At 41.5% G+C, this 72089-nt stretch overlaps 2 protein-coding genes and 1 non-coding gene across 17 annotated transcripts; 1 reads left to right on the top strand and 2 right to left on the bottom strand.

The window, feature by feature from the left end:
* The first annotated feature begins 18299 nt into the window (after positions 1 to 18299).
* LOC105040399 ((S)-coclaurine N-methyltransferase) lies at positions 18300 to 27052 on the top strand. Of its 4 annotated transcripts, none has more exons than XM_073254748.1 (9): positions 18363 to 18564; positions 19250 to 19292; positions 19495 to 19623; positions 21979 to 22203; positions 24568 to 24667; positions 24758 to 24868; positions 25178 to 25261; positions 25568 to 25626; positions 26676 to 27052. In XM_073254748.1, exons 3-9 carry the CDS (start codon positions 19526 to 19528, stop codon positions 26866 to 26868), a joined length of 870 nt encoding a protein of 289 aa, XP_073110849.1. In that variant the 5' UTR covers positions 18363 to 18564; positions 19250 to 19292; positions 19495 to 19525; the 3' UTR covers positions 26869 to 27052. The 4 variants fall into 4 exon arrangements, with proteins under 4 accessions (XP_010915206.2, XP_073110849.1, XP_073110848.1 ...); XM_073254747.1 differs by having other exon boundaries at positions 18424 to 18564; positions 19515 to 19623; XM_010916904.2 differs by lacking the exon at positions 19250 to 19292 and having other exon boundaries at positions 18300 to 18564; positions 19515 to 19623.
* Positions 27053 to 27512: 460 nt separating this feature from the next.
* LOC105040398 (endoribonuclease Dicer homolog 3a-like) lies at positions 27513 to 40775 on the bottom strand. Of its 12 annotated transcripts, XM_073254759.1 has the most exons (10): positions 40630 to 40738; positions 38705 to 38775; positions 37597 to 37661; positions 36386 to 36475; positions 36210 to 36261; positions 33680 to 33898; positions 31014 to 33557; positions 30228 to 30910; positions 28179 to 28258; positions 27513 to 27908 (listed from the first exon to the last, which is right to left on the bottom strand). In XM_073254759.1, exons 3-7 carry the CDS (start codon positions 37622 to 37624, stop codon positions 33506 to 33508), a joined length of 441 nt encoding a protein of 146 aa, XP_073110860.1. In that variant the 5' UTR covers positions 37625 to 37661; positions 38705 to 38775; positions 40630 to 40738; the 3' UTR covers positions 27513 to 27908; positions 28179 to 28258; positions 30228 to 30910; positions 31014 to 33505. The 12 variants fall into 12 exon arrangements, with proteins under 12 accessions (XP_073110860.1, XP_073110858.1, XP_073110852.1 ...); XM_073254757.1 differs by having other exon boundaries at positions 37830 to 40775; XM_073254751.1 differs by having other exon boundaries at positions 31014 to 31276; positions 33290 to 33557; positions 37597 to 40775.
* Positions 40776 to 40851: 76 nt separating this feature from the next.
* On the bottom strand, positions 40852 to 57718 carry LOC105036826 (endoribonuclease Dicer homolog 3a). Its single transcript, XR_012140237.1, has 4 exons — positions 56901 to 57718; positions 56629 to 56811; positions 41234 to 41769; positions 40852 to 41046 (listed from the first exon to the last, which is right to left on the bottom strand). It is a non-coding gene; the product is annotated as an endoribonuclease Dicer homolog 3a (transcript).
* Between the last annotated feature and the right edge of the window lie 14371 nt (positions 57719 to 72089).

Raw genomic sequence — 72089 nt, forward strand, 5'->3', positions numbered from 1 at the left:
TTTAAAGAAAATTGCTGACCATTCAAGCCTACTATGCAATTTAATTAAGAAGATTAGTAGATATCATAGAGGGCTAAAGTTATTACCTCTGATCTACGGATTAGGTGAAATTCTTCTCTCGATGATTTTATCGATCGTAATCCTCAATTCCTTCGGATTTCTATAAATTTTGTCTCTCAATAAATTGGAAGATGGCTGCTTTTCTAACCTCTGAATTTATCAAAAAAAAAAAAAAAAAACTTCAACTCTGCCATTACTTGTGACAGCTTCCAATTCAACTCCACTCTATATAGTTTATCATTGTAAATACTCCATATAATAGACTAGGGTGGCATTTATTGCTTCCATTTCCCTCAAAAATTTTTTATTCATGTACCCTTCGTATATTAGTCACATGGGTACAATATATATATATGTTACAGAGGACGTGGAGGTTCCGGGTGTAAGAGGTGCCAAAGCGGTCGGCTGTCACTAATTTTTGTGCATGCTTGAGAGACGGTCACGTGAACTTCTTCGTGGAGCGTAGCGGTTGGTGCTTGTTTTGTGGGAGGCAGGGGTGGACGGCTGCCGTGTCTAATTATGGAGACGGACGCATAATCAAATAAGATTGGCGTAAAAAATCCGGTGAAGGCCGCAGCATACTGGATCCATCGAGAAGTTGGGCGTCAGGATGACAACAAAACGGTTCTACAAAAGGGTAAAAAGATTCATCCAAAACAACAACATCATGACAACAAAAGTAGCAACAGTTCATGGATGCATTTCATTTAAAACAAAAAATATATTCCACAGGGTACTAGGATTACTATTTCAGGATGTGCATTGTATGATATAAAAAACAAAAGTTGTTCTTTACCTTGGTGACATGTTCAATGTTGGATAGAAAAAAATTTAGGCTTTCTATTAGGATATATAACAATACAAAAGTAAAACTAGAAGCTTTGCATTTTTAATATACTTTTGTTTTATGTTCTTTTTTTGGTATAAGAGGGGAATACCTGCAATTATGCACACAGAAAGGCGCGTTTTTGAGCATCAAGGCTTGCAACACTATAAAACGTACTCATGAAATCAAAAGTCCATATACCAGCAACAAGATCCACAGCTTGGCCAGCCACTTGATTTCTCTCAAGACAAATGTACATTTAGGTTGGTATGGCCCAATACCTTCATTCTCTTTTGTCTCTCGTCTCTCGAAATCACATAGATAAATGAGAGTGGATCGAGGGAATGGAATCTAGACTATAGATTGCATGAGCTAGCCAAGCAAAGATGTGTTGATATGTATATTCTACTAAGCCTTTTTATAACTTTTGACTCTTATTGAACTGGTAGCATGCAAATATGCATAATGCATGCCGGATGAGATAACAAGAAACAACTTTCATGGTTTTGAAAGAATAAAAATACCAAAAAAATAATAACTAATATTAAATAAAAATAAAATTTGAAATGGGAGATAGAGATTCGAGGTTAATGAGGTTGCTCAAGGAAGAGAGAGAGATAGAGAGAAGTGTTGGACTGAGAGATAAGCTAGGATATGATAAACAAGAAATTTGGGGTGCTTGAAAGATTTCATCAAATTAAAAACTTTCAAATAAGTTATGTGCATATTTTTCTTTTCAAATCGATGTTGATTGCATTATAATAAAGTTTTATTTTTTAATTAAATAATATTACATCCATGGATCTCCAATCTTTGGAGTAATAAATATATAGACTAAGAAATGGGCACATACAATAAATATTTCAAAAAAAGTTAAAATACTAATATATTATGATATGGAATATGATCAATGAAGTGGATTTTTAGTTTGAGAGATCCATCATTGATTTTGACCAAGAACAAATGCTATCGTGTATTTTAGTGCCCCCCCCTCCCCTCCTTGTAAAGAGAAAAAGATAGAGCTTGAGAGAATGATAAAACAAGAGATTGTACATATAGATGCATTAGGTATGTCAGTGTCTCACTTATATCAAAGCATCACAGCTCTTAATTGGGCTTTTAAGAAGTTTTAACGGCACCTCGATACTTTTCTTGGCGCTGTTGTTGGCACCTCTCTTCTAAATGCTTGCACTTGGTGGTAACCTAGGGTTCAAACTCCTTCGCCACATTACCTACATACATACTGCTTGAAAAAGCAAAAATATTTTTTTAGGGCATGTTTGTATGCTAGATCAATTTATCCATGCCTATCATTTGCTTGTAGAAGCAATTAACAAGTAATAAAAGTACAAGATAAGGGGTAATCAGATCGGATCAGATCAGATCGATGTGAGTTAGATCAATAATTCATTAATACAAATTTAATTATTTATTAAATGAGTTAAAAATTCAGATCTGAATCCGATCTATTTATTAGACAGATAATCTAATCCGATGTATATAACTCATTTATCAATCAGGTCAAGTTAGATTAAATAGATTAAGCGGAATCATAAATAGGTTAAGCAAATTTTAAAGAGATTAAACAGATTTTAAATATATTAAATAGGTCGGGTTATGATCCACTTTGATTATTAATTGATTCAAAATGGATTAACTGGATTAATGGTTTAAACTTGATTCCAACCTAGCTATTTCGTAATAAGTCCAAACAGATTGATCCATTCATGATCTAAATTTATTTATATCAAATTCAAATCTATTTATAGTGAATCGGATCATAAATTATCATCTTTAGTAGAAGGCACATATAAATGAGTAATTTAAAGATTGTGGCCAGTCGCAAATCTGAAAATTGAAGATATATATATATATATATATATATATATATATATATATATGTGTGTGTGTGTGTGTGTGTGTGTGTGTGTGTTCTCTCTAACTATAAAAAAAAATGATACATACGTTTCTTACCAAAAAAAAGAAAAAAGGTACATATTTTTTACGTGTATGCGCATCAATGTGTATGTGCGTGCGTGTGCATGTTTCTGCGTTGACATAAAAATGTTATCCATCCATATATGCTCAGGATAAAACTTTCGGTGGCACAATCTAATACGATAACTTATCATAACGATCACCGCAAGCAAGACTAGCTTCTGGTTCATATTAAAACTATGCAGTAGAAGCAGATGAAATTAGACGCATAAAATGGCTGTCAAACAAATGACCTGATGCACAAATCTCTTTTGTTATTAATTTTTTGAAAACAAAGTCCCTTCATTTCATTTCACTTAATTATTTTTAATTCTTCCCCTTCTCTCATCTTTTTCAAATTTAGACCGAGGAGTGGTAGGGCAACACCAACACCCGTGGGGTTGGTGGGGGCCGACGAACAGAAAATGAGCACGCATAGTTTCGAGCATCAACTCATGCCGGAAAATACTATATGTACTCACTCTCTTCTGTCAGCCTCCATTCAGCCCGCTCTCCTTCACATCAGGACCGGTTTAGGACAGATCAAATTGGACAACCACCCCAGTCCTCAGATCCTGCATTGATTCAATAGAGTACAAAGATGATTTTTTATAATATTATAATAAAAAAATTAAATAAATTAATGATAAATTTTACATGCTACTTAACGAATATTTTTATAAAAAATTATTATAGATAAATTAATTTTTTTAATAATAATTAATATTTAAAATATATTAAATTTTAATAAATAAAATTTATTTTTTTTATTTGATGACCTCAGGCCTAGGAGCGGCCCTGCTCCATATATATAATATAACTCAGAAAAAGACCCACTACGAACCTGTCCCCAAGCTACAAATAGATCGCTGAGGAACTCCAACAAAAGATCTACTGCATACGGAAAGGTTTTGCGTGGTGAACAAGGGAGGATTGGAAGGGTTTATATAGAAGGAGGTGAAGGGGTATAGGACATCCCTTTGTTTGAAAGGAATCAATGGAAAGCTGCTCCCATTGGCCTCCCGCATAAAATAACAATTTCCCTTCTCTATTCCTATCTACCCATGGACAGCACTCACCAGTGCAACTTTGTAATTCCGAGTCTTAGTTCCATGATTGTGATCTCTCTCTTTTTCACGCCGTAAGGAATAGAATCTTTAAAAAGACCACCATCACAAACGTGCGTGGAAGGATGTACGCTCATGAGAGATAAACTATATTAAAATGCGCTTGTCGCTGTTTGTTTGGAGAGAGAACGGAAGGGCAAGGTGTAAAGAATTTAGTGAACGTGATCTTTTCTCAGGTGCAAGACTAATAGCGGAAGTTCTTTATGTTAGTGGACAAAAAGGATGACTCCTTTCCATGGAAGAAGAACCCAAAAAGCAATAGGAGAATATGCTCTCACCCTTATCTTCTTCAGAAAACTAAGAGGGAGAACCTAGAGGAGGAAATAAAGCAGCATCTCTTACGTTATGATGATGTTCTCACAGGTGGTTACCCACTAAGGTCATTGTTTTAGGCATGCGTGCTTAGTGTTGGTGCTAATGTTTTTTTTTTCCTCTTTTTTTTTTTTTCCTCTGAGAGAGAGAGAGGACAATTCAAGTTCGTAAAGACGTACTTTCCAAGGCTTGAACCAAGAACTCTTTAGATTGCTAGATAAATGGGTGCAACCATGAGCAAGTCTCGATTCATTCTGATGCGAGGCTAAATAGCTCTTTTAAGTTGTTACAGTATACAAGTATTAGTGTTGAACGCATGCAATGCATATATAGGAAAAGAAGCATGCATGGATATGTCTCTGGACCGTGAGCCGACAGAGTACCTTAACTGAGACAAAATAAAGGGACTGCACTTTTATTCAGGGCACTGGTGAATGGTGATGGATACATGGCAGCATCTCATCAGGGATGCTAGTTCAAGACCATAGCAGAAGGCTCAAGTAGTTTGCGTTAATTAAGTAGACATATAATACCTTATACATTATTTCACATTTTCACTATTTGTTAAATTAAAATAATATTCTAAATTTAAAATTCTAAATTATGTCAATTTAAAACATAATCTAATTATATGCATAGCAATAATACCTTTTGCCATTGTTTCCCATTGCTTATCATGAATGACAAGTATTACAGTTTCCGGCCGTCCCCATTGCTAATGAAAAAGTAACAGCTTTTGAGGTATTCTTGTGAGGTATCGGCGTTTCATGGAAACCTTCAACCTATTATTAAATTAAGGTGGAAGAAATGAAAGCGTGGAATTGAGACACACCTTAATTAGGACTCGTTTAGATAATCGGCTGAGTCTTTTTTTGTCTTTCTATGGGATGCCGGTCAGTCCACTCCAAAGCTATTCTTAAGTGTTTATAAATATAAGTCTGGCCCATTATGTAATAATATGATTTTGCTAGTGTAACGATCCAACCTATGAATTTCATAAGATTTTCAGCTAAATCATCCAAACAAGTACTCAATATCTGTTCATCTTTCTAAGTTTTGATGCATGCTTGAAAGAGAGATTGGACTCGACTGTTTGGCTGTTGACCAACTTGGATTCACATATATGTAGGAAATGCTTCATGCCTCTGTATGAGCAGCTCGGTTTGAGTGTTTGCGGAACATAGGATTGGTGTCCCAAGTGCTGCTCGAATTATTTTAGTACTGTTGTTAAGACTGTCATTTGCCTACCTGGTTTAGGACTTGGAAATTTTGATGACGAGACTATTGGGTGCTGAAATTTGCCAATGGAAGACTTGGGAGTATTTGAGTTCTCATATCACTATATTACAATAAAGAGTGAAATAATGAGACATCCATACTGCTTTGAAGAACGAATGTTGTGATACACGTCGGTCAAGATTATATAGGTTTTAATAAACATCGTAGGCTAATTAATAAAAATCTCCAACTAAAAGTGCATCACAGAATTGCTAAACAGTACACAAACTCTCGAATGTAAGCATGAAGAGCCGTCATCCTGTTCTCATATAAGTGGATGGTTGGGGGTGATCTCTCGTAAAAGAACCAAAAAGGAAGAAGAAGAATTGTATTGGATCTCGATAGTTAAGACTCCATTTAATCACATCTACTTCTCTATTCTCTCTTGTTAATTTAAACTGAACATATGCGGAATGTTCATGCATTATGGTTCAGGTTGTAGATTTCCCATGAAAAAATAATTCCACTTCTTTCGCCGTTGGACCACTTTAAAAAGGTGCTTGATTCGCGACCGGAATCGAAATCAAAATGAGAATCGGAATCGGAATGAAAATTTGAATCCATAGAGGAGAATATAGATTGGATTCTATATAGAATGAGCTATTCTCAATTCGGAATCGAAATAGGACTCCTCCCAACCAAATGATTGAAATGGAAGTTATCCATTCCCATTCCGATTCTAGACTCCCACTCTCCTTAACCAAGCACCTCTTAAGATTGTGTTTGGTGCATTGCAGACAGTGGTAATCTGGATTACCTGTAATTTGGATAGATTGTCAGTAATGTTATTACTGTGTTTGATATACGTAGGTAATGTTGCAGTAAAATTATTGAAAATTTTGATTGACATATTTCGTATGACAATCAGATTATTGATAATATAACATCAAATTCTCAAAATACTCTTAAATCAAATTATTAGTTTAGCATTTTAAACTATTTATTTAATTTTTTAATAATAAAAATTATTATATGAAAAAATTATTATTTTTTAATACTTATTATTATTATTATTATTATTATTATTATTATTATTATTATTCCATTCCTTCTCCTTCCCCCACATGCCACACCCCGACCCCCCCTCCCGCACCCCCGGCCGTCACGCCTCCGACACCATCCTCCGACTGTTGCACCTCCAACATCGCCCCCCGGCTTCACCAGCTTCGTCCCTGCCACCATCGCCGCCTTGCTCCACCTCCTCCCGACGCCCTTCCTCACCACTACCATCCCCCTCAGCCTCGCCTCAGCACCTTCGCCGTATCTCTCGGCTGCCATTCTACCACCATGAAGTCCACCCCCTCCAGCTCCCCTATCACCTCCTCCCCTTCCCAACCACCACCCCCCGCTCCACTGCCGGCAGCCCCGCTCTCCGCATCACCTCCTCGTACTCCACCGCCGACCTCTTGTCTGGGACAACGTACACGTGACGCCCCCTCATGTGCGTGCGGCAGCCTCGAGGCTGAGGTTGGTGCGGCGCGTCTCCGTGCTCCCAGATGGGGTCGGGGGCATCTGAGAGAATGCTGGCAGAGGGGGTAGAGCCTGAGAAGACAGTGACGGAGAGAAGAGGGGCTGAGAGGATGGTGGTGGGGCCGAGGGGGAGGGGGTGTTGAGAGGATGATGGCGGAGGGGAGGGCAGTTCACCGGCGAGTGAGAGGAGGGTAGCACTGTGAGAGGAGAAGAGGAGCAGTGTAGGGAGAAGAGGAAGGGTAATTTTGTCCAAAAAATTATTACCAAATTACCATATCTCCGATAATCTGAATAGCGACCCATTGCTCGGGCAATCTGGATTGCCTCGTGAGAGGTAATCTAGATTACCAATGCAATATAGGTTATCATTAAAAATAAATACTAAATATAGTTATCCGATGGGTCTAGTTTAAATTGTTGACAATTTGAATAGATTATCTGCTATCAAATGTAACCTAAGATATATACAGATGGATTGGAGAAAAATAATAAAATACTTTGAAATATGTGTAAGATGAGATCCAACGGTTCAATTCGCAAAAGGAAATCAATCATCCTTTCGTGCCAAAGATACAAACCGAACCCGTCTAGAAGTCCGCTTAAGTTGAGACCAGCTATGTATAAATGCAAGAGCAGAGAGATGGCAGAGAGATGCATGGCTCCATTCTGGGGAGTTTGCACTGTAATAACTGAGATAAAGTTATCAACATTTCTTTTGCACGTGAAGAAGTTAATGTCTACAAAATTGCTAACCAATCTTGTCGCTGCTTTCCATACTAAAGGTATGGGATCCACTGCTAGCAATTGATTATCACAATGAACCATTAACTTTCAACAGAGCATACCACTTTGGAAATTGGAACCAACTTTCTGGAGTCACTGTTTCATGCTCCCCCCCTCCCCCCCTCCCCCCTTCCTGTAGTTTTCCCCCTATTTGACTGATGCATGTCAGACAACTGTATCTTTTAGGTTTTCTAGGGATGCATTAATTTGATATTATGGTCTAACATGGATGACTACGCCAGGTGCTTGTGTTATCTGCATGCTCCTCTTATTATTATTATTATTATTATTGTTATATAATAAGATGGTCGATTCACATCTTTCTAGCATGAACACATTAAAAAAAAAAATCAGAAAATATAATATCCCTTGAAGCTCTTGGAGCAGCACGCAATATCGGTCCATATCATCTCCGCGGAGTGGTTGACGGTCTATCTTGCTTGCTGACAAGCTTACGCTCGCAACTTCTCACAACTTCCTCTGAAACAAAGTGTGAAACCTGTATATTAAATGGGAATTATAAGATGTTACATAGTCAAATCAAGTTAGTTTGCAAGAAAGCTACCATACTCGGTCTGGATTTAGAAAAAAGGCACTTCATGTCCTCTCAAGTTCAGAGACCAAACTTGATGGTCCAGCTTTTAATCACGGCTGTCTGTGTAATAATGTAGGATGGTCCGTGATGTATTGGGATCCATATATTGTATGGGTGTTGTACCATGTAATGCATCATGAGCTGTCTCGATCGTGATACGTGGGTGACTGTGATTGCTGACTGTCGAGTGTCGACTTCAGGACTGAATTTGAGAGGATCCCAACTCAAAGCAAGGGCAACTCTTATTGTGTTTCTCAGTCGGACTTCACATCAGCCGGTTAGCACTTCCTCAACGGGAGTTCGACTCAGTAATTTTCCTACTATTGAAGAATAATAGTCACACATCGAATACATTAAAGAGTACTCTTGTGATGGTTATATACTCTAGAGCCCATCCATTTAAACATTTGTTTTTTTAAATATAATCTTAATATAGTATCATCGATCCTTCTTCTCTATCAAAACTACCATGCTTCTACTTACTAATCCGTATGTAGAAAATATAGTTTAAGGACTCTCGTGGTGCCATTGCAGAGGATTTTTCTTTTGGCTTTTACAGCCGTTCAAAAAAAAAAAAAACATGGAGTACCTATAGTTACTGCTAGTCAATATGTTGAAGTTCCAGCATACTCCCAATCCCAAGTTATAACTAATATACTGATGGTCCTTCATTTTGATCCTGCAGAGCCTACCAGTTTTTTGGTTGTTGTTTGCAATGATTCCTCTTGTTGCTGCTTGTATGGTTTCAATCCTGCAACTATTTTTATATGTTTTCTAGACGTGAATCTGTAATCCTTTCTTAATACGTTAAGCTTGGCCTAAAAAAACTAATACACTCACTGGCGCTAGCTTAACCTTTTACGTGAATAGAGAACTGAGTTTAGGTTTGCACCGGCGCAGAAGTGCTACACCGTAATACAAGGAGTATTGTTTCTATTGTGCACTGACCGTTTCAAAATATTGCAGACTCGCAAGAACTTTGGCATGGGACGCCATTCTCTGTACTTTTCCACAGACAACACACAGGAGGGAGGGAGGGGGGAAGAGAGAGAGAGAGGCAGAGAGAGATGTAACCCCTTTCTGAATTAATAACTAAGCACTCTTCCTTCTTTTTTTTTTTTTGTTTTGGTTGTAATAACTAAACATTCTTCCAAAGAATGAGAACAATTGTGACGGAGAGACGTAGTCCATGCATTTCAAAGCTCAGAAGAATAATTCATTCAATATTCCTCCACAAATACAAATCCTCTTTAAATTCTTGAGGAAGAGAAGGATTATTCAGTATTCATTGTTGTTGATCCTCCAGGCTCAAAACTTCCTCTTTAAAGATTCATCAGTCCAACACTTATCAGTCCTTCACCTTAAAATCATCCTCAACCTGCACTTGGATTTCATCAACAATTATATTAAAACGCCTGCATGCACATTGAAGGCATTCTAAGGCTTTGAAATTTGCAGAATGTATATCTGAAAATGTGCTTTCTATAAAAAGCTAAAAATGGAAATGTGCAAGAACTATATATTCCACCGATCATCCATGCAGAACCAAATTATTACAAATCAACCTAAAGTTATATGAATTCCTACCTTCGTTAGCAGTTTGGACCTTTATATTTGATTATCAAATAGATAACAGTCTCTAGGGCTATCAAATTAACACTATCATTCATCGGCCATGCACAAGATCAATACAGGAAAACTTATCTCGCGAGCTAAGCTGCAGTAAAAAGCTGATGCTGCACGCCGTTCATATATGCATGGCGTCATGCCAGATTAGTATATAAGACAGCTAAATTGCTCTGCGTTGTACGCTTGTTGAAAGCTTAACTAACAAAGAATTAGGTTCACCAAAACCATGCAATACGATGTGTTTCAGTCGTAAAAAAACAACCTACATATATAGAAAGTTTAGAAGTATTGCAAAGGAGAAGAGCGGTGCACCACCAAAGGTCCCACGTCATTTAGACGTGGAGTTGGTGGCGGTTGACAGAAAGAGAAGTGAGCACACATAGCTTCGAGCATGAGGTCATGCAAGAAAGCACCATGGGTGCTCACTCTCTTCTGTCAACCTCCATTAAGCCCACTCTTCTCCAGAACTCGGACCACAGCTCACAACAAACCTATCTCTTAACTGCTGACAATGACAACATCACTGAAGGAACTTGAATTGAAAGCCCCTATAGAAAGAGACTTTGTTTGTGTGGGATCAAGGAAAGGGTTTGAGGGGTTTATATAGGAGGAGAAAGGATGCTGGCCCTTTGGGTTGTTCACTTATTGGCCCGGTTTGAATGGAATAAATGGACAGCTGTTCCCGGCTGCTCCTCTCCCTATTAAAATAATCATTCCTCCTTCCTATCTTCTCTCGGCTCTCGAATCACGTAGCACTTCCCAATGCGTGTTGTAATTCTAAATCTCAATCCACTATCCCACCTCACTCTCCAACCAATTACCTTCCATGCACCCTCTCTGTCTCTCTCTGTCTCTCTCTCCACCTCTCCCCAAATGCTCTACCTCCTCCTCCTCCTTTATGACAGGAATGGTATTCTCAAAACCGCCTCCAACCAAACCATTTGTTGTAGTATATTGTCCATCATATTATATGTTGTATATTTTAATGTGGAGAGGGGAAAGGAATAGAACTGATGGAGAGAACTTGTGTAGTATAAAGGTTTGACTTGTACCTCTGCTTACATGGACAGCTGCGCAAAAGAAGATTAAAGGATGTCTCCATTTGCATTAAACAAATATAAATAATTAACCAAAGTTTAGTGCATGCCCATCCACATCTCCTTTAAGAAGCTAGGGGGATGGGGGCGGAGAGAGAGACCATCTAGTAGGGGGGGAGGTGGAGGAAGAGAGAGACTACCTAGAAGAGAAAAGCTTCACTTCTTACGTTATCATGATGCCCCCGCTTTTTTATTTGTTCACCCCATTTATTGTAGCTCCGGCTTAATAAGCGTCAGGGGTCAACAATTTTACTTTTAGAATTACAGGATGAAGGATTTTAGAATCGGCCTTGCGTGCGTTGTCGTCGTTCTCCTGGAGATATTGTTTTGTTTATATATTTTATGAGAAAAAGCTTCAACTTTTTTGGTCACTTGGCGGGACTTTTGTGGAGAATCAAAGTTGGGAATTTTCCTTTTCGGGCGTGGGCAATATGGAGGTTGAGTGCCTTGAGATCTGATTCCTGACTTGAATTTTGGCCGAGGAGACCGCGTCAAAGGGAATCCTGTGCCATGGTTAGCGGTTTTTTATTCTTTTTCCCGTCTTTGTCCAAAGAGAGTGTTTGGAATGGAGTGATCCATCCAAAATAAAGGATGATTTGAGTGGAGGTGATAGGATTATCATATTTGATTGCACCGTGATGATCCTATATAATATTGATGTCAGATCACTCCTCTTTTTCAAGTCACCATCCAATCCCGTGATAGAAACTTCTTCCTTGAGTATGGACATCCAATATCACCTCAACACGAATTTAATGGTTGGGTATGGACCAAATCTCCACATGCTATGCGTAAGAGACTTAAGGAAAGTGCCATTTAGAAAAGTGCATTCGTAATAAAGCACCACCGATGATACGTTTGGATTTTTATCTTTTTTCTTCTGCTTCTTCTTTTTTAATCACAGTGATTTTTTGATTTTATGAGGCATTGATTTCTTGATATTTTAATCTTTTATTTATTTTTTTATATTTGATTGAGTCCATTTTGTTTCGGTGAACATTGATAGCAATGCATAAAATCATGTTTTCTTTTGTTTTATAGATCTGTCATTGTATCTGAGATGCATAATTTTTTTTTTTCTTTTTAATTTATAGATCTGTCATATAGATCGGTCTATTTACATTTTAAGATATTTGATCAAAATTCTTTAAGCAAAAACTTCGTGGATCTATATCTGCACATTGAATTTAATTGGACATGGAGCATAATATAATAGAGAATAGCTTCAAAGAAAAGAAAGAAAAAAGCAATAGCGTCTTAGTTCAATTTATGCACATGTGATATCTTCTTTCCTTTGGACAGCAAGCCAGTATATTCCTGTTGTCTTATGTATATAAGTTCTCCCTTTATATATATATATATATATATTATATATATATATATGCTTGCTATTGCCATACAATTTGTTGAAAATCATAAATTTATTAAAAATGAAGAGCAATGTTCTTAAACGGTGAGGCCTCCTATTGGTAAAATGATTAGTAAAAGATAGAAAATTGTAGTAGAGATTTTGAAGTTGGTTGCCGTGATGGCTTTAAATTTATATGCAGAAAAAAATAGCAGAACAATAAAAATATATTATAAATAGCTGATGCTATTTGGATTTAACTGTGATTCAAATTTGTTCGAACTTGATGTCAAGAAGAATATTTTTGATCTATCCACTCCCATCCCATGCATATTAAGGTTACTTTTCCTTTTTGTCTATTGGCATAATGCTAAAACACCCGATATTGGGATCAAAGGAGATGTTGTTATTTGCACATCATTATATTTAAAATACTTCATATCCAAAATGAAAATATAGTCTAATTTTTTTAAAGCGGTGGCCACTAATGTAGAGTTTGTGATAAAATAATAGGGCCACTATAAAAATCAGTATATTTGTTTATATTCTTAATTGATAAGAATTGAGAATACACAAGAATTCTCTTGGCATATGTATATATATTACGTACATTTTTAGCATTATATCATTAGTGATTTGGATTCCTATGATATACCAAACAGATTACATATGGATATGTAAGAATCTTTAATCATTGGATTATGATATATCAAATATAATGATTGTAGATTACAAGGAATTAGATTATCATAGGATGAGGATCATTAACATCTTAGATAACCAAAGTGATCCATTTAGTTCACCCCCTAAACTACGAGAGGAGCAGTTTCTTCATAAGATCAATTTGTACCAATCAAAATCTAGGAGACTAACCACTATAGTAGAAGTTACAACATGAGCCATCCAATTTAGATTAGAGGTTTTGATTTCAATATTTTTGATGCTTGAAATACTCTAAATGAACAAAAATTGTCTAGTGCTTGCACTAAAGATAAGCGGTCTTCATTTTTTTCCCACATATTGTATCGTATCTATCTTAAAGTGAAAACCAAGAAGTCAAAATGAATGGGACTTCTCTTACAAACAAAGTTTGTCCATTCTATGACTTACTAGTAGCTCAACATGGAAGAGTATACGAATACGAATAGGCGATGATATTTCATGATTTTCTTTTTTTTAAAGTTACGACATGGACAGACTCCGTTGGTAGGAGTCTTGACTCTTTGATTTTTATTTTGAGATGGATGTGATAGAATTTGTGGCAAAAGAATCACTCTGTAGGATCTCCTTTGCTGTGTGCACACAAATATTTTTGCTCCTTCAAAACACCTCTCTTGAGTCTCTTGTATGGTAGAGTGGCAGTGGTCATCGATCATGAATGCACCAAAATTAAAATCACGTAAAATAAAATATACATGAGCCTGATCTGAAGCCCTGCATTCTTGTGCATTTTAATAACTCAACATGTAATCAAGGACTAGCCTTGCAGGAGACTGTCAAATAATCTATTTACATGTAAAACAAGTTGATTGTTAGCATATGTGAATGATAAGTGTATCTGCATATATTTTACTAGGCTGTTATATAAGTATCAAGGTATTTTAGTCATAAAAAAAGAAGCAGTTAAGTTTTAAGAAAAATTATAAGTATGCCTCTTCAAGTTTGGATGTTTTATATTTAGATCCCAAAAGCTTTAAAACTATTAATTAGTTATCAAAACTTTCAATTCGCTGTAACGTGGCTTAGCTCTATCTCTGTTACAAAATGTTATCACATGAGCACCATATGATATTTAATTTTTGATAAAATATCAAAATTACCCATCCTATTAAAGGCTTTTGTTTTTGTGGTAATTGAAAAAAAAAGGAGAAAAATAGCACTTTAAGATTTATGTTAGTGGATGAAGGATTTTGTCCTTTGAGATTTGTGCAGGTGGATGGATAACAAAGGACTGAACACATTAAGATCCATGTAAATGAATGAATAATAGAGGATGGAGTGCTTTGAAATATGTACAGATCGATGACCGACAAAGGATGGGATCTTTTAAAATCTATGTAGGCATATAAATGATAATAGATAGAATGCTTTGCGATATGTGCATGTGAATGGATGATAGAGGATGGAGTGCTTTCAAAATTATGCAGATAGATGAATGATAGAGGATAAGCTACTTTGAGATTTATGCAAGTAGGTGGATTACAAAAGATATAGCATTTCGAAAGCTGTGTCGGTAGATGAATGATATAGTAGGGTGTGCTTTCAAATTTGTGCAGGAGGATGCATGATAGATGATGGAGTTTTAAGATTTGTTCAAGCAAATAGATGATAGAGGATTGAGTACTTTAAGATCTATGCAAACAGATGAATGCCTAAAGATAGAGGACTTTAAGAGTTGTGCAAGTGGATAGATGATAGAAAATATAATGCTTTAAGATTTGTGTGGACGAATAGATGATAGAGAATTTTGTGGTTTGAGATCTATGTTGGCGAATGGATCGTAGATGAAGTGCTTTGAATCTATGTAGGCAATAGATCAGTGGTAGATCGCTTTACAATCTATGCAGGTATATGGATAACAAAGAGTAAAGCTCTTTCAGATCTTTACATGTGCATGGATGTTAAGATTAGAGTATTTTAAAATTTATGCTAGCAAATTAATGATATAGAATGCTTTAAGATCTATGGAGAGAGATGAATGGAAAAGAATAGAGTGCTTTGAAATTTGTGCAAGTAGATGAATGATAAAGTATAGCCTCTTTCAAGTAAGAGTATATTTATATTTTTTTCTTATTTCATTTATAGTGTCAAGATCTAGATAAATGGTCAGACCATATTGTAACAAACTTGATGTCTTGATGGTTAATTAATACTTTTTAAATTTTTGCGGTCCAAGTATAAATTATTCAAACTTAAAAGTTGTCTCTAGAATTCTCTCTAAGTTTTAACAAGAAAAGCGGATGTTTTTCTAGCCTCCCTTATCATATGATTAAAAGGTGTATGGAGAATGATGCCTTGATCCATCTTTTTGGTGTGCTAATCATTTCACTTTTTAGTAAGCTGGATGCATCCACCAAATAATAAAAATATTATTTCTTTGAGGGGATCACTTTATTGGACATCATATATGTCTACTGGAAGATGTATAGTACGTAGATTAGGTTGTCTCATTTATTACTAAACATTTTGGGAAGATGCTATGGATAGATGTAGGGGCTGCTTAGAGGCCGTTACATGATTTTTTTTTTATATTCTTTTAGATTATATTCATATTAAATTTGTATGAATATTCATCTTATTAAAAAAATGATAATTTTTTTAAAAAAATAAAGAAAAAAATATTTTCAAACTCTACAAATCAGGTTTCAACATGAAAGGACAGAGGATGGTACCTTGATCCATCTCCAACTTGGATTCAGATCCTCTCCAATCCCAGCCTGGATTGTGAAGGACACGTACTCTAATCACAGCACTTCATGTGTTGCGATGGCTGAGATCACTGTGATCAATACAAATAGATCCGTTATGCAATATAATCCTGAATATAAAGATCATTGAAATCTGTTGGAGATATGATATTGTTGTCTGTGTCAAGTTACTTTTTATTGATGGTGGGTGCAGATGAAAGCCAACTACTCTTCTATTGATATTTGAAAGCCACTTGTGTGCCAATGTTCACGTGAATAGGCAGACCACGCATTATACTTAGAGACCGTCATACCTGGCTAAGATATAAATATAAAATACTCATGGTGGCCCTCGCTATTTTAAAAATCATGGTCCTGTGCATCTACATGCATAGAAAGCTCTTGTGGATGCTTGGATGAGTCAGTAGCAATTACTGCTGCCACTCCACTGCTATAGCTGCTGTTGCTACTGTTTATACTATTATTATTATTATATATTATTATTATTATTTTTATTATTTTTATTTTTATTAATGATTCGCATGGTTGAGCTGTGGGCACGAAAGGAATCACTTCTTACTCGTTACAAGAAAGTATATATGCAAGTCCGCACTCTGCAATGCACCGAAAAAAAAGCACTTTTGTCTCCTTTACCAGAAAAAAAAGAAGAAGCACTTTTGTTATTTCCTTTTTTGAAATGAGAAAAAAAAAAAAACTACCAACAAAGGTGTATAAAGTAGAGAGATAATATTCTTAAATTATGAAAAAGTGCCATCAATTATACTTGGGTTTGCTCATGGTGGAATGAAATTTCAAATTTTTTATTTTCAAATTATAATATACCCATAGAATATCTTTATTCACAACTAAATTAAAAAAAATCATTTTGCATGGATAAATGAATATATAAATATTTTACTCTATTTATCTTTTTTTAAAATTTTTTTAAAAAAATTTCAAATTCTCCGGTCCGAATCCAGCACACCCTCAGTTGGATTCCAATTTGTGCCTTGCCAGAAGCGAAGCCTCACTGGAGACTAGAGTTGATCATGAGTTAGGCCTCAAACATAAACTCTATGAGTAATTCTTTGCACACCACTTGCGGTGTAATAATAACGTACCATCCAATAATATAAAACACGTAGCGCATTTAGATGGGACGAATATTTAATGTCACTTAATTTTTTTTTTCTAATTTTCAATGACTAAAATACTCTTTCCTCTATACAACAAGGAAGGAATAATATTATTACTTCTTAATATCTTGAATGACTTTCTGTGAATATATATAATTTTTTAAATCATATATATGATTTATTGTATATTTATGACATCCTGAATAATACATATGGCTTCCTAATGATTTGTATGATCTTCTATGAATATATATGACATCTTAAGTAATATATATGATATCCTGAACCATATATATAGCTTTCTAACACTTTATATGATTTTTTGTGAGTATATATGACATCTCGAATAATATATATATATCATTTTATGAATATATATAACATCTTAAATAATATGTATGACTTTTTAATGCTTTATATGACTTTCTGTGAATATATATGAATTTCGAATAATATATATAATTTTCTGTAAATATATATAATGTCTTGAACAATATGTATTGCTTCCTAATACCTTATATGATTTCTTATGAATATATATGACATTTCGAACAATACATATAATTTTCTAACGCTTTATATGATATCAAAAAATCATATATATTATTTGAGACGTCATATATATTTACAGAAAGTCATATATATTGTTTAGAATACCATATATATTCACAGAAAGTCATATAAGATATTAAAAAACTATATATATTGTTCAAGATGTTATATATATTTATAAAAAATCATATATATTGTTCGAGATGTCATATATACTTACAGGAAGTCACATGAGGTATTAGAAAGCTATATATATCGTTCAGAATGTCATATATATTATTCGAGATATCATATATATTCATAGGAAGCCATATATATTATTCATGATGTCATAAATATACAGAACATTATATATATGGTTCAGAATGTCATATATATTCACAGAAAGTCATACAAAGTATTAGAAAGTAATAATACTATTTTTTTTTATTATATAGATGAAAAGATATTTTTATCATTGAAAATTGAAAAAAAAAAAGTTGGATGATATTAAATGTATGTTATGTGCTTCAAGGTGACTGGGTGGTGTGCTCTTGTTAAATTTCTTGCGTAGCACGTGGTGCACAAAGGCTTTCTCAAACTCTATTTGTTTTAATTGGGCTTTAAATTGGGGCTACGTAGAATTTGATTTTAAGCCTAAGCCCAGCCCATTATCAGGTCTACTGATGACTCGAAATAAATGGAAAAAAAAAAAAAAGAAAGAAAACGAAAATACTCGATCGGAGTACTGGATAAACCACCAACCATTGCCGTCGTAATCAGGGAAGGGGAGAGAAGGGGATGGAGGCGTTGTTGGGGATGCCGTACGAAGCGGCCGTGCGGGTGGCACTGGCGTCGCTGGAGCGCAATCTCCTACCGGACGCGGTGGTCCGGCGGCTCACGCGCTTGCTCCTCGCCTGCCGCCTCCGCTCTGGCTACCTCCCCTCCGCCGACCTTCAACTCGCCCACCTCCTCGACTTCAAACGCTGTGAGCCACCACTTGTTATCGATATCTCAAATTCTTTTCTTTTTTTTTTTTTTTTCCCTCCTCGTTCATTATCGTGCTAAGCCGGGAGAAATAGTCAGTGCCAACCGATGCGACATTCTTGGATTTAGCCCTAATATCGGATAAGAGAAACAGTGATAAAATAAAGACGGGCTTAGGTTCACCAGGATGATGACTTAACATTCATTGCTATCTCCTGCAAGGAGTCCATGATGGCATCAATTCATTGTGGGGACTGGAGAGAAAAAGAATGTAGAGAAAACCCATCCAAAACGGACTAAGATGCGATTAGTGTGAGTCAAATCCTTAAGGCTTTGTGCCGGTAGAGATTAGAAGCAATGCTTGCAGGCTGGTGTTTGAATTTGTTCTCCATCGATGTGGTTGTGACAGGACGAGAATGGGAGCATGAAAAAAGAACCCCGTGGAAACGCAATGGGCATGAAGAGTAGTTTTAATCATTAAAAGGGCAAAAGTACATGCATTAACAGTAACCTTATAAAAATTAAATCTTGTGACTTTAGGGGCAATTCTGTAACAGTGGAAAGGAAAACTGTTTATGATCCACATTCAAACTGTCTCTCACTTCCATCATGTTTGTCTTATTTACTTTTTGAATCATCATTTTTTTTCTTTCGGGTAATTTTTAGTGTTCCTACTTGTCATTCAGCTGGCGGTTAATTACTTCTTAGGATATTTTACTCAGGAATAAGGTACGCCGGATACTGAACAATTTACTTTCTTTACTCAACAGAGTGACTGAAACAGTAAATTCTGCTCTTGGCATCCATGGTTACATTTTTCTATTTTCCTAATAGAATAGCACATGCCTTCCTTTTCTCATGCTTTATACAGAGCAATGTATTTATTTTATCTCAACTTATAGTGCTGCTCTTTCACCTGATCTGCTTTCAGAAATTTTTTCGCTTTAACAGCTCTTGAAGACATGCCTATCGCTGTGGAAGCTGATAAAGCCAATTCCCAGCATTATGAGTTACCTACCTCATTTTTCAAGCTGGTGTTAGGAAAGAATCTCAAATACAGGTTGGCATTTCCCTCTGTTGTAACTATGGTACTTTATTTCATTAATCTCATGTAAAATCTATATGCTGCTATCCTGTGATAACTCGTAGTTGCATTAAATCTATCTAATAGGCTTTTTTTTGGGTGATAAAATTTATCTAATACTTGAAAATAGTAAATGGTTATTGAATGCAACATTCATTATAGGGAATGCAGAATCTTTGGTCTTAGTTGTTGTAGAAAAAAGTTGTAACTTCTAAATTGATTATTGTTTGCAAATTATGAAGGGCACTTTACTTCTATATCATGGAGTAATCAAGCAGTCTTGTGATTTCCATAATCCATTTGCGGTTGGCTATGCCATTACTACAAAAACTGCCAGTGGCATATGTGATTTTATAAAGTATATTAACACAAAATGAAACTTAATCTTGTCCGCGGTTGTGCATTTTGGCCTATAAAATATGTGATTAAGATCTGCATGACAATTGCTGCATGATGGAATCCTTTATTAATCATATAAAATATGCAGAGGCCAGTCTTAGTTATTATGCCTACTTTAAGTGTTTAGATAGGAGTCTATCATTTTATAACAAAGAACCATTATTTTAGGTATGTCCATGGGTCCTCACCATTATCAACTAGGAATGCCAACCTCGATCAGTTGACAATCAATATTTCTGTCGTGATAGTTCTCTCCCATTCTGGAAACTAGAAATGTACAGAGCATTCCTTGTGAATTTCATCTAGTTAATACATGCACTTCTAGATTTGAAGATCAGATATTGCTAATGCTATTTTTATGTGAGATTGGTGAAATAACAGACTTGATATATATGTGCGAATTCATAAGACTGAGTGGCTTCCGCAGCGATATATTACAAGCGTATCCAGAGATGCAGTGGCCCATCTGTAAATTGAACAGCTGTGGTGAGCCACCTAAGAATTGTTTGCTCACTGTTCAACATTTGGTAGCTGGAATCAGATTAGCTGTTCTTTTTCAAAAAGGGGTCCAGGATGACATTCTATTTTGTCTGCTTCAGTCTTTTAGTTGTCTCACGTTTTAGATTCTTGCAAGTCTACTAACAGCAACAACATGGTTGGTGCTGCTTTTGAGTTGACTTTAGTCCACTTCGTGTCATTATTTAACATGACTTCAAAATTGTGGAAGATTTGATCTTGATATCAACAAGGTCGGATTGGAAGAGTGCTTTTGCAGCATCTTTGGCTTTCATTTGATGAAACCGCCAAACCCTAGTTTGTACCTTTTCCAGAAAGGTCTACAGGTAAATTGACCACCTCAAGAGTCGACCAAGCCTTGGTATCTATAACCTTTCACTTGAGTTGCTGCACCTGCTTCTGAATTTTGGTTGGTTTCCAATGTTTCATAACTTTGCAGTCAAGCTCCTTTTGTTGCTTCGATTACTATCAAGAAAATCAAAGTAAAACAGGGATAACTGTATCAATTTTTTCCTATCTTAATTCATGTATCCTGTTTTTCTCAATATGCTTCACCTATTAAGTGGATTCCTGATAGCTTTCTACATTTAAGAAAAACATTGTTCAAACATTTTCAGGATGCCCTTGGTTCTTTATTTTTTTGGTACCCAGCTTCCCTGCTCTCTGTCCCACCCTGCTCCTGGTCTAGTCTATGAGGATCGAAACCCAAGTCTACTGCTTTATCATGCAACGTGTACTATCTTGCATACATTTATTCTGATTATACAGACCATGCATGTATAGGCATTTAATGTGCATTACAATTGATGTGACGGAAAAAAACATACCTTCTTTCCTCAAAAAAAAAAAAAAAAAAAAAACTAAGGTATAATGCAATCGAAAGCACCTTGTTGCAAGTAATCTTGAATTTCTGCAAATCTTGTTGCACAAAAATACATATAAAGCAAGCTTTTGTGTGTTGGAAACTTGTTCCCAGCGCACCAGTACGAGAAACAACATATTTCACAAATTTATTTGTCGAAAACATGAATTTGAACAGGCAGTCCAAGATAAAAGTTGAATATACTAGTTTATATTTATGGCTATGGTGTGCAGATCTATCATAAGTATTCAGGTCGATCTATATCTGCAAACATATCCATTCAGTATATGGTGCTCAATGCTGGACAATTCATATGAACTTCTTGTATCAAAAGTATGTGAAGCATAATAACTGCCTTAGGTTTTGGCACTTCAAAGTATGAAGTTCTTCTATTTATTAATTCTTCTTCATCTCCATCTGATGATGTTAAAAGGCATGTGATTATTAATCTTTCTTGTTAATTGCATTGATCTGCGTCCGTTAGTTTTGCAAATTTTCATTTTCATCTTGCTCCTTTAGCATGTCAAAATATATATCATTTCAATTACTCGCAGCTGCTGTTACTTCCAAGACAAGTCGTGCACATTGGAAGATGCTGAAAATGCAATGCTTGAGCTATATTGTGAGAATGCACAGGTTAAAGATGGGCAATCTATCCTTGATCTAGGATGTGGCTGGGGATCCCTTTCTATATATATTGCAAAGAAATATCGAAATTGCAGTATTACTGGGATATGCAATTCAACAACACAAAAAGCTTGTATAGAGGAGCGGTGTAGGTAAATGGTAGCATCATGTGTTTTTGCAGTGTGGGAAAATGCTATCCTAAGCAATTATCATGTTCTCTAGCTGTTTATAATGTTGTATTTGCATGCACATGTTATTTGATCTATTGATTCAACTATCCTGTCAAACTAACTAAAAGTAGATTGATTAAAGCATGTTGTTTATGTTTATATATATATAATATATATAGGGACAAACTTGGGTAAGGTCGATCGGATTTGGGCTCAGATCCGGTCAGATCAAAACTATACAATGGGAGTTCTACATTAATGATTTAAGCCGTTGAATGTGATCTACTATCTCAAAACTACTTACACACCAAAAATCATATGATTGAAGACCCCTAGCCTATGTATCAAGTGATCAAAAAATACATCTAATTCAATTTTATTTAGACTATCTAATTTTTGACTATTTGATGCATAGATTAAAGATCTCCAAATCATATGATTTTTTGTGTGCAAGTAGTTTTGACATAGTAGATCACATTCAACAGTTTAAATCATTAATATAAGATCCCTATTACAGAGTTTTGATCTGACCAGATTTGAGTCCAAATCCGATCGACCTGATTCTATCCTGGCTCTCTCTCTCTCTCTCTATATATATATATATATATGTATGTATGTATGTATGTATGTATGTATGTGTATATATATATATATATGTATGTATGTATATATATATATATATGTATGTATGTATGTATATATGTGTATATATATGTATGTATGTCTGTATATATGTCTGTGTGTGTGTGTCTGTGTGTGCATGTGCGCGCGTGCGTGCGTGTGCGTGTTTGTAAAGGGGCTTTCGTGGTAAATCCATTTATTCGAGATCGAGCTCAGTGGGTGGGTGCGTGCGTGTGTGTGTGTAAAGGGGCTTTCGTGGTAAATCCATTTATTCGAGATCGAACTCATTTTCCACCAGCTCAATTTCAGGTTTGCTTAGGAGCTCTGTCTCCAATGTATGTATATCATAATCAAATTGATGCAAAATCACTTAGTTTACCTATAGTATGGAATTTTTTGCTCGTGGTTTCTTGCAAAGAGTTGCTTTTGTGGGAATGTCCTTCAATATAAACTATATATCAGATGAAACTGATCATTTCAAACTGAATCTGGACATATACTCTTATTCTTCAAGGATCCTTTTTCATAAATTTCGCTTTTTCTCAGAATAATAATCAATGACTCATGAGTATATTTCCAGTTATTCAGTGCTAAACTTGAGTACCATCTGTGCTTGTCCAGGTTTATGTCCACAGTCAATGCACATATTTGAATTTCTGAATTCAAAGCTTCAATTTAGATTACATTTCCTCTCTAAATCTTCTTTTAGGGTCCTCCCTTTTCTATATCTCCTTGCTTGAGCTATTGCCTCTTCTAGTCTCGTTTGGTGATACCTCATAAAATCCAAACCAAAAGCTTAAGCTTGTAGATGGGTCTCTTCTAGTTTATGTATCTTTTGGTGATACTTGATAAAATTCAACCCAAAAGCTTAAGCTAGTAGGTGGAGGGGCCCATGTATATACGAAACCAACTAGAGTTCCTTACCTTTCCAACGTGGGATTGTTCCCACTTTCCAACTCTCCCTCTCACATGGAGAGCCTTTCAGGACATTACTCGAAGAAGGGCCACACATGGAAAATCCAACCCAAAAGCTCGAGCTAGTAGGAGTATGGGCCCATGTGTACTTTAGACCAACTAGAGTTCCCACTCCCTAACAATACTGTCTCAATCAATTCTTAATCACCCCTTTCTCTTATTCTTATGCAAATTTCTATCTCTATTTTTGTTTTGCCCAAATTGAGCTGGCATTCTTATCTCTGCATTGCTTGTCATTATCCACGGACTTGTTATCACCTGACATTCTAACCAAAAATAACAATGCTGGCTTTACCATTGCTCTTTTACCTTAAAAAATTTTGTGGCATGTGGAGATTATGACTTTTCTTTAAGCACATGTCCCCTTCAACCTTTGTCTCAAAGCATTCTGGATTAGTCTTCATTTATCTCTTTATAGTTTATTGTTAATGAATAGAAGATAACAAATAATTTGTAGTAAGTCCTAAGGTTAAACTTGCAAAATGCAGTGCTAACTTAGATCGAGTTGTTAGATGGCATTTTCTAAATCACCTGTATCTTGATCTAGGATGAACTCGGAAACAGCTGTTTCCTGGTAAAATTTTACTGGTTAACACTTTACAATAGCATGTCATCTATGAGAGATTAGATGAACATATTTGAGAGAATGTCTACTATGAGAGATTGGGTGAACATATATGAGCAATGTTACCTTCCATACTTTTGTAAATGGTTTTTTAGAATGCAATGCTACTTAATTTCCTCCTGCAGGGACCTTCAGCTGTTCAATGTAGAGATTATTGTAGCAGATATTAGCAAATTTGAAATGGACACTACTTTTGACCGAGTTTTATCAATAGAGATGTTTGAAGTATGTGAATTCTTGCTTCTTGATATAAAGTTTGAAATTGCTTAATATGTCATTTGGGCTTGAACTTCTCAGCTTCATCTCCTTCTTCAGCACATGAAGAACTATAAAGAGCTGCTTAAGAAGATATCAAAGTGGATGAAGCAGGATAGCCTACTATTCATTCATCACTTCTGCCACAGAACATTTCCTTACCACTTTGAGGTATACCGGCTTCAGACTCATGCATTTCAGAGTTTCCTGCTTGATGACATGTTTATGTTAATGAAATCAAAAGAACTGACAAGTATTCATGTGGAATTGTATTGTCAGAAACATAAGCTGTTTTCATTATGGATGAATTGGAAAACATAACCAGACATTTGCATCTTTTCTGAAAACCAGAACTGGCCATCTTTTATTTAAAAGGATTCAAGTTTGCTTATTTTAGGTGATTTGGAAATCAAAATTCTGTGTATCATATTCTCTCATGAATCATTACTTTGGATTTTTTTGAATATCCTTCTCATGCAGGACAAAAATGAAGATGACTGGATTACAAGATACTTCTTCTCTGGAGGGACGATGCCTTCTGCAAACTTACTTCTCTATTTTCAAGTTGGTTCCTCAGATTAGTCACATGATGCTTTGACTTGGTTCTTCTATGGATATAAATGTGCAATGTTTCTAGTTTCTTGTCAAATTATTTTGAGGTGTTTATTGGCACCAGTAAGGTAAAAGAGGTGGTGCATGGGCAGTTGACATGTACCCAAGGCCCAGCATGGATATAACCAATATCTAGCAAATGGATTTAATCATTATGTACAAGATACACAGCTACTGCAATATGACCAATTGATATAGCTCTTCCAGAACTACTGTTATTCATTATTCACATGCTAATCTTCAGTTTCAATCATGTAGGATGATGTCGCTGTAGTCAATCATTGGCTTGTGAACGGGACACACTATGCACGGACAAGGTATGTCTACAACAAATTACCGTCAGACGCCAGTAAGTTTATAAATGTTAAAGTAGCGGCAAACACAACTCATTATAAATCCCGGGCCACAATCTAGCGTACACCAAATAAGACGTGTCAAAGTTTTTTCCGATAAAGAAGTTTGCTGAAAACAACTAACAGTTGTAAATTGAGTTCACATATCAAACTAGAGTTGAGCAACGATATTATTTGAATAGGGTGAAACATAGTGAAGTAGAAAAATAACCTGACAATAATTTGCCGTAAGTCTCTCTTGTTACACATCTTACATTTAAAAGATTTAGATTAGAATATAATGATAAAATCAAAAGAAATACACAAAGCTACAAGAGAAGCAGTTTTGCCCCATCAACCGATGAATTGAAACTGATTTTTAGAGTAAATAGAACTTCTGGTGCATGCTCAAAATCATGGAGAGAGTTGATAAGATCATATATTGGCATTTTTCCTGGAGACTGATTTGCCAAAGCCTTTCATTATGAGGTGAATTCAAGTGTTAAGAAACAGCCAGGTAGATTGTCAATCAGGCCTCCATAGAAGAAATTCTGTCAGGATCAAAGCTGCTGTTTTGGATTATTTCAAGCAGTTTGTTATCATATCAAAGTTATAATGAAGAGGCTGGACCAACAAATGATATATTAATGGAGTGGCATTTCATTCATTTTCACAATGCAAAATCTGTGTAATTACTTTGGAGATTTTTTTTAAAAAAAAAAACTTTGGATAAACTTTGATATGACACCAAAGGAAACCAAGTTTTCTTAAATTTACCAATTACAGCTTCCTGATAAAAGTTGCTGCTGGTTAGGTTGTGATAACCATAATAGATTTGTAGCTGGCTAGCATATGACTATCGAGTTCCTTTGTGTTTGTGGTCTGTCTTACAAAAATGAGATTGGGAATCACAATGTAATTGATTCTCATATTTCTTTCTTTTTGGAAAAATGTGTCTATAAGATTTGAAACATTTGAAAGAAATTTTGGCTGACATTATTCTGAGTGAACCTATGGATGAAATTGTCTTGCAGTGAAGAATGGCTTAAGAGAATGGATCAGAGCCTGGCTTCCATAAGGCCAATTTTTGAGACTACTTATGGAAATGATTCAGCTACCAAGTGGATTGCTTATTGGCGAACATTCTTCATTGCCGTGGCAGAACTCTTTGGGTATAACAATGGAGAAGAGTGGATGATCGCGTTATACCTATTTAAAAAGAAATAGAGATGTGAAAGCTTTCCATAACAACTTATTGGCCCTCCATGTATCTTTGTTTCCATTATCTGTAGCATTCGTGAAATTGTCTGCTATCCTTTGTGGCTGGGCAGCTATTGGTGGCTTGAATTGGGCGTTTGTGAATAATCAAAAATTTAATGTAGATTGGCAAAATAATGTTAGTGTTTTCAAACTTGATAACGTCCTAAATAACTTTGTACCATGCAGAACTAGTGAATTTTGTAATTGCAGGTGCAACACAGAGGGAGTGTTGGAGTCTTATGGGTGACTGTGTGGTTATATGTACGTATTGCAGCTGCGCAAATGCCACATCATGAAATTTGAAAGACACACATGCCAAATGATGCCTCTATCTCCAGCCCCACAAATACACTTGCAGAAAGGGCAACCTGGTCCAATGAGCAAAACAAACACTAAATAGATATTAATGCAATTTAAATAGATCAAATGGATTTACGGTTTGAATTGGAATTATAGCTGGAAGCTCCTGCCAGCTAGGCATCTAGCAGATCCCATAACGCAGTGCTTGACCCAATGCTATGGAATTCATTTCGTCCTAAAACACTACACTCCAATGCACCCTTGCTGCAAGAAGATGAGATAGAAAGGTGAAAGAACCAACTTGACCAAAATTCACTTGCAAATGGAACAATAGTCATTTTTTTGGGTCCAACCACAACTGGTTTCCATCAAAAGGTTTTGGTTAATGCATCCTGCTGTTGGAATCCTCCACAAAGTCCAGCTAGACCAGAAACAGCAGTCACTGCCGGTAAGTCTAGAAGGCTCTCAATTCTAAAGAGTCCATTACCCACAAACGAAAAAGTCAATTAGCACCTTGAACTCTAATCTATCTAAAATGTTAGACTGTTGGCTTTTTGAGGAATTAAATTGGCTGCATTAACATCCTTGAAAACATACTACATGAGAAAGGCATCAAGCGTCGCAGTTGCAGTAGATGGCGCAGGATGCTAAACCTTGTTTCTGGTTTTATTGTCAGCTGGCATCAAATCCTCAAGACTTGCAGTTTCCTGGACAGATGAAAAAATACAGGCTGGTTTATTATGGCAAATATTTTCATCTAATAGAATACATCAAACACAATGGATACTGTGATTTTATGATGGGAACTAAATAGGCGGCAAATATCCAATGGACATGGTAACTGCTACATTTAGATCAGATAGCCTAGATTCCATAGGGTATGCATAATTTATTCGTACACAACATGTAGTTTAGACTTTATAACTCCACTTAATCAGTTTTATCTGTATAATTATGAAATACCAAATTAAACTAACCTTTGTTTCTTCTGTTGATTTAAAGCTAGGCATTGGCAACTGTGATCTTTTGTAGAGCTCATATGTTCGCCATGTCAGTACTGCACCCCATACCAGTACCATTCTATCAGTGTCGATATGTGATACGATACAAAACAGTGAGATGGACTGACTATTGGTTCAGTATGAGACTGTATATATAACAGTTTGGTACCAATATAGTATGATATATCTGGAATGATAGGATACCGATCGGTATGGCAAATCTTGGCTCATATAGTGGGTTTATGGTCTCCTCTTTGCATTTTAATTGTCAAAAGAATTGCAAAAGTAAACCAGTTAACAAGCCCAATTAAATCAATTTCTAAGAAATAACAGAACGAATGCATCAACTGTAATGGATAGATGTGCAAAAATTGCTTGTATGTGTAACTCTTGCAAATGGCATTCTGTACTCAAATTCTGTCACCAAAGCTACCATGAACCATATAACCAAGCAAAGAAATTAGATGTATGTGTTAAACTCGAACTTTCTTTTTAACTATTCATTGCTATATGAAGCATAAATAAATTTTCAGGTCAAGAATTGCAGACCATCTTACTGTGTATAATTTTAGGGGCTGTTTGGCTGAAAGATTTTATAAAACAAGTTTACCAAAACTGAAAATGAATGAGTTTTATAGAAATTGTCATTTGGTTCTTTTCCATTGAACCTACTTTATCAAAACTGACTACTCATAAAACCTCATAAATAAGTTTTATGAAAAACAGGTTTCCTTGTTTTTTATAAAAATATATTTTACAGATACTTATATTTTATGGTTATCTGTTTTAGGAAAACTCCAAACAGCCCCTTAATGGACAGGACAGCACCATATAGCTAACTTAAATTGTTTTGACATTATTCAATTATTGTCTTTAACATATAATTTTCTGCATGTGGCAAAAAGAAGAAGTCATTCTTATGACTATTGTTGGGCACCCAAAGTATAGGAATAAGTGAGAACTAACTTGGAGTTACATAAGGATGCAGACAAGAAAAAAAAGAATAAATAAATAAATACACACACACACACACACAAAACTGTCGATTTAATTAAGGATGCGAGAGGTGCAGTTCATAGAAAGATAACACAAAGTAGGCAGTAGGAACTTCTAGCATCTTCGATCTACTATAGAAAGATGAAGAGACTGGTAAGGATGTCTCTAAGAGGGATAAAGCAAAGCAAAATGGGTGGAGATATGCTCTGTGAGATTGTCAGCTACTATCATGAAGGTAATCACTTTCCATAAATGATGATAACAATTTCCAAAAATATTTCATAAGACAATCTTTGACTGTATGGGTCAAAAGTTGGTCTCCAAGGATCATATGAAAATAACATAAGCACCAAGGTTTGCCGTATCAGTTAGCAAACAATAGCGGACATACCATACCATACCGATATTGAATTGGTATGCAGTCTCGTACCATATAGACATTCGATAGGCCTTACTGTCTCATACTATATTACATACTAACACTATAATAAGATAGCACTGGCATAGGACCTGGCACCAAGATGGTGAACCTTGATGAGCACAATAGTGATCATAATGTTAAGATGGCTGAGTAGTAAAACAAAGACAATGAAATCAAAATATAAGTGCAGATATAAGCTATTATATAATTTTTCCCAAGGTTAACCACACTCTCATGTGCAGTTGCAGGTGTGAAATTATGGATATTGTGACATGGAAGGAAAAAGATGCCATAGCCTGACAAATCAAAGTTACTCACAAATGTTGGAAGCTATGCACTTTCAAATATATCAGAATCTCGATATATACATATACATCATACATACATACATACACACATATATGCATATATAGAGACATAACCAGCTCTCATCAATATTTTTTACCTGTCCTCTTTGCCATTGCACAGTAACCAAGTAACAAAATTATTTAAGCAATGAGTACTAGTAGCTAAATGAAGATCAGATTTTTTTTTTTTTTTTCAGATGTCAAACATCACAAAAATAAGTTAACCAAGGATGGGATGTTTCTGAAAGTAGAATGACCAACCTTCATACCAAGAACATAGAAGGTTTTGTGGACTGTGGCTGTGCTTGAGCAGCAATGATGGCTGACCTGGATGCCGAAGCACAATACAATAGCTGGACAGTCAGTCTAATTAGTTCACTTGAAATGGCATAAAGGCCATCAGCAGGCAATGTATAATACATAGCATTACAATATGTCAAATAGTCAACTGATCTACTTCTTATTAAAGTACTTGAAAAATGTACGAAATTCTGATGATGATTTATCATTAGTCCCAATGTCCCAACAAATAGACTAACATCACATGAACCAATTACCATGTCAAGAACAAAATACATCTTGCCTGTATGGATTGCAATCACTGCCATATCTTATAAAGCTCTGAAGTGTTGCAACCTCATTAGCCAATTGATTCATATCTGATTCACAGCGCCAGCCTCAGGTGCACACATATTTCTCATAAATCTTATGACGAAGCAGTTGCATTGATTCTCTTTCAATTGATGCATATAAATTAACGATCGTGATTAGACCAAGTTTGCAATGGGCAATGGTAAAAGCAAATACATGTACAGAGTGTTCCATAATGATTTGTCATCTTCCTTAGTAAGAATTCCCTTGGTTGCTGGAAGATTTAGATCCTAAAATTAACTTCCAAATAATCCATTGAAGAAAATCTCTTGGAAGAGTTTTGCTTGTTCCACCTGGTATGAAAGATGACAAAATGATTAGGTCAAGCAACATGAAAGCACAGAGAAAACAACTTATAAAATGAAATGAATCAACTCCATTTAGCAATAGAAATACTTGTTCAATATCCAACTGAATACGCCCACAGGGAAAAAAAAAAGGCCTTGACCATCTAATCAACCAAGATCAATTTCTGCAGAAGCAACATCTTCATCCAGTATCACATCAATCAGCAGAACAAAGAGTAATTCTAGCTGACTTGATCACACGTAAAGTTCAACTTATATCCCTGCAAAGTTACACCAGCTTTTTCATGTGCGCAAGTTCCAGACATAGCACAAACAGTCCTTGTCCCATGTAGCTCTTTCTTGTTGTTGTTCCTTCCAACAAAATTGAACATTTAGAACAAGTCATAGATAAAGAAAAACAATAAAATGCTTGAACAGTTCCTATACTGTACAGACTGCCGCTGGTAATGTGCACTTAAATATTTCAGAGAAAGCATAAAAAATAACTAGCTAATCTGTGCATTACCTGTAATTCATCCTATCTAATTTCTGAAACTTTTTCGAAACATGGAATGAATACGAATCAATTTCTTTTTTCTTTGAAGACTATATATTGCAAAGTTCTATTCATAATTTGAGCATATGTGTCAGAAGATCCTAATAATATTATTAGACAAATGTCCAAGCATATGATTCAAGCCAAGTTATTGAGGATTCAAAGACGTCTTTGGACAAAGAGCTAAACATTCTATCTGACCTAAACTCGCAGACACTCCTTTTATTTGGATGATTTCTTGATAAAAGTGCATCAAGATATCTGACTCTTGACAAGTGATCTAAATCACATTAAGAAGGTAAGTATATAATGAAAGGACTTATTAGAAGTTGAACTCAAAAATACCAACTTGGATCTCCACAAGTTCAATGTGGAAGATGGGTTTCAGCCCCATAAGTCCTCACCGTTTCTTGCACTGGCCATTCAGGACACTAATCCATGCTTTTCTCTACAATCTATTTCTGACATCATGTTATTTGCCTTGCAATGCTTTTCAAAGTAAAATACTCTCCTCATCAGTTAACACAAGAAAAGGACACACCAGATCTGTGGTTACACCAAAATTTTGAATATCAACTATCAATAATTAGAACATAAGTTTACAAAATATGAATTAATACATAAAATATATTAATTGGCAGCAACTTTTCAACATTCTCTAAAAGATGCAATTATTACAGACAGATTTTTGAAATCATCATGACAGATTTTTGAAATACTTCCACATGTGAATCCAATAATAACTTCATTCATCTAAAAATAAACCTCATTCATGAATTTAAAGAAACCATTAATGAGGCAGTGATGTATACTGAATTCAACACATGAAGAAGAAATTAAAGCTAATCTTAGCAAACTTTTAACAATGTTGTCACAATGGGCTTGGCATAATATGGGTAAGTTCTATAAACCCATATAGGTAAAACCTTTTGATGCTTCATAAAGTCCCATCTCCATGATGGTGAACATATTCTAAGTGCCTTGGTTGTAGTTGTCAAGAAATAAATAGGATCAGTTTCTACACCATTGATTGTAAAGAGAAAAGGTCAGCTTTCCACACCACAATAAATAAGATGAATCTGTTAGTTGTGGTTGTCCAAAAATATTACTGGATCAGTGGTTTGGTAGCATTTTTCTGGCTGACAGACATGAACTCTAGATCCCATTGCCAGTTCCATCCAATATGTGGAAATGATACCATTGCTTCTGCCATTGGTATCCTTCATCTACAGAGTCTAATATCAGACTGCACTTTCATATATCAGACTGTACTTTCATATGAAGTAAAGATGATACCTAAAATGTTTAGCGCAGAATAGATGCCTCCGATAAATGATCAGAGACTGTTCTTCAATGCTAGATTTAAAATGCTTATGCTGGTAAACTTCATTAGTATAGGTACCATTATTTCTGGACCTTAGTCATGGAGATGCTAACCAATGCCTGAGTTGTTCTGTAAACCAATATTTTTTTTTTTTACTGACCCAATACTTACTGTCAAGTTATAGATTATACATGATGCAATTCTGCACAATTCTAAGATAATATAACAAAGATCACAAATAATTCAGATCCTTGCATATTAAAGACCCCACATTGAACAAAAGAATGTTTAATCTAATTTATAGTTTACTAAATGCAGAAATGCTGGAAGATGCATTATCAACTCTAGATATTGCTCTAAAGTATACTTAAGCAAATAATAAATCAAGAAATTTGCATTAGTGCCTCAATAACTGCCAGGAATGGTAGTGAAAACAATTGGGTTGATAACAAATAGATTTCTATCTCTTATTGTCATAAAAAATGCATCATGAGAGATTCCTTACCAGCCCCTACAGCAGTTCCTTTTTCCTCAAATTTTTTAGCTCACACAATTTCAAAACTCTTCAACAAAAGGGAGAAAATGATCATGAAGAACTCCCAATTGATGCAGCTTTTTACATGCATCCAGGCTTACCAACTGCTTTGCCACATGAGAATTTTGATGAACTGGGCCCACTAATTTTTGAAATGAAGCACTGGGAGGTAAAGTCAACGTGCATTCATAGGACCCACCACACTGTGAATTTGAATACTGGTTTTGGAGAGAAATAGCTGCAACAAGAACATTTTGTGCCAACAAAGACCATAAAAAGATCTTAGCAAGCAAAACAAAACAAAACAGGGAAAAAAGTTTAAAAATGGCAGCCTTGATTATCAAGAAAAATGTATCGTACTTATCTCTAGGAATCTTTTCACAATATTTATAGACAAGACTGACACTGGAGTCTGCTTTTACTCTTGCACCAGTTGACTCAGCATAACATGCATCTATATCCTCATCACTAGATAGCTCGCAGGTAAGGGCATCAGGGTCCCTATTTAAAGTAATGTCCATCAGACAGTGCTTGCTCTTAATGATATCAAATAACAGATTTCTTTGTTGGATGTGTCCCCTGAAGTACATATTTTTATCATAATTTATTCAGCAGCAATCTACAAAGCAAATTTACGAAAAAAAACCCTCTAATCATAAGCATTGCACAAAGAATTGAAAGCAACAATAAAAAGCCAAAGGTAAGCATCTCAAAAGTTGCCTGGTAGATTGAGTAAAAAAAATATGCCTAACAGTCATGGTGAACCAGCCAACAGAACAGCAACTCAACAAAGAAGTGATAAAGCACAAGTATTAATCACATTTTAAAGGGGCTAACACATCGAAACAACTGAAAACAAGTCAACTAATAAAAAATTAAAGACAAATTTCAACAATCTGAATGGACGCTTTGCACCCTAGCTTGCATATTGCAAGTCAATTGTCTAGGGTTTTAATATCACCTTTAAGATGTTTGAGGACATTGGAATTTGCTAGCAATATCAATCAATTATTTGCTTAAGAATTGCCTCCAAGAAGGGGGGGGAAAAATCTCATAGGCTAACACTTACGTTGGGCATCATTGATCTTGAGATATTGGCAGTCTCTCTACTAGCTTTCACCTTTATTCAGGAATGTGAAAACTCCTGAAGGGTCATCACTTTCAAGAATTCTGTTCCATTTTTCTGATTCATGAAATAATTACCTAAAAGAAATGTTAAATACATCAATACATGAAATGATAAAATCATGAATGCAACCCCATTGTATGAGCTTAAATATCCCATAGTTAGCATAGATGTACATTTATTTATTTATTTATTTTATTGTTATGAAGTTTCCTCTAGATTGTAAATCTCTATGTTGTTCATTTAATGATAAGTAGGCAACAGGTTGTGAAAGAAATGAATATATAACTAGAGTAGCACTGATTCTGCAGGTTTACAACTTGAAAGGCAAGGAATAGTACAATAAAATAAATGAGGCTTAAACTAAGTATTTGATACTAAGATGTATACATGTAGACACCATATAGGAAAGAGAGGCAGGTTTGCTTAAAAAAGAAAATTAGAAGATAATAATGGTAATGACGATCATAAGTGGCACACTGTTCAGGCATGATGACATGATGAAAACCAGCTTGCCGAACTAATCTGGTGACTGGACATAACTACGAACATTTTTTGGCAACTCCAAACATATCACATAAGAACAATCTGGTATGTGGATACTCTCTTCAGCCACATCAGTAGCAGACAATGAATTTACCTAGACAATACAATCTTTTGCTTCAGGATTCAGAATGTAGTTCAAAACTTTAAATCAAGAATATATACCAAGAATACCCTTCCAGAATGAAATAAACACAGTGCCTCCTTTCGCATTTTTGGGTTGAGTGCATCAACTGAAGCAATCCCTCCAGTTAAATAAGAAACCATCAAATGCGACAAATAGCTAATTTTCTTCAGCAACCACTCTACTGCTATAGCAGTAATAATTCTATATACGAGAATGAGGCACATGATTTGATGCGCTGGAGCCAAATTGAATAGATGAATACGAAAAAAAGGTGAACTGAAAGTGGACGAAAAAGAGATATATGGACTAGCAGGAGAACTTACTTAAAAATCTGCATTAATTCATACAATTTTGGAGACATATAGCCTAATCATATTGCTTCTAAACAGAGTACAGTCTCTAGGAGAACTCATAACCTGAAAATGACTTTAGAAATTCAAACACCATCCTAAAACTGACGCAGCCTAAAAACCCAAATCATGATTATAAACATCATGGACATGCTTTGCCCCTTCACCTTTGTTGATCGCTCATATTGTAGTTACATAATCATTGCAAGCGAACACATTCGAGCTTGGCTAACATAACATCCTACTAAAAGGAAATAACTAAACCCATGCAATGCACCTTAACAAGTAAATTGTTTTTTAAATTATTTCAGCAATTTCATTGGATTTGTGTAAATTAAATCTACAATGAATACAAAATATTTTGATATTTTCCTGATAAAGGGAATTACATAATATATTGTCATGACCTCATCTCTATTTACTTTCATTAAACTTGTCCATGTTAAAATCCACCCAAAACCTAAAGCTGGTAGGTGGACAAGTCCATGTGTACTCGAGACTAACTAGAGTCCCTTACCTATTTGATATGGGACTATTCCCACTCTCCAACAGTCTATCAGCACACTTAGATAAAAAACCATATCATGTATGATGTTTTTGTCAATTGGAATAACTTAGATTAGACATCTTGTACAATTCAGGTCTTCTCCCCTATTTGTATGATCTGCCATGGACCATGGAGTGGGTAAAGAAAGTAGTGACCGTGTTATATATTTGCTATATGTAAATTGAGCTACTGCCTACCTTGCGAAAGCATGCATTATCATATGGTTGCCTAGCAAGTAATGTCCACAGTCTGTAAACAACATGAAAGCAGGAATCAAAACCATAGATTGCCAAGTCTATGTAGATATTAAGTCCAAATACCGATTGAATATAATTAATCAGATAAAGAATAATTAATCACTCAATCATCATACCATCCAGCAACTGTTTTGCAATTGCATGCAACACTTCCTCAAGAAAGGCATTATATTGAACTACATTCTTCATAGCAGAATCACACCCCCCTGCAGGGTATGGAATATGAACAGTTTCCACACAGATTTTAGTAGCCTGTTATAAATTAAATGGCAAAACTATACAGAACAAATGACTTACTAATTAAGGTTAACAAGAAAGACAAAGAGGGAAGAAATGAACTATCAGTACATACTGTTAACCCAACAGGACTGAGGGTGCATTTGGTGTTGCTTCTGCTTTTTAAAAAGTGATTCTCAGTTATCATTTTCATTCAAGTTCTTAAAAAAGGTACCTATTTATATATTAGGCATTTGGTGATGTCATATGTTACAACCACTTTTCATGTATAGGTATATCATATGTGAAAGATAAGGATCAATCTCACAAAAGAAGAAGCCAAAACAGTTTTGTAGCTTCTCCTAAAAGCATTTTTCTGACTTCTGCTTCCTGTAGAAACGCTTCTTAGATGATGTTATGACATACTAGTTCCTTTTTTCTTATTCAGATGTAACTTTTGTGCTTTAAAAGTTACAGGAAGGACTCTGTTAAGCGACACCAAGCATGACCTTAGGCAAGGATTTAACATCGTGGGGACAAGGTTGTCCTCCTTGAGGAGGCATTCTGACAGTTAGGATGGTGGATGTTAAGTCCTGCACGATCCATTTCCAATCTCGCCCCATCCTAACACTTGGGACAGTGGGACACACCCTGACATCCCAGTGCATGCAATGGGGCAACCTTTTGGGTTTAAACCTGAAAGGTGGCATAACCACTCTATTGCTCAAAAAGAAAAATAGGGATAAAAAAAATGAAAATTACAGTATTGCGTATGGTAATACTTCACTGGCACAGATTAGACTACGGTCATCCATACAGAAACAGATTTTTTCATGCCAATTGGACATTATCTGTCTTGATGCTTTAACTCTTTCGGTGACATTGCTATGCTAATATAATTGTGAGTTCTACAACTGGGCGACTGAGGCATCATACTGCATGAATACAAAAATAATGCTGAATGATTATATTTATTAGATCAAATCTGACTGCAAAATGAGGAAAAAAGCAAATATACAAGATGGAAAATAGAGATGTGAAAACCTTAACCCACAATAATCCCAGCTCACTTTTTATATCTTCGTGAAGGAATAGCTTCAGATTACAGTACCTTTTGATTTATTTAGCTGCCTGGCCATAGAGTTCCATCTCACTTCCACCCACCACAGTATACATCTGTAAAAGAACTGAAAAAAAATGATAATCCACCCAAAACAGACATACTTCATGAATCAATGAGCATAAAGAAAAGATATATTTTTTCCACTCTAAGATTAGCAACAAAGAATGCACAGGAAACATGCATTCACCCAAGATTAGCAATAAAAGGAACCATGCATTCACCTTAGCATCCAAAATGGTTTTAAAGCTCAGAAAGCTGATCTTGAAATCCATAACTGACAACACCCTGATATGAAGATACATATAAAAGGTAGACTGAAGGAATAAGTACATATAACAGTGAGCAACAACAATCAGTCTGGCTTCTTGGCATCAACTTTAGGGATCCATCCTTTTTCTACAATGTTAGTTCGTCTCAAGCATAGAAGTCGAGATGTTGACAATATGGCCATCATGGTCCATGCTTCTCTTTGATGTTGAACATTGACAATCCATAACAGAATCTTAACCCAATACACAACAAAAGATGCAAGATAACCAAAAGAAAAGAATGCTACCAGGAAAAGGATATAGGTACAAAAACACATGATTATCCAAGAAGCCCACACGCAGGTACAATTCCAACACATATTTGTGTTTCATATCTTATATTTTTCACATGTTTGCATAGACAAACCATATACAAGTCTTCAGACTCACCATGGTTTATGTGCAAACTATAAAAAGCATGTACATGCAGATAAATAATTCTTCATAGAAAACAGAAAGAAATAAAAAGCATACTAGTTGAGAATTGATGCTCTTAATTCTTAAAATGTGTGCATGGAGATGCCCCAGGGTTGGGAGAAAATCGGATTGCTGATTTTAAACTTAGTCTGATGTGAAAAAGGTTAGCATACAATAAAAGAAAAAAAAAAAAATCAAGTATGCTTCCTTTTTTGAATATTAGCTTCTATAAGTCATCGAATGCGAAAAGTGCAGCAACATTTTAAAGAAAACTAGTCAACATACATCCAATAGTCAAAATTTTGACAGGCTAAGAAGCAAGACAAAGTAGAGAAATCTAAATACAACTAATACTTTGTAAAACTACTTGCCTTTTCTTGCAACTGGTGAAGCAGTGATTCCAAAAACACCTGCCCTAGAGCACAGATTTGTGATAAAATTCCTATATCAAGATATCCAAATAAAAGATGTAGAGTTCTGTAAGCATCAATACATAGAAAAAGCCATAACAATATAGCTTCAATGATTTTTCACAATATCTTTATTATTCTAGTGTAAGGATGGTTACCAGTGGCATCATGACACTCATCAAATATCATTAAATGACAATATCCATTGTGAGGAAAGCTTTCCTTAAAGCATCATGAAAAAGAACTTAAAAGTTCAAGTGAAAGTGGGACCTCCTAATGGAAATGTGACCTAGACAGATGTGCATCTTCAATCAATTCTCCAACAAAAAAAAAAAAAAAGTCTAAACGTCTTTTCCAAATAAACTGTAAAACCAAGGGAAATAAATAAAATCATGGATTTATATGTAAGATTAAGAAAGGCACAAATACTTGCTTGCCAAATGATAAAAAGGCAAAAACACCTTCCACCAAATAATGAAACTTTGTATATAAAGCACTATACCTAAGCATATGCATATTCATAGGGTTCCATAAGATATCTATATACCCAGTAATCCATCCTTACATATCAACATAGGTCATAAACTAAGAGACTGCTAAAAGATGGCAACAATCTATATGCATAATCTGGTGAAGTCAACAAGTAATAATTACATGAAAGTACGTTATGGTAACAGCAGAAACAAAGGCTGACACTCCAACTATGATTGGTTTATTCATAGACAAAAATACCGTGATATGCAAACAGATCAACATCGATGTATCATCAAATTTCTCAGTATCAGCAGCAGTTAAGATAACAAAAAGTAGTGTCTCAGCCTGGACCACATGCTATAGGGCATCTGCCAGATAGTACTGAAATTTATTGTAAATCAACATGGTGTTACGTCAACCAATATAAACCACTTATTGACATGAATCATTGATCACTAATTTTCTATATTTAAATTTAATGTTAAATGAAAAATAGCAATTTAGTTGTAATGCATGTACTGACATTTTATTATATCAGAGATACCAGTAATTTATGTTTTACATTTAATATAATATTGACAATGACCCTAAACAACATGAAAGTAATGTCATGATCCAGACGAATTACTCCAGGCATTACAGTAGTATCGAGTCATATGGTATTGTATAACCATTATAAACCACAACTCTACATATACACTCTACTTACTTTTCTTTGCTTTGTATATCCATTGCACTTCATCGTAAGGACCAAATTTGAGATCTCCAAAATTTAGGATATGGATGCATCTAATGCAAGCAAGAGAAAAATGGGGCCGATAAATGTACATATGAAAGCATTCATGCATATCCACATGTCCATATACAATGCTAAAATGGTTTGGGACAATTGCTTAACTGAAGGGTTCTCAAACTGGGAGTTCTGATTATTCTAAAAGAAAATTTCGAGGATGTGGAAATTCATCGATACCATTGACTAACAACCAGTTAAGAGAAATATCTGCGATCCTTTGAAGAAGAATATGGTTCATTATGTTTATGGATTATAAAGATATAACACGTAAATCAGTAAACCATCATCATTATACACACACAAATTAGTAAACTCTAGCAAAGTAACCCAGTAGGCATGTGCTCCACTCTCTGAATTAGACAAATTCCCGTAAAAACAGAGCACAGCTAGTGACGCTATGGGGTGACAGTGAATGATGACAAGACAGCAGAGTAATGAATTAAATCATAGGATGAATCATTATTTATACATAAGGAGTTAGAAAAGAAATAGATCGCACCTTCACTGCATTTAGCCTTTTTAAGACAAAATGATCATAGCATAAAGATAGTGTTGTTCTAAAGGGGAAAAGAAATAAAACTTTGTAGTGCAAACTTCAGCATATGCACGCATATATTACCTCCACTAAAAACAATCAACAGTTGGGAGTGGAAAAAATAGTTATTTGATAAGTGAAGGCTTCCTTTTCCAGAAAGCAGTAGTCCACTCATCAATGGTGGTGCGCACCAATGTAATGAGCCGCTTCAAGATTGGTGTGGATCTTAATCACCTCGAATTGCTGTCAGCAGTGAACAAAAAGAAATTAAACCAATAAAATAACTTAAGAAACAAAATCTTGGCAACGAAAACGAAACCACTATATGATAATTAGAGGGGAAGATAAAAAAGGAATCTTGAGTTCGAGTTGACCTGACTGATGATGGACGATGGGAGCAAGAAATATAAGGAGCCAGCGGTCCCCGCTCATCTTAAGTTCCTTTCCAATCTTTTTGAACTGGTCATCGTCTTTCCCGATCCGTGTTCCTCCGCAACAGCACTTCATACACCTGGTAGCCGAAGAAACCCAAAAAAAATTCAAGGAACCACAAAGAGAAGACAAAAAGAACGCTCTTCTTGGAAAAAAACAGCGAATCTTTATTTCAACAAACCTTAATCAAAAGATCACGAACCAAAAGACCAAGAAAACCCATCAATGCCTCTTCTTAAAAGAAGAAACAAGAAACATGTTTCTTGAAAAAAAAAAATCAAGAAACCTTCTTGGTTCGAATTCTTGACATTCCCTCTTCTGCTTCTTGGCTGAGGCTCCCGGTCCTTCATCATCCGCCGTCTCCGATGGCCTTCTCAAGGGATTCACGGCGGCCGGAGTAGCCATCGCTGGCGGACGAGGAAATTTAGAAGGGAAGAGAGGAGGAGGAGAGGGATGCAAGGTTCCCCTAAAGAGGGCTCTGATAGCTTTTCAGGAGGAGGAGGAGAAAAGACGAGAGATGTTGGAAAGAGATGGGAGAGACTCAGAAAGTGCTCCGTTTCCAATCGGGGGTCTTCGGGGTTTGGCATCAGCGAGGTGTAGACCCGGAGAAGAGCAACCCTCGTCACCAACACCGTCTCACGGTGTGGTTTATATAGCGGACTTTCCCTCCTCCTGTAATGACCTCGACCAGACCTCCTAAGTACGCGCGCATTGTTAGGTAGTAGGGCCCACGCGTCCAACGGGTTCGCGTTGTATCTGGCGACCTAAAACGTTGGATCTGGACCTGCACAGCTGTCAAAGCAATCCGAGACCTTTTTAGGCGCCTATTGCATGATCCAATGGTGGATATCGCGATCGAAGTTGAATTTTTTTTTTGATAAAAAAAATAGATTGAAAGAAAATATCCAACATAACTATCTCCTTTGGTCGTTATCAATAAGAATCTCGATCTGTTAGAAGAATGTCCGATACGAGATACGAGACGATCATAAAAATAACTCAATCTCTACCCATCATATCCAAATGGACCAGATAAGTACGTCATTCTCAACACCATCAAAACATCAAAGAAACCAGATACCACTCTACGAATTTGCATACAGATATCAAAATTTAATCTTTATTTAATCAGTTTATAGATTTGAATCTTGAACGTGGAGACAAGGGGTTAACGGCCGTTCCAATTGGACTATCACTACGATATTAAATTGAATCATTCTTTCACGCGAAAGATACAACCCGAGCCCCACATCCAGTTGACGATTGAAACAATTTACAGCGGGGCCGAAGATAAGACTTTCGCAGTGTGCTTTGCATTTCGGTTGCCCTCTTGTTCCTTGTTTGTTTGTTTTTCCCCTCTCTTCCCCTCTTCTTTGTATAAGATGGATAATTCATTACACAGTATAAGTACGTCTAACAACATTGGAAAACAAAATATAGCTATAGGAAAGAAGAATGAATGATGTCTCGCCCACATAATATCACTCGGGATGCAAACTGGTCGTGACTTTATTAGCATCATGATAGACAAAAGTGGCCCGCAATTCAATGCTTCCCTTCATCAGTTTGCAGATGTCTTGCAGCAACATATGCGTACAACTTGCATTCATTTAACTTTGGATCCAGCCAATTATCGTGACTGAGTCATCTTCTATGATCAACCTAAGGATGGGCCTATAAATGATGACCTTTCAAACTGTCCTCAACTCAACTCAACACTTGAAACAGAGATGTCATAGAAGAAACTATTGCCAGCCATCACAAATTTAGAGATGAAATCTCAGATCACAAATCATGTACCTCCAATGTTGCCGCCATTTGTCATGCTACCATTAAAGTTCATTTTGAAAAAATTTGAAGGCGAGGGGCTCTCAAGTAACGAGAACTATTCAAATTTCTACAAGGGTTAAACAAGAGTCCAAAGATCCCTCACCATCACAGGCTCTCCAATGGAATGGGACTGAATGATTCCACGGCTCTCTTCAAAATAAATCTCAAAGATTGACTTCTTCTCTCAAAAATGGGGGCATTCTCACTGAGCCAAATGTAGTAGGCAATATAAGCAATTTTGATATCCTGATAGTTGGTGGTTGTTCTCCTCGTAGATCCCACCAACGAGACCAGATAGGAATCAACGAGGGTCGTAGGCTGCAAAAACCTCCATGAGGTATCAGCAAGCCTCCAACTGAAGTGCTCTCGGACGTGGAAACAGCTCATGCAGCATGGACTCCTCATTAGGATGGTCAACAAGTTGAAGGGAGCCTCAATCCCCATCTCCATAAGGCACTTTTGATTGGAAAATAACCTTAGATAATCTTTCAGGGGAAAAGAGCAACTCCTGGATGAACACTGACCCTTCGGATCCACTCTCTTTGCATTCTTTTGACCGGGCATTTTTTATCGCGCAAATGAACCACGAATGAGTTTCATATATACTTGCTGTGCGTGATATCTTTAAATAGATTATTATTATTATTATTATTATTATTATTATTATTATTATTATTATTATTATTTATTTTTATGGTTTTGGATATTGTTTGTTTTGCCGGCCTGCCAGCAATGTTTAAAACTTTAGGTATACAGTTGTATGTTTTGTTGATGGTGGGAAATATAATCACCCCCAAGGTGATGGTGGGATCTCCCTTTATTGACGTAGTATGTATCATCTTCTTTCTTTTACTAATAATATGAACACAGGGAGAATCAACCCATGGATCCACGAAGTCAACCGAAAAAAAAGGGAAAAGCCACAATTGTAAAGAGAAACTTTAGCTTCTATTCAATGTGAATCAACCCATAAATCCATTAAATAAACTCAAAAATCCAAAAAACAACGCCTCCACCTCCACAATAGAAAAAACTCTTAGCTTCTGTTGGGATATACCGACTGACCCCTATATGCCGACTTATCTTCGGAACGGTTCGATCGACGTCCGACTCTACCCACCGGACGGACAGACGACTCCGACAATGACTGCCGACGATATCCGACCAAAAGTATGCCGGTCAAACAGGCCAATACTATTTCCAACCGGCCGAACGACCGAACCCATATCACCGACTCACTGTCGGGGGTGGCAGCCGACATCCGACTTCCACAAGGCACCAGATCAGCCGACGGTGTTTTCGAGTCACCATCCGACGTCCCGGCAACCAAATACCGACATATAGTCGGCCAGTCCGTCCAAACGCCGTACAACCGCTATGGGCTGTTGTCCTGCCAAGGACATGCTGTACGACTGCTATGGGACATTGTCCTGCCAAGAACATGGGTTAATTCCAATGACTTGACAACCCACGACGATTTGATAGCTCCCGACGATTTAACAACTCCCCAGTTGTCTACACCATTAATGGCGGGACCATACCGCATTCTACTATAAAACAGGATAAGGCAACAGTTTTGGTGAGCTCTCTCTCTCGTTGAGCCCCTAATTTTTTCACTATTGCCTAGTCTTCTCTCTGACTTAAGCATCGGAGGGTCTCCGCCGGAGGCATCTCCAGTCAGTGAGGACTTTCCTTGCAGGTGCGCGTCCCCGGCGATCAAACGATGAGGGGATTGACCGCAACAGATTTGGCGCGCCAGGTAAGGGGGCTGCGACCGCAGCGGCAGTAAGACAGCGACCTCCATAGAGCTTGAAAAATCTCTCGAGATGACAAAAATCAGGGCTCAGCGATCGAGAGTTACCAGATAGGCGAGGTACTCTTCCCGTCGGGAAGAGGCCCCTCCTTTACCATCCATGACGGAACCCAGCTCTCCGCATCCGGTGGTGACCACGGAGGTACAGATTGCGGCGATCGTGCAGCAAATGACTGTTCTGATGGACGCGGTCAAAAATCTCCAACAGCAACTGATCCAGTTGCCGCAGCGGTCGGCAGAACAACCGACGGCGCACCCGATGCCGTCCAGAAGCAGCCACCGACGCCCGCATCAACTTTCGTCTCCTCCTCAAGAGCAGCCGTCTCAGCACTCCCACCGAGAAGGGGGAAGGCAGCCACGACGCGACACCCATCGGTCTCGACGTCCCTCTCCTTCGAAGCTGGAGCGAGCGAGGAAGGAGAAGCGGCCGCGGACACCATTCGCCTCACTCTCAAATTTGTCGAGAGGTTCGACCCCTGGGATTTCTCAACACCGACGGTTGGACGACTACGAACGTAAGTTCGAAGAAATCGACCGTCGGCTTGCCCAGCTCCAGACGGATGGTTAGAAGTCTTCAAACGACGTCGACTTTCGGACCACCCAACCTCTCTCCCGATTTATCCTCGACGAACCGATCCCTAGTCGGTTCAAGATGCCTCATGTGGAGCCTTACGACAGCTCCACCGACCCAGTTGACCATCTGGAGAGCTACAAGGTTCTCATGACAATTCAAGGGGCAACTGATGCCCTCCTCTGCATCGGCTTCTCTGCCACACTACGTAAAGCTGCCAGGGCCTGGTACTCCGACCTCTGCTCAGGAGGTATCCACTCCTTCGGACAGTTCGAGCATTCTTTCGTGACTCATTTCAGCACCAACCGAAAATCGCCACGAACCTCGGACAGTCTTTTCTCCCTCAAGCAGGGAGAAAATGAGACATTCCGACACTTTGTGGCCCGATTCAATGCGGCCACACTTAAGGTTCGGGATCTCAACGAAGATATGGCTATCTCGACCATGAAGAGGGGGCTAAGGGGGTTCCGATTCACATATTCCTTGGATAAGATCCTCCTCCGGATGTATGCCGAATTGCTGGAGCGCGCGCACAAATACATGCGCACAGACGAAGGAGCTTCCGACCGGCATCTAACCGAGGGCACGGGCCAGAAGAAGAAGCGGAAGAAAAATCGAGCTCCTGTTGAACCCAGCAGGCCCCCGATCGATAAACGGGCCTCGCCGCGACGACGGAGCCTGAGATCGCCCCGACGGTGGAGTCTGAGACCGATGCATCGCAGGTATGACTCCTACACCCCTCTCTCTGCTCCTCGTGCGCAGATCTTGATGGAGATCGAAGGAGCGGAATATCTGCGACGGCCTCCGCCTCTGAAGGCAAAGGGCCACGATCGGAGAAAATACTATCGATTCCATCGGGGCCACGGTCACAACATCGAGCAATGCATCCATCTCAAGGATGAAATAGAGGCCCTCATACGATGGAAATATCTCGAAAAGTATCGAAGGGACCCGTCAACTCGACTCCTTCCCGATCGACGACTCCAACCGACTGAAGAGGTAGCGAACAATCAGCCTACTGCCAGAGTCATCAACATGATCTCCAAACGACTGGATCGAGGGACGACTGCTGAAGGGGAGTCGACGAAGAAGCCATGCCAGGATGATGTAATCATCTTTACAGATGAAGATGCTTGGAGAATCCAAACTCCCCATGATGACGCTGTTGTTGTCTCGACAACAATAGCGAATTATAATGTAAAAAAAATTTTTGTTGATAATGGAAGTTCGACTAATATTTTGTTTTACTCGACCTTCTTCCGAATGCGACTGTCGACCGACCGACTCAAGAGAGTCTCTATGCCCCTAGTAGGTTTCGCCGGGGAGGTCGTCACAGTGGAAGGGAAAATTGCTCTTCCCATGACAGCTGGGGCCGAACCACGATAAAGCACCGTCTACATGACCTTCACGATCGTCCAAATACCTTCGGCCTACAACGTTATACTTGAAAGACCTGGACTAAATACTCTCAAAGCGATAGTATCGACATATCACTTGCTGGTCCGGTTCTCGACTAAAAATGGAGCTGGAGAAATGCGTGGGGATCAACAGTTCGCTCGGCGATGCTTCCAAATTTCAACTCAAAATAATAAATCGAAGGATTTTCTGTCGGTCGACAAGTTGGACCAACGGGAAGAGGAGGAACGGGGTGAACTGGCTGAACAGCTGATTTCCATCCCGATGGCAAAGAATCCTGAACAGGTGATCTGGATCGGGTCGCAACTATCCGACCCGGAGCGACAGCAGCTGATAGAGCTATTGAAAGCCAACGCCGACATATTCGCTTGGTCGGCAGTGGATATGTCCGACATTCCTCCGAAATCAATGACTCACCGACTCAACATCGCCCCTGGCATGAGGCCGGTGCGACAGAAGAAATAGTCTTTCGCCTCCGAAAAATAGAAAGCCATCGACGAGGAAGTAGACAAACTACTCGAGGCGGGCTTCATCAGAGAAACCACATATCCCGATTGGCTCGCCAATGTCGTCATGGTGAAGAAAGCCAACAAAATGTGAAGGATCTGTATCGACTACGTCGACCTGAATCGAGCCTGCCCGAAAGACAGCTTTTCACTGCCAAAGATCGACCAACTGGTGGATGCGACGTCCGATCATCGACTGCTCAGCTTCATGGATGCCTTTGCCGGATATAACCAGATCCGGATGGCGTCCAAGGACGAAGAGCATACGGCCTTCGTGACCGCCAAAGGCCTTTACTGTTACAGAGTGTGCCCTTCGGTCTGAAGAATACCGGAGCCACCTACCAGCGCCTCGTCAATAAGATCTTCAAAGCTCAAATCGGACGCAACATGGAGGTGTACGTGGACGACATGCTGGTGAAGAGCGCACAGGCTTCAGATCATGTCCAAGACTTGGAAGAAACCTTTCACACTCTTCGGCGACATCGGATGAAGCTAAATCCAACCAGGTGCGCCTTCGGGGTGACTTCGGGGAAGTTCCTTGGATTTTTTATTTCTCAACACAAAATTGAGACCAACCTCGAGAAGATAAAGGCGATTATCGACATGCGGCACCCGAACACCAAAAAGAAAATACAGCAGCTCAATGAAAGGATCATCGTACTCAGCCGATCATTTCTCGGTCGGCTGAGAGATGCCTTCCATTCTTCAAAACCCTGAGGCAGACAAAGAACTTCTCTTGGCCGAATGAGTGCCGGCAAGCCTTCAAAGATTTGAAGAAATATCTGACTTCTCCACCCCTGCTTGTAAAGCCAGAGGTCAGAGAAACATTATACCTTTACTTGGCTACCGCCCCAGAGGCGGTTAGTTCGGTACTCGTCTGGAAGAACGAGAGCCAAATTCACCGACCCATATATTATACCAGCAAAGTGCTCCATGAAGCCGAAACTCGATAGTCAAGAGCGGAGAAGATGATATTTGCCTTGGTCATATCAGCGCAACGACTCCGTCCGTATTTTCAAGCGCACGCCATCGTGGTCCTCACCGACCAACCCCTGAGGGCGATCCTGCATCGCCCCGACACATCAGGATGACTGACGAAATGGGTGGTGAAGCTGAGCGAGTTCGACATTTAGTACCGACCGCGATCTGCTTTGAAAGCCCAAGTTCTGGCTGACTTCATTGCGGAATGCCTGACAACCGACCAAATGTCAGAAGACGGGAGCTCCAAAGAAGTTGCGACCTCTGGATATAACCCCGTGTCAACCTGGGTATTACACATAGACGGAGCTTCCAATGCTCAAGGGAGCGGGGCCGGGTTCCTGCTTACCAACTCGGAGGGAGTAGTTACCGAGTACGCCCTCCGATTCAACTTCAAAGCCTCTAATAATCAAGCCGAGTATGAAGCGCTTCTCGCTGGCTTGAAAGTGGTGAAGGAGCTCGGGATCGACAACCTCAGAGTCTTCTCTGACTTCCAGCTGATTGTAGGGCAAGTCAGAGGCGAATTTGAAGCGCGGGATCCGACCATGGCAAAATATTTTCAGAAAGTGAGAGATCTTGTGACGCACCTCAAGTATTTCGAGATCTCCCACATTCTCAAGATGGAGAATGCTCGGACCGACGCACTCTCCAGGCTTGCAACATCCGTCTATGGTGCTTTGGGCCGGACACTCGTAGAGAGTCTCGAGCAACCAAACGTCGACAAGGCTGAGGAGGTGCTACAACTGACGATCGAGCCAAGCTGGATGAATCCGATCGTTCAGTATCTCACTAACGGAACCAGCCCCGAATACCCCGCGGAAGCCAAGCGACTCTGATGGATGACCTCCCAATATGTAATGATGGATGGGCGACTCTACAAAAGGTCGTTCTCCCTTCCCTTGCTAAAGTGCCTGGGACCGACGGATGTGGACTACGCACTCAGAGAGGTGCATGAAGGGATCTGCGGAAGTCACCTGGGGGGCAAATCCCTGGTCTACAAAGTCCTACAGCAAGGTTACTACTGACCCACCATGAAGAAAGATGCGGCTGATTTGGTTCGGAGGTGTGAACCATGTCAAAAGTACGCCAACATACAACACCAGCCTACCAACCAGCTGACTTCCATTGTCGTCCCGTGGCCCTTCGCCCAATGGAGAATCGACATACTCGATCCTTTCCCCCCGATGTCTGGCCAAAGAAAGTTCATAGTCATCGCAATCGACTACTTCACCAAGTGGGTGGAGGCCGAATCTCTGACACAAATCACCGAGCGTAAGATGGAAGACTTTATCCAGAAGTCCATCACCTCTAGATTCAGACTGCCACACACTATCACCACCGACAATGGGCAACAGTTCGACAACCATGACTTCAGAGAGTTCTGTGTGAGATTTCATATCACGCACAAGCTGACCTCGATCGGACATCCACAGTCTAACGAAAAAGTCGAAGTAACCAACTGGACCATTCTACATGGATTGAAGACTCGACTGAACGAAGCTAGAGGCCTCTGGGTCGAAGAATTACACTCGATCCTGTGGGCTTACCGAACGATGCCCCGTGTTCCGATCGGAGAATCTCCTTTCAATTTGGCCTATGGGACGGAGGCAATAGTCCCACTTGAGATCGGACTACCATCGACTAGAGTTGAGCAGTACTGTGAACCAGGCAACTCCGAGTGTCGGAGAGCTGACTTGGACCTCCTACCCGAGCTCCGACGCGAGGCTCAACTCCGAATGGCTTCCTACCGACAAAGAGTGGTCCGATACTACAATGCTAAAGTTAAACCAAAGTTTTTCAGACCTAGAGACCTGGTTTTAAGAAAGGCGGAAGTCTTGAAGCCTCTGGATCAAGAGAAACTATCTCCGAACTGGGAGAGACCCTACAAGATAACGGACACCTGCGGGCCGGACGCTTACCAACTTGAGACCCTAGAAGGGACGGCCATTCTCCGGACTTGGAATGCCGACAACCTAAAATTGTATCATCAGTGAATTCTGTATGCCCTTGTTCGGAATACAACTCAATTTTAAAATCCCAGAGTCTACAAAGTTTGGTTCTCCACCGAGGGTCAGCCCTCGCCAGAAGTACGAGCTCCGACGCTCCGACTTGGATCCAACGTTTCGTTGGGAACCTACAGCCCGATCACCGACGACACATCGAACTCTTACGAGAACCGTTCTGTCTACACAACGGAAAGCCAGCGCTGGCGATGAAACCTCTCTAAGTTGAAGCCGCGCTCCTCCCACAGTCGACTCTCGATCAATGCGGCTGGCTAACTTGCCGACTTAGCTTCGACTAAGAAGGACAAAACGCCAAGATGACCACGGTCGCACTCGCGACATACCGACTTGGTCACGATCGATCGAAGGATATTCGGCTTGCCACCATTTATCATACATCCCGACGTATATGCCCGACCAAAGGCCGGACAACGGATATTCGACTTGTCATCGTTATCCTAACCAAATACATCGGACACTACTCGACTATCAGATTCTACAGAATGATCATGTCAACGAGCTACGTTCGAAGATTGATCGACACTCGACTCGACGTGCACACCCGACCAAGGTCTGGACGATGGACGCTCGACCTGCAGTCGACACCAGAGCTAACTGCGTCGAACGACTCTCGACCATCGAATCTTATGCAACTTGTATGACAGTCAGGATGTCGGCCTGCGATCGGGGCTTACTCTGCTCTTAGCATGGCGCACGCTACTGACTATCTTGATTAACTACGCTGGATCCTACCGAACGTCCTAACGAGATATGTTAGAGCTACGACTTATACACTCGAAGATATCTCGGCGAGACATACACTTTGAACCGCATGCAGGAGAAAATTCGAGAAGTCTTCGATTTCATTTAGTTGAAGTTAGACTTACAAAATTGGACCGAAGTCTGATTACAAGTATCAAAGGTGAAACAAAAACAAAATAAAAACAACGGAGCAGACACTCCGACTACTCGTCGGAATCGACTTCCTGCACTAGGAAGGGTTCGAGAGCGATCGATGTACCCACTCGGGTCGGAGTGGGATCGGAGGTTGGAGCCACCTCACCTTCGGTAGCTCGTTCCATCGGTCCAAGGACGGCCTCCTCCGCAGCCGTCTGATCCTCCGGTATTGGGTCGGCTCCTCCTCTGCGGCTTGGTCCTCCGACCCCGGAGGGACGATGCTGCTCAGGTCAAGTTTCGGGTGCAGCCTCTGAATTGCATCCCGGATGTCCTCGTACCCCACTCGGTAGGAGATGAAGCCGCTCTTGAGAAGCTCCTCCCGATACTCGTCCGAGCCATGGAAGTCCTCCACCGTCCGGCTCAGCACCTCTTTAGCCGACTCCGCCTCCGCTTTCGCTATGTCGGCGTTGGCTTGGGCGGAGGACAGGTTCTCTTTGACCTTAGCCAGATTTTTCAGGCTAACCCGAAGTTGTTTGCGCTCGACCTCGAGCTCACTAATGCAACCGTCCCGCTCACGCCGCAGCCGATGAGCGGAACGGGTCTTGTGCTTGACCTGCTCGCGGGCCGACTGAAGTTCGGCCTCCGAGGCAGTCAGGCCGTCGGTGAGTCGAAAAATCTCCTCCTCGAGTTTGGCCTCGCATTCGACCGACAGCTTCAGCTGTTCCACCAGCGTCGCCTTCTTTACTTCGACGGTTTCCGCCCTATCCTTCCAGGCCGTCTGGACGTCACCGAACCTCCGATACCCGGCCTCCAACTTGGACATGTTGTAGATCAGCTGTAAGTAGAAGGTCGGTCGTCAGAAAAATAAAATAATAAAAATAATAATGGAGAGGAAAGAAAAAGAAGAACTCACTTCGATCATGGTTGGGTAGAATGAAGAGAGCATCTCGGTCACCGGCCGACTTTTCAAGAGCTCCCGATCGGTTGGGAGAATGGTTGCCTGACACAACCTCCTAGCCAAATTGTGGTTGGCCAGGGCCGATGACCCCTTGAGAACCCGAACGTCGGATGATGCGACGCGGACCACCGACCTTGAGTCGTCCGCCGGCACCATCGGAGCCTTCCTCCGATCAGTCACCTAGGCTCGGAGATCGGAGAAGGATGGAAAGCTTGAACTCAACTGAGTTGCTCCCGAGGGCGCGATGGGAGCCGCCGCAGGTCGTTTGGGCTCTCGTGCTTCGACCCGAACCTCTTCCACAGACGGGGCCATCGATACTCCTTCGGCTGCCCCCTCCGCCGCCCCTTCCTCGGACGGCACCTCGGGTGGCACCACCGGCGCTGATAAGGCGATGATCGGTTCAAAGCCCGACGCTCGTTCGATGTCAGGCTGTGCAGCCACCCTCGCAACGGCAGTCGGGGATGATGTCTGGGGCCTCTTGGGTGGCCGCGAAGGTTCGGCCCCGGGCGTCGGTCTCTTCCTCGCCGCGTGCTGCCGAATGTCGGCATCTGTTAGTCTTACTCTCGACGGTATGCCTGCAATTTCAACGAAAGATTAGCACAAGTCCGAAGACGGATGAAAAAGTCAAAAGACGACCGACAAACCGAACTATACCTAAGCGGGGAACCGAACTTAGGCCGACGTCATAGAGAGCTTGTTCGGTGACGAGCTCTCTCTGCTTTGGCACCGACATATCCTTCAATCAGTGAAAGTCCTCTCGGTCTTCTACCTCCATCCAACTGTTTTCATTCGGCTGAGTTCGAGTGTCTTCCCAGCAAGAAGGAAACCTCCAGGGTAACGAAGAAGAAGCGAAGAAAAATTGATTCTTCCATCCGCGGATCGACGATGGAAGATCGGTAATGAACGAAAGGCCCTTCCGAGGATTGAAGAACTACCACCCTCGGACTTTCGGGTGAGGTCAGAGGACGAAGAACGCCCGGAAGAGAGAGATGCGAAGAAAGATCGGCAAGAGCTGACACAACAAAGCGAAGCTAATTATTAACCGAACTGAGTTCGGCGCCAGTTGCGCCAGGCAAAGCCCGTAATAATCCAAGACATTCTGGACGCACTCCGAAATCGAGAAGCGGAGATTTGCCCGAAGGTCCTCAACATAAAAGGCCACCTGGCCCGGAGGCGGGTTGTTAACCCGTCCCTCAGCCCCAGGGGCGAAAAGTCAGAACTGCTCCGGGATACCATATTGTTCCCTAAGCCGTTCGACGTTCGACTCCGAAAGTGAAGAAGCCTCCACCTCCGGGGTCGATCGAGAATCATCTGTCGGATTCTCCGACTGACTTCCTTGAAGAGAGGTTCTAGCCATAACGCTAGCCCCAAGAAAAAAGAATAAAAAGGAGAATGCAAAGGGAGCGAAAATGCAAAGGGACAAAAATGAAAAACTTCGAGAAGAGCTTTCAAAGAAAGAGGACGGAAACAGCTATCTGGGATTGGGGGACAACTCGACAGGGCCTCAGCGCCAAAAACAAGGCAGTAAAAAGTGAAACTTTGGATATGAGTGACCGCATATATATAACGCCCTTCGACGGTCGAGATGAAAGCACGTCGAACGAGGGTTTCCTGGATGTTGGCACGTGGCAGCGCCTGGGCCCTTCCTCGGTCCGACGGATTGACTTACCTGCCCCAGATCAAGCCATGTCGCCTCCATCCGCACGAACGGTTCCGACCCAATAGCCTCCTGACGCGTGGCGGAAAAATCGCGTCTCGAAATTATACCGACGGTGGTTTGCGTTCCCGATGAAATGTCTGACACCGGATCGTCCGTTAGTACGGTCGTTGGAGTCGGAACATGACGTGATGGAAAACCACTCCTTTCGTCCAAGGCCGTCGCCCACGTGGTAACGTGGGCCAACACGACATCAAACTCAGGAGGGGGGGGACAACTGTTGGGATATACCGGCTGACCCCTATATGACGACTTATCCTCGGAATGGTCCGACCGACGCCCGACTCTACCCACTGGACGGACAGACGACTCCGACAATGACTGCCGACGATATCCGGCCAAAGGTATGCCGGCCAAACAGGCCAATACTGTTTCCAACCGACCGAACGGCCAAATCCATATCACCGACTCACTGTCGGAGGTGGCAGCCGACATCCGACTTCTACAAGGTACCAGATCAGCCGATGGTGTTTCCGAGTCACCACCCGACGTCCCGGTAATCAAATACCGACATATAGTCGGCCAGCCCGTCCAAATGCCGTACAACCGCTATGGGCTGTTGTTCTGCCAAGGACATGCTGTATGACCGCCATGGGGTATTGTCCTGCCAAGGACATGGACTAATTCCAATGACTTGACAACCCACAACGATTTGATAGTCCCCGACGATTTGACAACTCTCCAGTTGTCTACACCATTAATGGAGGGACCATACCGCATTCTACTATAAAACGGGGTAAGGCAATAATTTTGGTAAGCTCTCTCTCTCGCTGAGCCCCTGATTTTTTCACTGTTGCCTAGTCTCCTCTCTGACTTAAGCATCAGAGGGTCCCTGTCGGAGGCATCTTCGGTCAGTGAAGACTTTCCTTGCAGGTGCACGTCCCCGGCGATCAGGCGACGAGGGAATTGACCGCAACAGCTTCTATTCAAGGAAAATCAACCCATGAATCCATGAATTGAATCCAAAAGGATCGTCGAACCCAAAAAAAAAAAAACACCATTGGAGGGAGAAACCCTAGGTTAAATTCAGATCATAGATCCACGGATCCACGGCAAAAGAAAAAAAAGAAAAAAGAACTTAGATCACCATCCGAGGTTTACTTTGAGCGGCATAGAAGGGGAAAATGCCTGCTAGGCCTCACAGTCACCGAAGCTACCTAAAATCAGGCTATGAAGGAAGAGTTTGTCTAATCGGACCAATATCATTGTTGGGGAGTAGCTAAGCACTCGAAGACCTCGAGAGATCATTAACAGAATCAACGAGGCATAACGAGAGCCGGATATATAGGTGACCTTTGGGTACTCGCGGGTGGTGCAGAGGAGGTCGTCAAGAGGAGGTGATTCATTGCTCCAAAGGGCAAGTGAGGTGGGAAGTCGAGGGCATGCATAAAGCAACCCCATCACCACTCACAGCGACTTCGGCTTGAAAGTCCAAAGCCGTGAAAGTGGAAAAATAGCTCAAAATAGGAGACATGGTGTCTGCTATTTGGTTCTTCTCTACTAATGTCATGTCACAAGCCTATGTTTTGGATGCCCATACGGCTCCATAGCAAGGTTTCACAATATTGCTGCTTGGATGCATTGAAATCATTTGACTTTTTCTAAATTACCCCTTTTGTTTCTCTCCACTCTCTCCTACCATATCTTTCTGCCTCCATTCCATGCTGCTTTTTTTTTTTTTATGTAAATTGGGATGGTCATGCGAGTATCATGTGTACACATCCTACAAAATCAAAAAAATAAAATATCCTAAAATCCAAGAGGCACTGCCACCATCTGTGTCCGCAACATATCATTTGAATGGTGAGCTATATAAGAGGCAATCCGTTCACAGTATCGTTTGCTTTTCGATAGACATGTCTGCACGCTTATGTCATCCTCTGAATATCATGGAGAAGGGGATGGTGTGTCAACCTCTAGCTGCCCTTAGATCCATGATTCTACTATAGTTATAATTATAATATAATAGTAATTGGACTACATGCAATCAGATGGTTGTTTTAGAGATGGTTGTTTTAGCTTCTTGCAATTCCAATTGCAATAATTGGAGTTGCAATCTACCTCTACAGGCCAAGAAACAACCAGTTAATTGGTTGTGCCATGGGGCAGATGCTGCAGCTTTATTGCTCAAGATGAATATCAATATGATACGAATCCTAGACAAGGAAAGACACCTCATAGGTGAGATTTATTAACATCTCACATCTTTTATCTTCCCATGCCAGGATGTGATTATTAGCTGAAGCATGCCCTAACCATTCTAACAGGAATGGTTATTAGCACCGACATATTCCAGGAATTGGAGCTTAAAGAATAGCTTAGCATACTCCTCCTGCCACATGATGCGGATGTAAATATTTTCTTGACCAAAGTGGATGAGAATGTGAACGTTACCATGCTCAAGCACTAGAGATTACCAGATCAACAAGAGCCCAGCAGTCAAATGTACATGGACGAGAGTAGTGATGTAACTACGTGGAGACAATGTACAAAGCCAAGAGTATATTAATCATATAAGGCGGTATAGTTTGCTTCTATCATAAAACTTTGGTGGTAATCCAAGTGGAGTGAGAACTGGGTACACATTGAACAAAAGTGCAAGATAATCTTCTAGTTATCAAGCCATGGAAGGCCAACCTTGCTCTGAGATCAGACTACTGATGACCTGAACAGAGCTTTCATTATATTGTAACGTGGGCAAAACATTTTGGAATACAGACATGAACAATTTGGATATTGACGAAGTCATTGATTGTTTATGCAAATCGATCAGTCTTATAAGCACACTAAATGGGCAATGGCAACCAATGAGTTAATCACAATACGTTCGAAAAATGACCATGCATTATGTAACGTTAAGTGCTTCTCAGTCTACTTGATATTTTATCAAATCAATCCAATAGCTCTTCATTTAAATAAAGAATGGACAAGATTGTAAAGCACGAGTTAAAAGACAGCGAACCTGACATGAGAAAATTCAAATATTACTGATGATGTCCTTGATCATTTTTGTAAACCAATTTGTCATTCCAAGTAGAGAAGACAATTTCAGCAGAGTCCAAATGAGTTTCCAAAATGACAATTCATTACGCAACATCAACCGCTTTCGAGTCTCCTTCATATCTTGCCAAACTATCCAACAGTCCTAGACTCAAATTAAGTATGGACAAGATTATAAAATAGGTTTTTTCGCAAATTATACAACATTTTATTGAAATTAAATAAAAAGCTAACCTTATTCAAATCAAGTTTCTCGAACGATGCTTTGCGTTTGCTTACCATTGTTCCCTTTCAGCCCGCTTTCGATCTTCTTGGAAGGCATACAACCAACGGGCTTTCGAAATCGAGGTTTCTTGGCCACTGCTCGCTTCAACCTCAGGTTCGTAGAGTTCGTCCCACAGCCAGTGGGGAAGTCCCGGACGGCGGAGACCCATCTCCACTTAGCAAGATTGTATCTTTCTGAAAGAAATCGCTTCTCAGCGTCAGAAAACCCCAGCCCATCTGTACTCCCCTTTGAAACGTCTTCCGATTTCATCGACTCCATCCGATCCAAGAACAGATCTTTTTCTTCTCGGTTCAGCGCCTCCACCTCCTCCTCCTCTGGTTCAGAGAACTCGGAAATTTCTTCGTCTGGCTTGCCCAATCCCCTGGGAAATCTCCGAACGGCGGAGACCTTTAATAACCCGGCCTTCTCCTTCTTCTCGGCGCGGTCTACATTGTTGGGTTTCGACGGCTCCATCGGATCCAAGAACGGTTCTTTTTCCACCAGGGGCGCCTTCTCGGGGTCGGAGAGGTCGGAAAGTTGTTGTCCCCGCCGGCCGCATCCCTTTGGGAAATCGCGGTGGGCAAAGACCTTCCGGCGCTTGTACTTGTCGGGAGCGACGACGGCGGCACGCGTCGACCCCATCGGAGGAGACGAAAGAAACACAAAACCCTAGACGGAGGGGAGGACGAGATGGGAGCGCAGAAAGGCGGCGAAGAAGAGGCGATGAAGGGTTTCTCTGGACGTTCTCCTGGCCGAGAGTTGTGGGATGTGGAGAGAACTAGAGAAGCGAGGCATATAAATCTACGGGGGAGGGAGAGGGGGAGATGCCGTCGTTTTAGGCTTAACAATCACGTGCACGACACGTTCAAAGACGGGCGTCGGACTTAAAGTCGGCACTTGTTGCCGATTTTAAGTGAATATTCACGTCCAACGCGCTCACCTGGTGGGCAGAAGATCCCCCGGACAAACTGTGAACAGTAGGAAGGAATACCTTTTTTTTTTTTTTTTTGATTACATCAAAAGTCTATTTGAGAAATCCGGCAGAATTAGACTGGATTTTCTATTGGAGCCCTCTATTTGGGTGGGTTCAAAACCAACCAAGGGTCCCACTCCGCCCTAAATCCAATGAGAGGAAAAAAAAAAATCATAGATTTTGTTCTTTTAAGTTCCTGTAAACCAACTGATGGCTTTAGTCTAAGATAGAATTGATCTTTAGCCGAATATAGGCTGGACAGGCCAACAAGTCCACCTTCTATACAAGATCTAGCCTAATTTTGTTGGATTTCCGAAACAAGCTCTTAAAATAGAGTCAAACAACGTGGTAGAATTGTCTTTGTACGATAAATTGAAGTCTAATCCACTGGAATACAAAAGCATTATAAACTATGGGTGATGGGGCAACAAGCTCCACGAGGAATCTCTATCTATTTTGTAAATATTGATTTACTGGTTTTCATTTTTCCATGCTGCTGTGGTCCTCTTGGATTTTAAAATTTTTACTAAAATTTAAAAGATATTTTATAACTACAAGCTTGGACTTAACTAACCATGTATGCTCACATCTAGCATTTGTGCAAATCATAGCACCTCTTGGTACTTAGATAAGGCATTGGGGTTTGCTTCCAATTCGAGTTAGCTCCTAGGAAAGGATGGGTATAGGGTAGAAAAGGATGAGCATTAGCCTTTCCTAATCTCACAAAAAGGAAGAAGAAGTTCTCTCATAGTATCATAGAGTTCTTTAATAAGCAATACAAACCAGCAATGGATTGGACTTAGTCCATTGGGCATCACACATCTCTTGATCATCTTTTAGATCAAATCAAGCTGATGTTAGCCCAATTTGTCGAGACCTTTGAATCTAAATTGTGCAAGAATATTATGCTTGACACTTTGCAAGAACTTGTGAGCTAAAGCGCATCCTAATGGAGCACATTGCTTCATCTTTGACGGCTGTTCTTGATTAAAATGCAACGACTCCATGTGCCAGCCTCAGCTTGGATTCTTAACCTAGAAGCTATCACTTTCCTGGAGTATTTATTCACAATTATAGTAGGTTTTCATTTTATATTTTCTTTTAAAAATTTTGAAAACAAAATACGTTGACTAATTGATGGCTTTCCTGTTTCTACCTTCATCTTCTATTGGTATCCTCCTCCTACTCCTTAATCTTATATTGTAGATTTTCTTCATTGCTTTCACAGTATAACCTGAGAAAATCTTCTAATCTATTAATAATTATTTCCTAATCTGCTAATAGTTTCTCAGGCTTACTTTGGGAAAAGAAAAAGAAAAGAGGAAAGACTAAGGGAAGGACTACGCCCCCATTGCATTGGGGAGGAAAAAACATAAAAACTTATTGTGGCCCTTATTAAATCTTCACCCAATAAAGGATTCAAGAATTTTGGCTCTTATCCTTATGAATTCAATTTAGAGAGGAGTGATATTTTACCAAAAAAAAAGAATACAAAATAATCGCATCTAAGCTTTCCAAACACTAGGTTATTAAACGAGGAAAGACTAAGGGAAGGACTACGCCCCCATTGCATTGGGGAGGAAAAAACATAAAAACTTATTGCGGCCCTTATTAAATCTTCACCCAATAAAGGATTCAAGAATTTTGGCTCTTATCCTTATGAATTCAATTTAGAGAGGAGTGATATTTTACCAAAAAAAAAGAATACAAAATAATCGCATCTAAGCTTTCCAAACACTAGGATATTAAACGAGAAACATCATATAGCCACTAAATATCAAAAATAGCAAACATACCTTACATCACAATCATCACTCACAGTAACAATGAGTTTAAATTAATACACAGGATCATTATTCACTTAAATATCTCTTCCACTTCGAATTGGCAAAGGGGGCACATCTTGCTTCTCTCTGGCTACTTCTTGATGCAATCTGGATGGAATGCATGTTTGCATGGCATCCATCCTATTGATGTTTCTATTTCATCTAAGCACACCATACATGTCTCGCCAAATGTTTTACCATCCATCTCCTCTACTTTGATATATCACTCAATGGCTGCCTTTATCAACCCCTTGTTAACAGCATCAATTGAATTATTCCTTTGAAACCAATCAATTTCTTCATAATCATAATAATATGCCGTGTTTGTCCGAACATAAGCTTTAGCCACCATCCAAAGTGTAGAGTGCTCTAGAAAGATGGATTTTTGGATAGCATCTTGCACTTCAGCACAAATCATACTGCAAGTGGATTGACACACCTCGCGGGGTATGTATGGGACATGGTCAATGATGATGGATATATTATCTCGAATAATAGTAAAACTAACATCGATAAAGATAGAGAAGGGCTTGAGCCAATGCTCATAAATCAATGGACAGAGATTTCGTCCTATGGATACAGACCTGGTAGTAGGATGGATTAGTCGGCACCTATTAGAGACACCAAGGTCAAGGTAAAATCGACCATCATAGGATCGATAGCTGACAATGATGGAGGACTCAGAGTTGAAACGTAGAGTTGTATGGCCATAGCCCTAATCAAAATCGTAGGTTTTAGGGTGGAGGCGATGATTGAAAGACATGATGAGCATAGTACCAATGTAGTTCTTCAGGAGAGAAGGAGATTAGGAAGTGCACAGGGTGGTGAATTTTAGCCCTTCTCAATCTCATCAATAATTTCAAAAGCAATGTAAAGAAAAAGATAATATGGCAATTTCTCTTATTTTTTGGTTTAATATATGGAAGGTATTTAATGAATAATTATGAAGTGAATTGAGTAAAGAGTTCAGGTCCTCTCCGCTACAAGTGATTTGAAGAGTGCAATTTCTAATCACCAATTGCCCCTATTTTATGAAATGGTTAGTGATTGGATACGGAGGACATCGCATGGAATGCATATTAATAAGACCACTCATCACCAGCCATTCTGTAATACATAGATGGTTGGTGATTGGGAATGAGATTTTCCTAGTTCAATCTCAAATCGGAGGATCTCAACTCTGAATGGAAAATCATAGCATATAAAGTGGATCAATCAAATATATAGAGAGCTATTTGACCATTGTTTTTTCCTCTTCAGTTAGTCTATTGTTATGATTTAACCGGTACTGATTGACACTCTTGTGGATTCCTTTTTTTTAAATTCAACAAGTGAAAATAAGGTACATTTCATAATATGGAAGTGACACTTTATCAGCCATTGCTAGCTAATCTATTAGTGGCTTTATTTACTTCTCCTTGAACATGCGTGCGTAAACTTTTGGATGATCCAAAAGAGAATAGAGCAAGGCCGCAAGAAATGCCATCAAGCAAATACAACCAAATTAACAATCAAACTATATGGGAGGCCCTTCATATTACAGGTATAGTTGTCAGACATTTCTCTTTTTCTTGATGGAGTCTTTAGATATTTACAAATCACTCAATACTCTCTGCTGTAACTGTTGTGCAAATCTTAAGGTGGCTTGGGATTGTTTTTTCCTCAAAAGAAAAAAAAGGAAAGGAAAATGTTGCCAGCTCTTGGATATTCCATTCCCAATACCAAATAATTATGTGTGTTGCGGTCAATCTCCTCGTCGTCTGATCGTCGGGAACGAGCACCCGCAAAATAAGTCCGCACTGATCGGAGGTGACTCCGATGGGGATCCTCCGACGGTCAAGTCAGAGAGGAGACTAGGCAACAGTAGAAAAGAACTTAGGAGCTCAGAAAGAGAGAGAGAATTAGGACATCGAAAGAAACCCCCCCCAGTACTGTTGCCTTCCCTGTTTTATAATAGAGTGCGGTATGGCGCCATTATTAATGACGCAGACAATGAGAGAGTTGTCAAATCGTCGGAGGCATTCTGAGTTGCCGCGGACTGTCAAGTCGCCATGGGCTTGTCACATCACTGGGATTAATCTATGTCTTTGGCAGGACAATATCCCAAGACGGCTGTGCCGTATGTCTTTGCCAGAACGGCGGCCCACAGCAGTCGTACGGCATTCGGAGGAGCCGACCGACCATACGTCGGCATTTGATCGTGGGGTGTCGGGTGAAGACCCAGGGACACCGTCGGCTGGGGCGGCGCATTGCGGGGATCGGACATCGGCCACCACCCCCGATGGCTAGTCTGATGTGTTGCCAAAGTCGAGGGTCGGGCCGCGTCGTTCGGCCAGTCGGGCTCGGGAAGGATCTTCCCGACCGACATACCTTCGGTCGGACGGTGTCAGTCGGTAGAGTCGGACGTCGGTTGGACGGGCCCGACAATGAGTCAGCATGAGAGTGACCGGCCGGTATATCCCAACAGTTGCCCCCCCACTCCTGAGTCGGATGGCGTGCTGGCTAGCATCCTTGCGTGGGCGATGGCGTCGGGCGAAAGGAGTGGATATCCATCGCATTATGCTCCGACTCTGGCGACCGTATCAACGTTCGGTCCGATGCCAGACGTCTTACAGATGTCAGGCGACTCGTCGGTGTCGGACGTCCCATCGGTGTCAGGCATCCTATTGGGAATGAAAACCATCGTTTCCATCGTCTCTTCGGGAATGCGAACCGCCACGGCCTTTCTGCCGCGTGGCAGGGGGGCCATTGGGCCAGATTATTTCAGGCGGATGAAGGCGACGTGGCCTGATCTGGGGCCGGTGCGTCGAACCGTCGGGTCGAAGGAGGGCCCATATGCCGCCACATGTCACGATCTGGGAGATCCTCGCTGATCGTGCTTTCATCTCGACCGTCAGGGGGCACTATATATACAGGGTCACCTGCATCCAGCTTTTTACTTTTCAAACTTGCTGTCGAGATCCTGGCCGTGTGATCCCTTGCCTCAGGTAATCGTCCCCGTTTCCTCCCTTAGAAAGTCTTTTTTCCTAGGAGCCTTCATCATTGTCCTTTGTCTTCTTCCTCGCTTCCTCGTAGTTCTCTTCCTTCTTCCTCTCATTCTTTGACTCCGGCTCTTAGCGTAATGGCTAGAACATCTCTACGAGGAAGTCGGTCGGGAAACCCGACTGACGATTCTCGGTCGACCCCGGAGGTGGAGGTCTCTTCACTTTCGAGGCCGAATGTTGATCGGCTCCGGAAGCAGTACTGCATCCCGGAGCAGTTTCAGCTGTTCGCCCCTGGAGTCGATGGTCGGGTTAACAACCCGCCTGCGGGCCAGGTGGCCTTCTACGTCGAGGACCTCCGGGCCGGTCTCCGCTTTCCAGTTCTGGAGTTTGTCCGGAACGTACTGGACTACTACGGATTGTGTCCGGCGCAGCTGGCGCCGAACTTGGTTCGACTGGTAGTCAGCTTTGCTCTGCTGTGTCGGTTTTTGCCGACCAATCCTCGCATTTCGCTCTTTCGAGCCTTTTTTGTTCTCCGACTCCACCCTAAAGCCCGAGGGTGGTGGTATTTTAACCCTCGAAAGGGTCTCTCCTTTATCACCGATCTTCCATCGTCGATTCATGGATGGAAGAACCAGTTCTTCTTCATCTCTTCTTCCATTCCCTGGGGGTTCCCTTTCCGCTGGAGGGACCCCCGAATCCAACCAAACAAGAACAGTCAGGTGGAGGCCGGGGACTGAGAAGACTTCCACCGTCTGAAGGATATCTCGGTGCCAAAGCAGAAGAAGCTTGTCACCGAGCAAGCCTTGTACGATGCCGGTCTGAGCTCGGTTCCTCGCCTAGGTCTGTTTTTCTTCTCTCTTTTTCTTTTTCCTTTTCTCTATTTTTTGGTGCTGATTCGCTGTTGAAATTGCAGACATGCCGTCGAGGGTGAGGTTGACGGAAGCCGATATTCGATGACATGCGGCTCGAAAGAGGCCGGCGTCTGGAGCCGAACCATCATGGCCTCCCAAGAGGCCTCAAGTAGCACCGCCGAGCGAGCCGACGGTAGCGGGAGCTGAGTCGGACAGGGAGCCGATCATCGCACTGTCGGTGCCGACAGTGCCTGTTGAAGCCCCGTCCGAGGGACGATCGGCCGAAGGAGCAGCTCCATCCGAGGGGCGGACGGTTGAGGAATCGATCGAGGATGTGCCGGCCGCTCAGCCGACAGAAGAGGTTCGGGTAGAGGCGCGCGAGCCCGAACAACCTGTGTCGGCGGCTGCCGCGCCTTCGGGAGGGACCCAGTCGGGCTAGAGCATGCCCTCCCTTTCTGACGTTAGGGCCTGGGTGTCCGCGTGAGGGAAGGCCCCGATGGCACCTGGCGACGATAGGAGGTCGGCCGGCAGTGGAGCATCGATCGACTCCCCACTTCCCGAAGGGACATCGGCCCTGGCCAACCACGACTTGGCCAGGAGACTATGCCAGGCAGTTATCCTCCCGACCGATATTGAGGCCATGAAGAATCAGCGTGTATCTGACATGATGTCCTCTTTTTACCCGACTATGATCTGGGTAAGTCTCTTTCCTTTTCATTTTTGTTGTTGTTTTTCATAAGTTCGATTTTCTGATGGTCGGCTTTATTTTTTGCAGCTGATTTATAACATATCCGAGCTGGAGGCCGGATATCGGAGATTCGGCGAACTTCGTGCGGCCTAGAAGGATAAGGCCATGGCTGCCGAGGCCGACAAAGTAATATTGGTCGACCAACTGAAGCAGTCAGTCGATCGGGAGGCCCAGCTTGAGGGGGAGATCTTCCACCTCACCGAGGAGGTCTCCCGACTTAACGGTGCTTTGGCCGCTTCGGAGACCGAGCTACAGTCGACTCGTGAGGACGCCAAGCAAAAATCCCGCACTGTTCGTCGGCTACGTCACGAGCGGGACGACTTTGCCAAGGAACTCAAGGCCGAACGCGAGCAGCTCCGAATAAGCTTAGGGAATCTCACCAAGACCGAAGAGAACCTGTCCACCGCTCAGGCCGACGCAGACATAGCAAGGGCGGAGGCGGAGTCGGCGAAAGAAGCCATGTGTCGGGTCGTGGAGGACTTCCACGACTCCGAGGAATACCGGGAGGAACTTCTGGAGAGCGGCTTCCTCTCATACCGAGTGGGATACGAGGACGCTCAGGAAGCCGTCCGGAGCCTGTATCCGGAGCTCGATCTCGGTAGCATCGTCCCGCCAGAGTCGGAGGCCCAAGCCACAGGAGAGACGGTCGACCCGTTATTGGGAGAATGCACTGTCGCGGTGGAGGCCGACGCAGACCAGGCTGCCGAAGGTCAGGCGACGCCAACCCCTGAAGCTACACAGACCCGAGCGGATACACCGATCGCCCCCGATCTTCTCCCGATGGAAGAAGCCGACTCCGGTGATTAGTCGGTCTTTTGTTTTTACTTTTGTTTGGTATACTTGTAATCGAGCTTCGGCCTAACTTTGTAAACTTAGCTCGAGCTTTAATGAAATCAAAACCTTTTTAACTTTGACTTCTTCTCTGTCTCTATGTATCCTGGGATGTGTCTTGTGTGACTCGTCGAAATGCTTTCGAACGCATAAGTCGTAAGCCCAACGTACTAGTTAGGACGTTCGGTAGGATCCCAGGTAACGATCCGAAATAGTCGATAGTGCGTGCCATGGCAAAGGCAGAGCGAACTCCAACTTTAGATCAGCCTCCCGACTGTTGTATGACCCGACAGTCGAGAGCTTAAGTCGAACGCCCGTTGCCCAGACCTTAGTTGGTGGGCATGTTCGTCGAGTCGGGCGTCGTCCGTCCTTCGGGCGTAGCCCTTTGGCCCGATCATCTCGTAGGGTCCAGCAATAGAACAATGTCCGACGCGTTCAGTGGATGACAAGTCGGTCACCCATTGCCCAATTCTCTGTCGGGCGTATGCGTCGCGACGTGCGGTAAACGGTGGTAAACCGAATACCCTTCGACCGATCGTGACCTAGTCGGTGGGTTGCGAATGTGACATTGGTCGCATTGATCTTTTGCCTTTCTTAACCAGAGCCAAGTCGGCAAGTTAGCCAGTCGCCTTGCTCGGGTGCTGGCTGAGGAAGGGGCACGGCTTAAACTTAGGGGGGTCCCATCGCCATCGCCGGCCTTCCACCAAAGTAGATATGTCGGTCGTCGTAAGAGTTCGATGCACTGTCGACGGTTGGGCCGTAGATTTCTAATGGAATGCTGGGCCCGAGTCACGGCGTCGAGGTTTGGACTACTAACGAGCGCCGATGCACCGTTGGAGGGCCGAGATTGTAGACTCTGAAGTTTTGAAGCTAAATTTGCATTCCGAACAAGGATACACAGAATTTACTGATGGTACAATTTTAGATTGTCGGCATTCCAAGTTCGGAGAATGGCACTTCCTTCTAGAGTCTCCAGTCGGTAAGCTCCCGGCCCATAGGCGTCTGCTATCTTGTAGGGTCCTTCCCAGTTCGGAGCCAGCTTTCCTTGGTCTAAAGGCCTCGAAACTTCTGTCTTTCTCAAGACTAGGTCCCCAGGCCGGAAAAGCTTTGGCTTAACCCTAGCGTTGTAGTATCAGACTACTCTCTGTCGGTAGGAAGCCATGCAGAGTTGGGCCTCGCGTCGGAGCTCAGGCAGGAGGTCCAAGTCGGCCCTCCGGTACTCGGAGTTGCCCGGCTCTTGGTACTACTCGACTCTAGTCGATGGTAGCCCGATCTCGAGCGGGATCATCGTCTCCGTCCCATAAGCCAAACTAAAAGGAGATTCCCCGGTCGGGATACGGGGTGTCATTCGGTACGCCCATAGGATGGAATTCAATTCTTCGACCCAGAGGCCTTTGGCTTCATTCAGTCAGATCTTTAGTCCATGCAGAATAGTCCGGTTGGTCATTTTGACTTCGTCGTTGGACTGTGGGTGCCCGACTGACGTCAGTCGGTGCGTGATATGAAATCTCGTGCAGAACTCCCGAAAGTTCCGGTTGTCGAATTGTCGTCCATTGTCGATAATAATGGTGTGCGGTAGTCCAAACCTGAAGATGATAGACTTCTGAACGAAGTCTTCCATCTTTCGCTCGGTGATCTGCGCAAGAGGTTCGGCTTCTACCCACTTTGTGAAGTAGTCAATCGCGACGACTATGAACTTTCTTTGGCCAGATGCCGGAGAAAAAGGATCAAGTATGTCGATCCCCCATTGGGCGAAGGGCCACCGAGCGACAATAGGAGTGATTTGGCTGGTTGGTCGGTGTTGTATGTTAGCATACCTCTGGCATGGCTCGCACCTCCGAACCAGCTCAGCCACGTCCTTTCTCATAGTGGGCCAGTAGTAACCCTGCCGTAGGACTTTGTAGGCCAAGGATTTGCCCCCCAAGTGGTCTCCGCAGATCCCCTCGTGTACTTCTCTGAGCGCGTAGTCCGCGTCAGTTGGTCCCAAACACCTGAGCAGGAGAAGGGAGAATGACCTTTTGTAGAGTCGGCCATCCATTATTACGTATTGGGAGGCCACCCATCGGAGTCGTTTGGCTTCCGTGGGGTCTTCGGGGCGGGTTCCGTCGGTCAGATACTGAATGATCGGATCCATCCAGCTTGGTTCGGCCGCTAGTTGCAGCACTTCTTCGGCCCTGTCGATGCTCGACTGCTCGAGGCTCTCCACAAATGTCCGACCCAAGGCATCGTAGGCCGATGTCGCAAGCCTGGAGAGTGCATCAGCCCGAGCGTTCTCCATCCTGAGAATATGGGAGATCTCGAAATACTTGAGGTGTGCTACGAGATCTCTCACCTTCTGGAGATATTTTGCCATAGTCGGATCTCGTGCCTCAAAATCACTCTTAACTTGTCCCACGATCAGCTGGGAGTCAGAGAAGACTCTGAGGCTGTCGATCCCAAGCTCTTTCACTACTCTCAAGCCAGCGAGGAGCGCTTCGTACTCGGCTTGATTATTGGAGGCTTTAAAGTCGAACCGGAGGACGTACTCAGTAACCACTCCTTTCGAGTTGGTGAGCAGGAACTCAGCCCCGCTCCCTCGAGCGTTGGAAGCTCCGTCAATGTGCAACACCCAGGTAGACCCGGGGTCAGGTTCGGAGATTGCAACTTCTTCAGAACTCCTGCCTTCCGATCCTTGGTCGGTTGTCGGACACTCCACAATAAAGTCAGCCAAGACCTGAGCTTTTAAGACCGGTCGTGGTCGGTACTGAATGTCGAACTCACTCAGCTTCATTGCCCATTTCGTCAGTCGTCCTGATGTGTCGGGGCAGCGCAAGATCGTCCTTAGGGGCTGGTCGGTGAGGACCACAATAGCGTGCGCTTGGAAATACGGACGGAGTCGTTGTACAGACACGATCAAAGCGAATATCATTTTCTCCATCTTTGAGTATCGGGCTTCGGCTTCGTGGAGTACTTTGCTGGTGTAATATATGGGTTGATGAATTCGGCTCTCGTTCTCCCAGACGAGTACCGAGCTAACCACCTCCGGGGAGGTTGCCAAGTAGAGGTACAGTGTTTTCCCAACTTCCGGCTTCACAAGCAACGACGGAGAGGCCAGGTACCTTTTCAGATCCTCGAAGGCCTGTCGGTACTCGTCCGGCCAAGAGAAGTCCTTCGTCTGTCTCAAGATCTTGAAGAACGGGAGGCATCTCTCTGCTGACCAAGAGATGAATCGGCTAAGTGCGATGATCCTTCCGTTAAGCTGTTGGACCTCCTTCTTGGTGCCCGGGTGCCGCATGTCGATGATTGCCTTTATCTTCTCAGGGTTAGCCTCAATTCTTCGTTGAGAAACGAGGAATCCGAGAAACTTTTCCGAAGTCACCCCGAAGGTGCACTTAGTCGGATTTAACCTCATCTGATGTCGTCGAAGAGTACGAAAAGTTTCTTCGAGGTCTCGGACGTGGTCTGAGGTCTGCGCACTCTTTACCAGCATGTCGTCCACGTACACCTCCATGTTGCGTCCGATTTGATCTTTGAAGACCTTATTGACAAGTCGCTGGTAGGTGGCCCTGGCATTTTTCAGCCCAAAGGGCATTATCCTGTAGCAGTAAAGGCCCTTGGCGATCACAAAGGCTGTGTGCTCCACATCTTCGGACGCCATCCGGATCTGGTTGTATCCGGCGAAGGCATCCATAAAGCTGAGCAGTCGATGTCCGGACGTCGCGTCTACCAGCTGGTCGATTTTTGAAAGTGGAAAGTTGTCCTTCGGGCAGACACGATTTAGGTCGGTATAGTCAATGCAGATCCTCCACCTCCCGTTGGCTTTCTTCACCATGACAACATTGGCGAGCCAATCGGGGTACGTGATTTCTCTGATGAAGCTTGCCTCGAGCAGCTTGTCTACTTCTTCGTCGATGGCCTTCTATCTTTCGGGAGCGAAAGATCATTTCTTCTACCTCACCGACCTCACTTCGGGGTTGATGTTGAGTCGGTGAGTCATTGTCTCCGGAGGGATGCCGGACATATCCGCTGCCGACCAAACGAATACGTCGGTATTGGCCTTCAGCAGCTCCACTAACTGCCGTTGCTCAAGGTCGGATAATTGGGATCCGACCCAGACCACTCAATCGGGATCTTCTGCTATTGGGACAAAAACCAGCTGTTCGGTCGATTCGCCCTGTTTCTCCTCTCCCCGCTGGTCCAGCCTGTCAGTCGTCGGGGAGTCCTTCGCTTGGTTACTTCGAGCAGAGATTTAGAAGCATCGCCGGGCGAGCTGTTGGTCCCTGCGCATCTCCCTGACTCCGTTTTTGGTCGGAAATTGAACCAGTAGGTGGTAGGTCGAAACTATGGCTTTGAGGGCATTTAGCCCAGGTCTTCCAAGTATGACGTTGTAGGCCGAAGGTACTTGGACGATCGCAAAAGTTAAGTGGACGGTGCTTTATCATGGTTCGGTTTCGGCTGTCACGGGAAGAGTAATTTCTCCTTCCACCATGACGGCTTCCCCAACGAAACCCACCAGGGGCGTGGAGACTCTTTCGAGCCGATCAGCCGATAGTCGCATCCGAGAGAAGGTCAAGTAAAACAAAATATTATTAGTTGAACTTTCATTATCAACAAAGATTCTTCTTACATCATAATTTGCTATTATTGTCGAGACAACAATAGCGTCGTCGTGGGGAGTTTGGATTCTCCGAACATCTTCGTCTGTAAAAGTAATTACATCATCTCAGTGCGGCTTCTTCGTCGGCTCCCTTTCAGTAGTCATCCCGCGGTCCAGTCGTTTGGAGATCATGTTAATGACCCCGATCGTGGGCTGATTGTTCATCGCCTCCTCAGTCGGTTGGGGTCGTCGGTCGGGGACGGATCGAGTCGGCGGGTTCCTTCAAAATTTTTTGAGATACCCTCGACGTATGAGGGCCTCGATTTCATCCTTGAGTTGGATGCACTACTCGGTGTTGTGGCCGTGGCCCCGATGAAATCGGCAATACTTTCGTCGGTCAAGGCCCTTTGCCTTCAAAGGCGAAGGCCGTCGCAAATATTCTTCCCCTTCGATCTCCATCAAAATCTGCGCACGAGGAGCAGAGAGAGGGGTATAGGAGTCATACCTGGGACACGTCGGCCTCAGACTCCGCCGTCGAGGTGATCTCGGGCTCCGTCGCTCAGGTGAGACATGTCTGTTGGTCGGGGGCCTGCTAGGCTTCTCCTTCGGTCCCTTGGCCTCAGTCAGGCGTCGGTCGGAAGCTCCCTCATCTGCACGCATGTATTTGTACGCACGCTCCAGCAGTTCGGCGTATGTCTGGGGGAGGGTCTTATCCAAGGAGTACGTGAATCGGGACCCCCTTAGCCCTCTCTTCATGGCTGAGATAGCCATATCTTCGTTGAGGTCCCGAACCTCGAGCGTGGCTGCGTTGAATCGCGTCACGAAGTGTCGGAGCGTCTTGTTTTCTCCTTGCTTGAGGGAAAAAAGGCTGTCGGAGGTCCGTGGGAGCTTCCGGCTAGTGCTGAAGTGGGCCACGAAAGCATGTTCGAGTTGTCCAAAGGAGTGAATGCTTCCTGAGCGGAGACCGGAGTACCATGCCCTGGCGGCCTTGCTAAGTGTGGCAGGAAAAATGATGCAAAGAAGGACATCGGTCGCCCCTTGGATCGTCATGAGAGCCTTGTAGCTCTCCAAATGGTCAACTAGGTCAGTGGAGCCGTCGTAGGGCTCCACATGAGGCATCTTGAACCGACTAGGGATCAGCTCATCGAGGATGAGTCGAGAGAGAGGTTGGGCGGTCTGAAAGTCGACGTCGTTCGAGGACTTCTGTCCGTCCACCTGCAGCTGGGCAAGCCGACGGTTGATTTCTTCGAACCTGCATTCGTAGTCGTCGACCCGTCGGTGCCGAGAGACCCCGGGGGTGGAGTCTCCCGACGAATCTGAGAGGGAGGCGGACGGTGCCCGCGGCCGCATCTCCTTCCTTGCTCGTTCCAACTGGGAGGGAGAAGGTCATCGGGACCGATGGGCATCATGCTATGTCCGCCTTTCCCCCCCTCGGTGGGAGTGCCGTGACGGCTGCTCCTGGGGAGGGGATGGAGACCGGTGCTGACGTCGGCGGCTGCTCCTGGAGGGCATTGGGTGTGCCGCCGGTTGCTCCACCGACGAGTGTGGCAATCGGGTTGGTTGTTGTTGAAGGCTCTTGACCGCGTCCGTCAACACGGTCATCTGCCGCACGATCGCCGCGATCTGCGCCTCCGTGGTCACCGCAGGATGCGGAGAGCTAGGTTCCGCCATGGAGAGTGGAGGAGAGGCCTCTTTCCGACGGGAAGAGTGCCTCACCGATCCGATGGCTCTCGATCGCTGAGCCCTGGTTCTTATCATTTTGAAAGGATGTTTCGAGTTCTGTGGAGGTCGTGACCTCCCTTCCTGGTGCGCCAAACCTGTTGCGGCCAATCCCCTCGTCGCCTGATCGTCGGGAACGAGCGCCTGCAAAAGAAGTCCGCACTGATCGGAGGTGACTCCGGCGGAGATCCTCCGACGGTCAAGTCAGAGAGGAGACTAGGCAACAGTAGAAAAGAACCAAGGAGCTCAGAAAGAGAGAGAGAGAGAGAATTAGGACCTCAAAAGAAGCCCCCCAGCATTGTTGCCTTCTCCGTTTTATAGTAGAGTGTGGCATGGCGCCGTTATTAATGGCGCAGACAATGGGAGAGTTGTCAAATCGTCGGAGGCCGTCTGAGTTGCCGCGGACTGTCAAATTGCCGTGGGCTTGTCACATCACTGGGATTAATCTATGTCCTTGGCAGGACAATATCCCAGGACGGCTGTGCCGCATGCCTTTGCCAGAACGACGGCCCACAGCAGTCGTACGGCATTCGGAGGAGCCGACCGACCATACGTCGGCATTTGATCGTGGGGTGTTGGGTGAAGACCCAGGGACACCATCAGCTGGGGCGGCGCATCGCGGGGATCGAACATCGGCCACCACCCCCGAC

This window comes from Elaeis guineensis, chromosome 3, assembly GCF_000442705.2.
Source record: "Elaeis guineensis isolate ETL-2024a chromosome 3, EG11, whole genome shotgun sequence".
Taxonomy (NCBI): domain Eukaryota; kingdom Viridiplantae; phylum Streptophyta; class Magnoliopsida; order Arecales; family Arecaceae; genus Elaeis; species Elaeis guineensis.

Bases quoted from the DNA above. Each gene is read 5' to 3' on its own strand.
- LOC105040399 (XM_010916904.2), top strand. From the start codon at position 18,378: ATGGAGGCGTTGTTGGGGATGCCGTACGAAGCGGCCGTGCGGGTGGCA. The intron at 18,565-19,514 runs GTGAGCCACCAC...TCGCTTTAACAG, and splicing joins CCTCCTCGACTTCAAACGCT to CTCTTGAAGACATGCCTATC. The intron at 22,204-24,567 runs GTAAATGGTAGC...TTCCTCCTGCAG, and splicing joins TGTATAGAGGAGCGGTGTAG to GGACCTTCAGCTGTTCAATG.
- LOC105040398 (XM_073254751.1), bottom strand. From the start codon at position 37,714: ATGAAGTATGTCTGTTTTGGGTGGATTATCATTTTTTTTCAGTTCTTT. The intron at 36,262-36,385 runs GTATGATGATTG...TGTTGTTTACAG, and splicing joins TGCAAAACAGTTGCTGGATG to ACTGTGGACATTACTTGCTA. The intron at 33,899-36,209 runs GTAGGCAGTAGC...TATGTACTTCAG, and splicing joins ATAATGCATGCTTTCGCAAG to GGGACACATCCAACAAAGAA.